At 37.2% G+C, this 72,089-nt stretch overlaps 1 protein-coding gene and 1 pseudogene across 1 annotated transcript; one reads left to right on the top strand and one right to left on the bottom strand.

Moving 5' to 3' along the window:
• Window positions 1-27,372: 27,372 nt before the first annotated feature.
• Window positions 27,373-30,561, top strand: LOC149188437 (cell division cycle 20.2, cofactor of APC complex pseudogene; annotated as a pseudogene).
• A 28,290-nt stretch (window positions 30,562-58,851) lies between these two features.
• Window positions 58,852-63,150, bottom strand: LOC149188436 (uncharacterized). The gene is made up of 3 exons (XM_089409957.1): window positions 62,236-63,150; window positions 60,099-61,986; window positions 58,852-59,708 (listed from the first exon to the last, which is right to left on the bottom strand). The coding sequence occupies exons 1-3, from the start codon at window positions 63,148-63,150 to the stop codon at window positions 58,852-58,854; spliced, it is 3,660 nt and encodes a 1,219-aa protein (XP_089266083.1).
• Between the last annotated feature and the right edge of the window lie 8,939 nt (window positions 63,151-72,089).

Raw genomic sequence — 72,089 nt, 5'->3', positions numbered from 1 at the left:
AGAAAAATCCAATATTTCAATATTATATATATATGATTGATTGATTACTCAAATAAAGAAAATGAATGTGTATATAAATACACTTCAAAAAGTAATAATTCATGTACTTTGCAAAAACATGCAATCTCATTATGATATTAACATTTTGAAATTAATATTATACATAATAAAATATATAATATTAATGATTTATTTTTAATTATGAACATAATATATATTTATGGGGAAAACTTGTACATACCACAAGGGCACGTTGTTCTAATATAAGACTTTGTTGCATCCCTTGGACCCATGTTTATGAACCACATCGTATTATCTATATATTTAAAACATTATCAAAATTGTGTTTTTTCTAAATATATTATATGGCGAATATGGATTGGGACCATATATCAATCGCTCCAAAGTTGATTGGCCATATGCACCATGCTTAACTAAGAATTTGTGTTAAGTTCTTACGCATTGAGAGCTTTGCTTAATCTTTCTGGGCTTGCTGTCTTTACCATTTCTCATATATATAATGCTTATTGACATTAAAAATTCTCAATCTCGTTGGGGGCCAGAAGTATTTGATAAATAAAACAAAAGACGCTGACCAAAACTATGTAACATATTAAAAACAAATATTACGTAAAAATAATACGACGAAGAGTCAGCTTAAACACCAAACAAAGAAATACAATGCTTCAATAATTTCTTTTGGATTGTGAGTTAATAATATTTATGGCGCTATTAAAAAAAGTTATAAAATAAAATTTTAACCCCATTCTAAAATTTCATAACATCCACTTATGTTTTAAAATTTATAATAAGTGTGGATTTAACTTTGCTATTTTTATATTGACATTATGTGATTAGTTTCATTAGTTTCAATTCTATTTTTTGATACAATTGTGAGCATCACGAGATGCAATAAGTATTAAGTGGATTATTCAAAAATCATAAGAAAATAGTTAGTTACGACTAACTCTCATAGAAATGGTCATAAATGAATAACTTTCTTAAAACAATTGAATCGCAAAAACTAATATCTAATATAATGCACTACAAAAAACCCTTAATATTTAAATCACATAAATGGTTAATTATCATGAACCAACATGCCATCAGAAACCACCAGATCTAATCTGGGCATGAGTGTTATGAACGGTTGATTGTTTCCTGCACCTGTACGAGATATAAATTCCACTTTTGGAGATTATTATTATATTACTTCCACAAGAATCGTTAAAGTCTTTGAGACATGCTTGGTGATAAACGTTTCACATGTTTTAACCATATTTTGGATGAATCATTACCAGCCCCAATTTCATTTCAATAAATTAAATATATTTATATTTATATAAAAGTGATTATGCGGAAAGCAAAGGTGAAGCACGACCGAGATGCAACACTAATTTTTTAATTATTTAAATGATAAAAGTTTTAACAAATTAAGTCAAATTTGATAGAAGCCAGTGCATCATTGAAACTTTTAGAGAAGTTCTAAGCGGTCTTGTTATGAGTTATATGTGTTAATACATGTGCAAATACATATAGAAGTAGCACCCTTTGATATTAGTCCTTTGTATTTAACTCTGGAATGAATTGTCTATTCTATCATGAAACTCGAAAAAATTAACAGTTTTTAATGTGGTTGTCTAAATAAGTCCGGTCAGCAATGAAATTCTGAAATGAAAACCAGAATGGAGCATCAACAAAGAAATGGTAATGGCATCATTCCATTGGAACTTGTGTGTTGCAGAAGTGACGCTTATAGTAGTGACCGCCATTTTCTTGTAACGTTTTTTGATTCACAAGTTATTTGCAATCGTGCACCTTTTTTCTACTTGGTCGCTGGAACTATCTTATAACATATACGTAAATTAAAATATGATCAATTATTTTGTTTCCATAACTTTTCCTGAAAGAAAAAATTATGCCTTTCAAACACATTCTAAAACCTAATTTACATTCCGAGTGCGTGAAACCTTTCTAAAAATTTGTGTAGGTATACCAACTAGATCACCATCTACCTCTTCCTGCGCTCCAAAGCGTAAAAATCATATATATACCCCGACATGGGTTGATGCATTCTACCGTCAAGAATACACACAAAGATATTAATAATATCTAAATAATGATGGCGATGATTTATTCTCTTACAAAATTTGGGTCTCCGCGCAGGTGTAATCGCTGAGGGTTAGGAGGCCTCGAGAGCAGATTCAGTAGAGGAACAACAATCCCTTTTCTCTGATCAAATGCACACCCAATATCGATAGCAAGCACTTTTAATGACCCCAGCGTGCCCCTGAATCCAAGAAATCCGTTTACAGAGAAATTGTATCATGGATACCCACTTGAATGCAATGCCAAGTCAATCAACTTGTCTCCACGCTCCATTTCAAATCCCCTAATCAACGAAAGCTCATGGAATTCCAGCCGTTTTAATTTCTTCAATTGCCACCTTAACAGTTAACAGTGCCCAATCAGGTCACGCTAAAATCATTTTGATTCACTCACTTAACCCCGGCAAGAGATTTATGATAAAAATGGCAATGTTTGTATTAAAATAAAACTCACTGGTCAGCTCTACGAAAGAAAGTCTGAACCAGGAGACTCTGGCTCTGCAGAACGATCCACATTGTTCATCAACATTACACATTAAATAGAATACATGGTTTTAGGGAAGTTAGAACAACGTCCTAAGAAATAGAAACTAATTCCTATCCTGAGGCTACGTGAACCAACTCTATCTATTCTAGGATATTCTCCATTATCTTCAACACTCCCCTTTAATGGAGAATGGGTTCACATATATGCCTAACATTTTCCTAAACATTTGAAAGTTTACTTTTCCAAGGGGCTTAGTAAAAATGTCCACAATATTATCACATGTATTACAATATTCCAGATGAGTTTCTTTAGATTGCACTTTCTTCCTAACAAAATGGAATTGAGTATCAATATGTTTAGTGTTTTTGTGAAACACCGGATTGTTGGCCAACTTGATTGAACTTTGATTGTCGCATCTAATTGTTGTTGCGACTGTCTCTTCTTCCCCAACATCCTAGAGAAGTCTTCGCAACTAAACCGCCTCGCATGTTGCTACACACATGGCTTGATACTCTGCTTCTATTGAGGACAAGGAGACTATGTTCTGCTTCTTGCTGCTCCAAGTGATCACCCCGGATCCAAGACTGAATGCATAACCTGTTATAGATCTGTGATCATCTACATTTCCTGCCCAATCTGAATCTGCAAATCCTGCCAATCTAACATCAGAAGAGTCAGTGTAAATAATTCCATAATCTATAGTACCTTGTAGATACCTCAAAACATTCTTTGTTGCATTCCAATGGCTTTCAAGTGGCTTAGACATAAATTGGCTTAACACGCTGACTGCATAAGCCAAATCAGGTCTAGTGGTGGTTAGGTAGATCAGACTCCCAACCAGTTGTTTGTAAAGTGTTGCATCTACCGCTTTTGAGCCATCCTCACACTGCAATTTGATGTTCTGCTGCAATGGTACCGGTGTCGGCTTACACTGATCCATTCTAAACTTTTCTAACAGGCCTTTGACATACTTTGCTTGAGACAGAAATGTTTGACCTAAATCTCTCCAGATCTCGAGACCTAAATAGTATCTGAGTTCACCGAGATGCTTCATCTCAAACATCTGTGACATCTGCTGCTTGATTTCATCAATTAGATATATAGCATCACCCGTAGTTATCAAATCATCTACATATAATGAAATCATCACTACGCACCGTTGTTCATCTTTCATGGTGTAAAGATTAGGGTCATTCTTACTTCTATTGTAGCCAGCTTGTAGAAAAAATGAATCAATTTTCTCATATCATGACTTGGGAGCTTGTTTTAGTCCATAGAGTTATTTCTTCAACCTACAGACTAAATGTTCTTTTCCCTTTTGGACAAACCCTTCCAGTTGCTCTAAATAAACCTCTTCTTTTAGTTCTCCATTCAGAAATGCAAACTTTACATCTAGTTGGTGCATCATCCAATGTTTCTTGGTAGCTAAAGCAATTAACATTCTGATGGTATTCAATTTAGCTACAGGGGCAAAGGTTTCTTCATAATCTATCCCTTCTTTTTGTGTGTACCCCTTTGCAACCAACCTAGCTTTCAGTTTTTCTATAGTTCTATCTGCATTAATTTTCGGTTTATATAACCATTTGCAACCTATGACTTGTTTTCCTCTAGGGAGTTCTACCAATTCCCAAGTGTTGTTTCTGATTATTGAATCATATTCCTGTTCCATGGCTATTTTCCATTCATTATTTTCATTTGCTTCTTTATAACTAGACGGTTCAACCACATTCATCATACTAGTTATAAAAGCATTTTCCCTATATCTTGCAGCATTTGAGCTTTCCTACCTGATCTCCTGAGTGGTGGGGTGGTGGTTTCAAACCTTATTTCTTCCTGTTGCTGCTGTTGTTACTGTTGCTATTGTTGATGTTGTTGTTGTTGTTGTTGTTGTTGTTGTTGCTGTTGTTGTTGTTCATCCTCTGCCTTTTTTTGTTGCTGACCCTGATTGTTCTCTGCTTCTTCTTCCTCAAAGTACGGAATGTCCCATCTGTCATAGTGCTCATCAGTTTCTTCATTATCCTGCTCATGGAATTTAACATCTCTACTAACAAAGATCTTGTGAGTAGAGGGATTAAATAATATGTATGCTTTATGTGACGAACAATACCCTATAAAAGTACATCTGATGGCTTTTGAGTCTAATTTCTTTCTATCTTCCTTTGGTATGTGGGAAAATGCTTTACATCCAAATATTCTTAAGTGTTTTACTACAGGCTTATATCCATATAAAGCTTCAAAAGGAGTTTTAAACTCAAGACTTCTTGTAGGACTCCTATTTTTTAAATAAACCGCAGTATTCACTGCTTCAGCCCAAAAACCATTTGAAAGATTCTTACCTTTAAGCATACTTCTAGCACATTCCACCAGAGTTTTGTTCTTCCTTTCTATTACTCCATTCTACTGTGGAGTATGGGGTACTGTAAACTGCTGCAAAATTCCATGATCTTCACAATATCTGATGAGTTCATCTTTCCTATATTCTCCCCCTTGATCAGAGTGGAGAATTTTTATCTGTTTCCCTGTTTGTCTTTCAATCATATTTTTAAACTGCTTAAAGTATTCGAATGTATGACTCTTCTTACTTAAGAAATACACCCAAGAAAACTTTGTACAGTCATCAATAAACAATAGGAAATACACTGCACCTCCTAATGATTTTGTCTGCATGGGACCACAAAGATCTGTGTGCACTAACTCCAGTATATCCCTCTGTTTCTTTTCTACTCTAACAGGGAATTCTTCTCTATGCATTTTTCCTAAAGTACAAGCATCGCAATCATTATGTACTTGCTTTAGCATAGGAAGATCTCTTACCATTTCTTTCCTCTGTAGTAACAGCAAATCATTGTAATTGATGTGGCCGAATCTCTAGTACCAAAGCTCTTCTGTAGTCAGGCTCGCTGTTGTCAATGCTCGAACCGGTGCAGGTCTCACATCCAACTTGTACAGTCCTCCTGTTCGGATTCCTGTAGCAATTGTCTTCATTCCATCTAGCAGATCCTTAATGTAACAGTTAGATTTTAAAAATTTAACTTTCAAATCTTGATTTGTAATCATTGATACAGAAATCAAGTTCTTTGTTATGCCAAGCACATACATTACATTGTAAATTTGTTTAATATTACCATCAGGTAGAATGACAGAAACTTTCCCACATCCTTTGATTTGATGACTTCTGTCATCTCCTAAGTAAATCTGTGTGCCTTCATTGATCTCTTTAAAATCCTCCAGCTAGTGCTTGTTCCCTGTCATGTGTGTTGATGCTCTTGAATCTACATACCAGATGTCTGCATCAACATTTTCATCACGATCTGCCATGAACAACCTCAAATTTTGCACCTGATCACCATTCGCGAGATGACCTGCATGTCTCTTTGGCTTCTACTGTTCTTCATGATACTTCTTTTCCTACACTCCCTCATAATATGACCCAATCTTTTGCAATAAAAACATTAAGTTTCAGAGTAGTTTTTATTCGGATGCACACCTTGGGTCATATTTGGCCATTTATGTGAACTTGCTCCATTTTGCTATTGTGGAGCTCCTTTCCCTTTGTAGAAGTTTTTCTTCGCCACCAATGCAAGATCAGCACTCTAGGGCTTTAGAGTCAATCTCCTCTCTTCCTACATCAGTATACCTGTCAACTCTTCAAAATGCGAGATCTTTTCTCTGGCATTGATCCTAGTGATGAACATCTGGTAATCATCAGTGACACCATTCATTGTAATGGTCACAAGATCTATATCATCCATTGTATGACCAATATATGGTAATTTGGTTTTCAGATCCTTGATCTTTGCTACGGATGAAGCAATCATTTCATTCTCCTCCATTTTCATGGACATAATCTTACTCTTGAGGAACAGAAGATGATTTGAATTTTTGATCTTGTACAATTCCTTTAGAATTCCTCAGATCTCGTTAGCTGACTTACCTTCTATGATGTGTGGTATAATGCAGTCTTTCACTAACATCTTTAACATTGTCCTTTCTCTGCTTTCTTGTTTCTCCCAATCTGGGACTGATGATGATCCAACCGCGGGCCTCGGCTCATCCCCATTCACAATCATCCAAGCACTCTGTGATTCTGGCAGAGTCTGCATCTTAAACTTCCAATTTCCATAATTGGAACCATCAAGCTTGTTATGCTCATTCATGCATGCTTCAAATATGTTGTTATTCATCTTGGCAATTTAGAAAAAAAATTCGACAGGCAAAAGATGTTAAATTTACCCCATATCTGTGACAGAGACAGATCACTGTTGTTTGATCTTGCAACACACCTGTAGATCACCGTGGCTTTCTTCTTAGCCTCCAAACAACCTCCTATTGTTAGTATTAGCCTTCTTCTTGGCTTCCCCACTCAGCTTCTCTGATAGCTACAGCCTTGTTCTTGGCTCCCTCATGCAGTTTCTTTGATTTACACGATCGTCGCAGATATACGCCCAATATCCGAGACTGTCGCAGATATTCATCAATTTTCTGAGACGTCGTCGCAGATATATGCCCAATATCCGAGACTATCGCAGTTTTACATCAATTTTCTGAGACCATCGCAGCTATACATTGAAAAAATGCGACGATCAAAAAATAAAAATTTCGAGAAGTGTAATAGTGCTATTGTCGCGGCTATCCACTCAAAACCTGCGACGATTTCGGTTCAAAGAACCACCCACTAGCTAGCGTACAGGTTCCTCAGCCCTGACGCTCTGATACCATGATAAAAATGGCAATGTTTGTATTAAAATAAAACCCACTGGTTAGCTCTATCAAAGAGAGTTTGAACCAAGAGAGTCTGGCTCTGCAGAACACTCTACATTCTTCATCAACATTACACATTAAATAGAATACATGGTTTTAGGGAAGTTAGAATAGCATCCTAAGAAATAGAAACTAATTCCTATCTTGAGGCTACGTGAACCAACTCTACCTAATCTAGGATATTCTCCATTATCTCAACAATTTAGAACCAAAACTACACATCATTCGGCTCACACATCATCTCTAGTGAATACTGGTAGTTTCTAGGCTTGCTCCAGCAATCGTGCATGTCCAAAGTGAAACAAATCATAAATTCCATTCAGATAAACCTTGATGAGCATCTCAGTGCGGTCGCTCTTCACGGGATCTGGAGATGGGTGCAGTTCAAACCTCACCGGCGGGTCGTAGATAGTCTCTGCACATCTATACTACCGGGGTTCTTGCCAACCACGGGTTCAAGGCTTGGCATTAAATATTACATGCCAGGCTGCACCATAAACTAACTTCGTTAAGTTTCTTCCGACTTCCTCAACCATCGGTTCAAGACTTGTAGTTTCGGATTACATGCCCACCACCATCAACCAAGTAACAGAGTGCGTCAATGTCCTTTCCATTTCCATTTTTCAATTAAAAAAATAACATATCATATTTTTCGTCGTCACTTCATGTTCCATCGTGGCAGGGTCGTAGATATGCTTCTCGGATGAAGCATATTCGGGCATATTCTCCAAATTTTAATCTCATTCGTCCAATTTTTTTATAAAAAAAAGTCAAATAGGCTCATCCACATGGGGTTGAAATAGGAGGTACTTCGGCTTAATATATACTTATAAAATAATAATAATAATTTGCTAAAATGATGCATTTTTTTTCTACCTAATAATTAATACTAAGAGTGGTTCCTTTAAATATATTAACCATTTATAATAAATTATAATCATATATATAAGAGGTTAATATATTGATTTTTTTTTTTAGGGAATAATTAAGAATATGGATCCATTCTTTCATAGTGGAGTATGTTGAGGAATGTTGGTGTTGGATATGTTATGTTTTCATAGTGTCACTATGAAATTATGGTGGAAGTTATCACTATGCTTTTGGGTAATTGTTGAGATTAAAAAGAATTAATTTATAAGTGAGCTTTTTTCATTTTCAATAAGACAAATTCCATGTCTAACTTAAATGGAGCACTAGAGAAAAGCGATATAGCCTAAGGAACTATTTAGCAGTAAATGGAATCTCATTTCTTGCGTTATAAAGGTTAACAAGAGAGCGGGGCTAGTGAGTGAGATTGTCGTAAGAGAAATGGGTTGATATGTAATTCTTTGGTTGTAATATTTAGAAATTGTGTCAAGTGAGGAAAACCAAAGCCATAACCCATACATTCATCTTATTGTTTCATTTCTCCACATGGGTGGCACCAAAATAACTTCATGCCTATCGTTAAGAGTCAAAATGCTTCCTTTGAGTTATTCTCCTAAGTGCAAACTACAATAACATATTTCGTTTGTATAATTTATATAATGATTATTAAAGCTTGTCAGTATAGCCATAAATATAAATTATGTACTTGGTTGGGAAAATTTTGTAATAGCTTAAGAGTAGGGTATCTTTTACTTTTTCCCATTGACTATTTTCAAAGTGATAAAATGAAATCTCTAATACCACTTTTTGTAATGGAGGGATGCAAGTCAAAATTACATAATGACTGAATCCATAACAAATTACAAAATTGTGTCTCGTAAATACTAATTTCCATTCCACTCACATGGACCATTATGAAATGAAAATATAGTAAAGAATTTCACCTATAAATTATACTAGTATATCACTTTATTCAATCAATGCCCAATGTTCATAGGCCTTATTACATTCATAGTGTAAACCCCTTTTTAAACCCCAAGCCTTCTACTTATAATTAAGACTTATAATGTTCAAATGACTATCATGATTATATATATATATAGTTGGGTATATTATGTTGAAATTACTTGTTATTGATGTCAAAGGTTGTCCAAAGAAAAGAGGGAGTTAAATAGTCAAATAACATATATTTTGGCCATTTCCAATAATATATGGAACACCTTCAAGAAATATGGTTTTTGTATTTTTGATGCCCCATTTAGATACCCTCTCTTTGAATGCATTTTTACTCCAATTACCTAGCTACAATGGGAGCATAATATATATGGTTAGAAAGACTATCATGATACCTTTCCAATGGTATATGGCACTCCCTATGACTCCTCATGGTTGAGGATAAATGTTTTCTTTGAATATTCATTATACATTTTACCAGTTGCACAAGTTAGCCCAGCGAGTGGACAAGTCGACCCAACAAATGGAAAAACCATCCCAATCTAGAGCCGAAATGCACTATAAATAAGTCTGATAAGGAGCATTTCTAGCAACTCGCTCAAGTAAATTCGGGTTCATCTAAGCAATCAAATGAGTAGTTCTGAAATTCATTACTCATGAACTAAGTGAAGTGAAGCCAAGTTGGAGTGGTTTTCTATGGGAAGGGTTCTTGGCACATTATTTTCTAGGTTTTTGGCACTTTTTGGGAATGTTTTTGGTCGTAGTTAGAAGGTGAGTTGAAAAGTTGTTCTAGAGGTCAAGTTTCATCATTGTTGGTTGTGAATTTTAGCCATGTTAAAGGCTACACTTTAGTCCTATTCAGGTCAAGTTTAAGGATTGTTCCGTGGTTGAATTCTGGTGTTTGAAAGCCTAGTTCAAGCCTAGTTTGAAGGTCAATTCCTAGAATTATGAACGTCTAATTTAGATCTATTTTGAGTGCCAAGTTTTGGGGCATTGAAGTTTGAGTTCATGTCTAGTTTGAAGGTTGTTTTCAGGTGATTTGAAGGTTGAGTTCAAGTCTAGTTTGTGGCCGAAGTTGTAGTCCTCTTATAAACGAAGCTCTGGTCAGATTTCTCATGTGGTCGAGCTCTGTTGGAGAGTTGTTACAAGGTAGTGTTAAGGGAGTTGTTAGCTAAAGTAGTTATTCTTTTAAGGTGATGATAGGACCAAGCCCTATTGTGGAAAGAGGAGCAGTAAGAGCAAGGTTATCATGGAGAAGTTTTTTGGTAGGCATGTGGGCTACATAAGGTAAGTGCTTAGTGCAAAGGTTGATAGGTTGCAAGATGAAAACCTTCAATATTGTAGAGTCATATTTTGTTCCAAGTGTGTTAAAAAGTCCTAAGTAGTAGAAAGAAATTTAAAATGTTGAGTACAAGCTACGAGGTGGGAAGACCTTCTCCTTAAACATATAATAATTCAACTTCTAAGTCTCAATGAATGACCAAGGGGCATTCTTTGGTCACTTCTGTACATTAGTGCCAGATATGAAGATCTCCTTATTATTACTTTGCCGATCGATCGCAATGCTCATCGAGATGCCACCCACGGATGTTCCCCGACGCTTTCCCAGCCAAGTCAAGCTCTATCTTTATAATTGAAATAAAGTCATTCAAACAATTAACTCATGTCCTCCCTACTGTTGTGGGTGAATCTGTAGGTGAGACTTTTCAACCCGGGAAGAATAGGTGCAGGAAGACCCCGTATTTGGTGGGTTTAATACTCTGATTTGGTGGGTGTATGAAGAAGGCAAGGTTACGAACATGTAGAATATATTGCCTTCGCTATTGGTGGCTCCGAGTAAACGGGCTCCGGGTCCATTCAATAAAAGGAATCCCGGACTGGAACTGGACGAAGGAAAGTTGAGACTAGACACTATACTATATGTATCTTTGCCCTGCCCTTTAGCCAATATGTGTTTCTTCCCACCTCTGTCATGTGCTTCCCTCTGCCCCCTGCCTATGTGTATTCCGACCGATTGACGATGCCGATCGACAATGTGTTATGACCGCTGTGTGCCCCTGCCCTGTGTATTTCCCTTGTTGATTCATGTGCTTTTCGCCAATCGATGTGGAAAAAGATTTGATAACTTGAAATGCCACACAGCTCTATTTTCGTTACTAAATTTTGTCTATTTTGATTCTCCCGCACACCTGGGAGCAAGAGTTGAAAATTGAACAACAAGAGTTGAGGAAGTTGAAGTGTTGGATGCGAAGATGTTTTTGATCAAATACATAGAATTGACATCTAGGAGATCAAGTTTAAAGAGCCAAGTCAAGAAGCCTAGTTGAACAGCAGAAAGTTAAGGTGTACATATCAAGTGGTTGTGATCAAGCTTAATGGCACAAAACTGAAGGTTGCATAGTTAAATGACAACTCACTAAAGAATTTGTTGAGTACGAGAAGTTATTTATGACATATCTATGGAACAACTTGAAAATGTAGGTCAGTGCCTACAGTTTTCTAAGTTGGTGTTTCTTGTATGTTGGTGCCTACATTTTCTGAGTTGGTGCTCAATGAGGGGAATGAAATCTCATGTACGTTGGGTTCTATGAAGGATGCTAGTTAGTGCTTAGTGTGTAAAAGGAAGTTTACACAATATTTACAACAATAAAATGTATAAATATTTCTTATGTAAATATCTATGTTTCATGATTTATGTGCATCGAACGCTTTAAAATATGAAAATAGTTAAAAGTAATAAAATATTGATTCATAACCCCTCTCAGTGTTTCCAACAATTGGTTTTCGAGTGGGTTCCTTCAAAAACAATTTAATAGATGGAAGGTAAACCTTAGAAAGAAATGGAAAATTCAAAAAGGCATGGCTCCATACCCCTAAAAGAAGTCTCCTCTGTAGTCATGATTAGATAATATTTTAAACAAGAGGAAGATAATTAGAAGAGACAACCATATATAGAAGAAGGGTACACCATTTGTTTTTATAACCCAGAGGACCTAGCAGCCTACGTGATGCATAACTACTAGTAAACCTCTAGAGGGCCTACGATCTGTCCAACTCGCCGTATGCCTGGGATTTCTCCTAAGGGATTGCACAAGATTTGAACCCAAGCCTTCTAGTTTGATGAGACTTCACTTTCACGGCCATTACTAATTGCACTACCCCAGCAGACGAAGAAAAATACACCATTAATTTTGAAACAGAATTTGATTTTGAAATACACTTACTTTAAAAAAAAAAAAAATACACTCCACTCTATTCAACATGTTACATATATTATTACCAAATTTATTATTTTCATTCAACATAAATCCTTGATCCTTAACTTTTAAACCACTTAGTTTCACAATCTTGATGATTAAAATACCCTCGATTATGATCATGTTGAATAATCAACAATTATCTATATAGACGTAGCTACGTGTGATTGAAAGTATGTACCTCTTCCACAACAATTATCTATATAGACGTAGCTACGTGTGATTGAAAGTATGTACCTCTTCCACATTATCTATTTTTTGAGTGTTGGATTTTTGCAATGACATGGTTTTTTTTAAGAAAGTTGATTATAACATCAATCATTACCATGGAAAGCATGGATGTAAGTTATTAAGTGGGAATCTTTATACCAATTCAAATTTGGATTACATGGTTTTGTAAGAAAGTTGATTAGAGCATCAATCATTATTATGGAAAGCACATTGGAGGTAAGTTATTAAGTGCGAATCTCTATGCCAATGTAAATTTTAAATTCGCTTACGATTTTCCATAAATCAGCGCCTTTAATTGTAATCCAAATGGTAATGAAATAAGAGTAAAAAAGTGAAGTTAAAATTTTCTTATTATTTTTAATAAAATTACCATAAAACTATTTTTATATTAATTTGTAAATTTAAATTAAAGTCTTTACCTATAATCTACATTTTAAAGAAATAAAGAATATAACAATATATATTAAAAATTTTGGAAACTTTGGAGACTTTCTATTTATATAAATATAAATAGAAATGGAAATAGAAATATAAATATAAAATTTTAAAAATTTTATATATATATAAAACATTTATATGTTTGATAAAATATAATAAATATAACAAATAAAATTATGTTGATATTTTATTTTTTATTGGAAAAATAAAAATACCTTATTTACAAATATATGATAAAAAAACATACAAATATATGATAAAAAAAACATATAATCGGAAAAAAAAAATTTCACCTTAAATTATTTTATTTTCCTTTACATAATCGACTACCTTAAAATGAATTTATACCAGCCGAAAGCATTGGAGCTCTCAATCTCTCTCAACACATTGCCAGGTACTTGACCCTTCACCTTAACCAAGAATAACATAATTTCAGGATTTTTGAGATGATACCAAGAATCGGATCATAACAAGTTTTGTCGCACATAATCGAGTGGTTGGATGACGGAAGTGATTTCTTCGAAGGTTTAAAATTATATTGGTTAAAATTACATTTTAGAACAAAAAACCATTTAATATATCACATAATTCTTTTAACCCTTTAAAGCTGCTAAACAATCTCAATTTCCATACCATGACAAAAAACAGTAGATTGAATCAAATCATCGCAACAAATTTTAGTTTTTTTTTTTTATCATGAAAAAATCTATATATGTATTAATCAAATGGACCATGTACATCATATCATCATATAGACAGAAATTCTCAGAATAAACCTAGATAATCCTGAATGAAAGTTCAACTAGTTCCCTATGAAAAAAAATCAGTCATGTACATAACGTTGTAAATAAACCAGATAAGAGCTGCATCAGGAAAATTTTAAGAACCCCCTTAAATTTACATGTATAATAAATGGGTGAATCTCCATGGTATATAGGAAATATGGAAGGCGATTTTATCAATAATATGATATGTATATATAATTTTTTGGCAAATTATCTCTCACCAGGGATGGCGAATATTTTACTCAATTATAAAATCTTGTGTTTATTAAATACACAGATGAAATCATTGCATTTCTTTAAAATATCTTTTGAAATCAAAATTACCGAAATTACATATCAATAACCTAGTGGGTGTAGGATAAAATTCACCTGTGCCATTCACAGAAAGCATGAGAAAAAACCTATTACTATATATAAAACCAAGAAAAATTCAAATTCATCACTTCTAGGGACCTCGTAACCACCCTGCCAATACACAAGTATGTTCCTGTTTGCAATTGGAAAAATTACCCAAATTACAATGTTTACTCCAGCATAATTTGGAAAGTTATAGAAGGATTACTAGTGCAATCAATCCATTCCTTTTAGCCCTGGATTTGTTTTAGTTTAAAGCAGAAGTATACAAATATACTTGTCCAATGTCTATGCTTTAACCATTCACGTTAAGATGTTTTTACAATATAATTTCCTAAGTCTATTTAATATCTTCATTATCATAAAAACCAACCTATATCCATCTTAACTCCACATCTACCACTCTTAGGGGGATGAAATCTATTTATCCCTCTGAGCACTTGGTAGACCCAGAATTAAGATGGATCTAAGATGATAGAATTTCCCCTTTAAATAGTCTATGCTCACATGAATACCATGGTATTACCATGGGTTATCATAAAGCTGGAGCTAAAAATTACTATTACTAATTTATACAAATTAATAAAATTAATAGTTGATTTTTATTTTATTTTTACCATGGGTTATCATAAACCTGGAGCTTAAAAAATACTATTACTAATTTATAAAAATTAATAAAATTAATAGTTGATTTTTATTTTATTTTTTATTTTAACCAAGCTAAAATGTTTAACGTATATTAAATTACAACATCCATTTTTACTCTTGATCGGATCAAATATTTTTCACTCTATGCTAGTTTGCATATCACGATATTTGATACCTCTCGGGGGTTAGTAGATCCAGAGTAAAGATGGATCTATGCTGGTTTAATTCCCCCATTTAAATAGGCTACATTCCAGGTGAATACCATGGGTCAATACCATGTGCCATTTTGGTGAATACCATGGGTCAATACCATGTGCCATTTTTATTTTTTTTAATACTAAGATTAGGGTTAATAATGTTTTTTTGCATGGTATTAATAACGATCTAGTCCATGGTATTTGTCCCATAGTATTTTGCCCATAGGTTTCACCTAAATATAACACATTTTTTGAGTGTTCGTAAATATAAGGTGACTTATGGAGTAAATATAAAAAATGTTTTATTTGTTTACCATACCTCTCGTTTATTTATAATTTTATTAATTTACCATACCTCTTTTACAGATATGGTATTTGGCCCATAGAATTCACTTAAATAAAACCTCTTTCTTGAGCCTTCATAAATAGAAGGAGGGTTATGGACTAAATATAAAAAGAGGTTTTATTTATTTACCATGTGTCTATTTTATTTATATTTTTATTTATTTACCATACCTTTTGAGTAAGTATAAACGCTTTATTTATTTACCGTACCTCCACTCTACTTGTATTTTTATTTGTTTACACCCTTGCATGTATATAAGGTGACTTATGGAGTAAATATAAAAAATGTTTTATTTATTTACCATATCTCTCATTTATTTATATTTTTATTAATTTACCATACCTCTTTTATAAATATGGTATTTGGGCCTTTGGTCCATAGGATTCACTTAAATAAAACCTATTCTTGAAAATGGGCAAATGGAAGGTTGTAACTCCTGATTTCAAGGGCTAAATTTACCTTTTTTACCCTCTCCCTTAAAATAAGGTGGGTTATTTGAGGTGATTTGTAAAAATGTACTATGATACAAAATATTTGCCCACTAAAAATTTAAAACCCCTTAATTTCGCCAAAGGGTGAACATTCGCCCCTAAAATTTTCTATGAGCTACATGATGGAAAATAGCAGGTGTGTAAAAGATAATTCCAGTTAGCTAACTCCATCAAAAATCTAATGATGAAATCATAATAACCCATATACATAGAGTTTCTTGTAAAATTTTAACACTCCATCTAATGTCGACATCCTGTAGCATTCAAAAAATAAAACCAAAACTGTTATACAAAAAAGGAGATTATAGACCATATGCCACTGTGCCAATATTCTTGTCTTCCATGATTATATCCATAAAAACTTCTCCTACAATACCTAGTAGAGCTTTTTTTGAGAGCTTGTCTGCAATCTGGTTGTGTTCTCTGCCAGTATGATTGATTGAAGGTTTCCCTAGTTGAGTCGAGAGACATTGGATTCTCCTTAACCAGCCAAGAATTGCTAGTTGATTAATCTAAGCCTTTCCTTTTATATGATCCAGAATAATCTTTGTGCCCCCATAAATATGGATCTTCAAGATATTGAGGTTTAATTTTATAAGCCACAACATACGCCAAAGAGTCATAGCCTCTACATTGTCGTTTGATCCCATGGCAGCATTCCAATATGCTTTGAAGTGTATGCCCTTGGACATTTCTCTCCAGAATCCACAGTAGCATATATTGTTTTCTGCCGCACCATCAAAAAAAGCTATCGGGAATGCCATGAGAGGGCAATTTTTCCTTTTTTGTATTTATTTTGGAGTACTTTCATGTACTAGATACAAATCATATAAAGAGATGATTTTTTCATGTACTAGTCAAAAATTCTCAATTCTATTCTAAAAAATAAACTTATTTCTACATTTCCAAATTGTCCAGAAAAGAAAGTGTGGTATGTCCTCCAGGGCGATTTCTGTTTACTCCACCACCCCATACAATTTGCAATTTCATTATAATGATTAGATGGAAAACCAAAATGTGTTGCTAATTTCATCCATACCTGGATCACCTTTTGAAATTTGAGAAACATATGATCATTGTTATCCACCTCCTAGTTGCAGATCACACATATACTGGGCTCATGCCATTGACGCTTTTGCAGATTCTCCCACGTAAGATTCTTGTTATGATCTACTAACCATGAGAAACAGATCACTTTAATTGGAATATGGCTTTTCAAGAGAGCATTAAGAATCGGGTCCTCCACACTATTGTCGTCACCTCCACATAAAGCAGTATATACATCAGCTACGTTTAAATTACCAGCTTTCATTTTCTATCCCACGTCATTTTATCTCGATGTTCCTCCTGGAATATGCCCATTACTTTAAAGCCAACACAAACTGGTGGCCTGGGTGCAGGCGATATGGACAACCTCTCAAACCTAGTTAAAATTTCATCAATATCAGGCCAAATTTCTCCCTCTCCTTTAATTGGTGTATCAGTCATTTAACTGGCGGCTTCATGGATTTTCCTCCGATCGCCACAACCCTTGTTAATTGACAAATAGGCTTCTGTTCCTATCAGAACTATAATTCCAAAAGAATTACCCAAAAACACTATCGGTGGGCTTTTAGCATGGAATTCATACAATACACTATCAGCGCTTTATCAAAATACTGTCATGGATTATAAACAGTCTTGGTGTAATTCCAGAGGAATTACACTATCGCCATGTTTAATTCCCTTCCTCCTTCCTTTTCCCGATGTGATAATCAGCAATCGCTATCAGTGTCCTCCAAAGCACCAATACTTGGTTCCTGCTGCCTCCAAGTTTGCGATGCGATCGTCCTGGCGGACCCAATGCCTCTTTCTGCCCTTATCTATAATGTTTCGGTTCTAGAATGTCGGCATTTTGCACTTCGGCAGTTCCAAAGGCTCTCTACTCCGTTTGCTCTTCTCTGATGCGACATTGGTTCAGACCCGATATGGGCATGAACCAAATCCAATAAAGTTTCAAGTCTGGAACAGTGTTCTGCTCAAGAAAATATCATGATTTCTCTATGTAAATAGAGTTTTCCCATAGAACTTTGTAAAACGACTCAGAAAGCCTGCACGCACTGATATGAAGGGAAAACGATCCTAAAGGCTTCAGTCAAGCATCACATTGCAAAAATAAGGTGAATTCATCTACTTTCAACTCAAAAGAAAGCAATTTAATAGATACATGCATACCATTATTAATTAGCAGAAGGCCATTAATTCAGATAAACAGAGAGAGAAGTTTCAAGTGCTTCTAGGCACCGCTCTCTTCTGAGAGTCCTGTTGTCTCTTATTTATAAATAATTGATAAATCCTTCTCGGCCATTATCCTTTACAAAAGCATGCTTTACATAGAATGATTTAAAGCTTAAAGCTTTATTACAGTTTATCCATAAGCAATATAATTAGCATGTTTTATCCTTAATTCTACTCTATCTTGAACTAGAAAAGCATGGAAATTGCTGGCTAAAGGACCCCACTCCCTTGCATGTAGATTTTTTTTATTTTTTTTTTTGGAATATGTTTGAAGACTTTTTCCCTCTAAGTCACATGCTCTCGCATCAGACTCCTGAGGACAAAATTCTTCATGGGCTCCTGTCCATGAGTTCATCTACAGAACTGCCCAATTTTTGTAGCATGTCTTCTGTAACCCAAGTAGCTTCAGCAGTCGGCTGATCCTTCCACTTTACCAAATACTAGAAGTACTCTCGTCCCCTTGTCTTCTTAAATACCTTCTTGTCTAGAATTCTTTCTGGCTGCAACTCTTTTGCTGTGGGTAACTGTTTTACCCAGTCAATCTCTTGGTTCTCTTGATCTTGTGCTGTATCATCTGTAGTTCCACTTTCATACTTGTACAGGTCTGCAACATTAAAAATTGGTGATATCCCAACATCAGGGGGTAACTCAATCTCATAAGCATTTGCAGAGAATTTCCTCAATACTTTGCACAGTCCAATTTTCTTGAATTTCAATTTATTATACTCCCTCTTTGGAAATCTCTCCTTTCTGAGATGTGCTAAAACCAAATCCCCAACTTCAAAGTTCACCTCTCTTCTTCTCATGTCTGCTCTGGTTTTGTATTTGATGTTGCTATCCTACAGCTGTTGCTTCACTTGTTCATGTATTGCTTGCATTTTTGAAGCAAAGTCTTCACCCTCAGCACTTCTCATCTCTTCTTTTCCCAAATTTCTTAATTCAGATATTCCTCTTGGATGCATTCCATAAACAATATGGAATGGACTCTGTCCTGTGCTCCTGTTAGGTGAGTCATTATATGCATACTCAACTTGTGCTCACACTTGATCCCATTGCTTTGGATGTTCTGCTGCAAGGCTCCTTAAAACATTGCCTAAACTCATGTTCACCACTTCAGAATGTCCATCAGTTTGTGGATGATAGGTAGAACTGAAACTTAACTTAGTTCCCAACTTCTTCCATAGTGTCCTCCAGAAATGTCCAAAAAATTTGGAATCCCTGTTTGAGACAATACTTTTGGGCAACCCATGCAATCTTACAATCTCCTTAAAAAAAAAATTAGCAATGTGTGAAGCATCACTAGTTTTATAACATGGAATAAAGTGTACCATTTTTGAAAATCTGTCCACTACAACAAAAATTGAATCATTACCTCTTTGAGTCTTTGGCAAGCCCAACACAAAATCCATACTTACCATATCCCAAGGTCTATCTAGAATTGGTAATGGGATATACAAACCTGTGTTTTGGCTCCTTCCCTTTGCATATTGGCAGACTTTGCAAGTTCTCACATACTTCTCCACTTCAGATTTCATTTTCAGCCAGAAATAAAATCTATTTAGCTGTTCAAAAGTCTTCTCTATGCCAAAATGTCTTGCAAGTCCTCCACTATGTTTCTCTTTAATTAAATTCTCCCTCATTGAACAGTTTGGTATGCACAGCTGATTTTTCTTAAATAACAGCCCATCTTGTAAGAAGTAATCCAACCATCTACTTCTATCCACCAAAACAGGATTTTTACAAGCCTCAAATGCCTCTTTAAAATCTGAATTGGTCTCATATAATTCCTTAAGAAAATCAAAACCCAACACTTGGATTTGACTCTCTTGAAGAAATACATTTCTCCTACTTAAGGCATCTGCAACTTTATTTGATTGGCCATTTATATGCTTCAAAACAAAATGGAAACCTTGAAGATATTCTACCCATTTAGCATGTTTCTGGCTGAGCTTTGGCTGCTGCATTATAAACTGTAATGCATGGTTATCTGAATAAAGAATAAATTCTTTTGACATTAAATAATGCCTCCATTTCTTCAATGACTGCACAACTGCGTAGAACTCCTTATCATAAGAAGAATACTTCTTTTTGGAATCATTTAGCTTTTCACTAAAATAAGCTATTGGTCTATCTTCTTGGCTTAAAACACCTCCAATTGCTTCTCCGCTAGCATCACACTTTACTTGAAAAGGTTTGTTAATGTCAGGTAGAACCAAAATAGGCTTTTCAATGATTTTCTTCTTTAACAGCTAAAAATTATTTTCTACTTCAGTGATCCATCTAAATTTTTGTTTATTCTTCCTTATGTTCTCAATAATAGGTGCATTAATCTTACTAAAATTCTTAATGAATTTTCTATAGAAGCTAGCAAGATCGTGGAAACTTCTTACCTCAAAAACACTCTTGGGTGAAGGCCACTCCACAATTTCCTTGATCTTCTCTAGATCCATCTTCATTCCTTCAGCAGAAATAACAAATCCCAAGTACACTAGTTCTTCTTTCATGAATGAACACTTCTTCAGATTCAGCAATATTTTTTCCTGATGCAGCCTTTGTAAGACATAATTTAAATGCCTCACGTGATCTTCCTTAGACCTGTTGTAGACTAATATATCGTCTAGATATACTATTACAAACTTGCCAATGAACCCTTTAAGAACTTCATTCATAAGTCTCATAAATTTACTTGGTGCATTGAACAACCCAAAAGGCATTACTCTCTACTCATACAATCCCTCATTTGTCTTAAAAGCGGTTTTCCACTCATCCTCTTTTCTTGTCCTTATCTGATGATACCCACTTTTAAGATATAGTTTTGAAAAATATTTTGTTCCACTCAAGCAATCCATTAAATCTTCAATTCTAGGTAATGGAAATCTGTACCTGATTGTGATTTTATTGATGGCTCTTGAATCTGTACACATTCTCCAGCCTCCATCTTTCTTTGGGCTCAACACTGTTGGTACTGCGCAAGGACTCAAGCTTTCTCTGATCAGCGCTTTTTCAAGCAATTCTTGCACCTGCTTTCTAACTTATTCATTTAAAGTAGGAGTCATTCTATAAGCTACTTTGTTAGTTAGACTTTCTCTAAGTATCAAATCTATATGATGTCTGATTCTTCTAATGGGTGGTAATTCATTAGGCAAATCATCAACAATAATATCACAATATTTCTCCAACATTTCTTTAATTTCAATGGGTAAATCAGAAACTTTGGTAGAAGTCATTATTACCTTGGGCTTGCAAATTACAGCAAAATTTACCTCATTTTCTTCAATCTGCTTCATGTATTCCTTTCCTCCAAGTAACAAAGTTTTTGGATCAGTCTCCTTTCCTGGTACATCTTCTTCTTGCAGAGGCCGCAACATATGATTGACACCATCCTTTCCAAACTTGTAGGTATTTCTTTTCCCATCATGCATGGCTCCTCTGTCATATTGCCAAGGTCTTCCAAGAAATATGTGACACACATCCATTGGCATCACATCAGAAACAATTTTATCTTTATACTTGCCCACCTGAATTTCCACATCACACTATTCATTCACCAACTATTGATGTCCCTTTTGCAACCATGACACCTTGTAAGGTGTTGGGTGTTTCGTTGTCTTCAGCTTCAATTTCTCCACCACTTTTGTAGAGACCAAATTATCAGTGCTGCCACTATCAATGATCATCTTGTAACATTTCCCTTGGACTTTACACATTGTCCTGAATAAAGTCTTCCTTTTTGATGGTTCAGCCATCTCCTTTGCTGGCTTGACCAGAACTTTATTAACTACCAAAGATTCTCCTCTCTCTGGTATATTTACTTCTTCTGCTACTACTATCACTGGTGCTTCTCCCTCAACTGGAGCAACAATTGCATTCCTTTGACTTGTTTCTACATTCTCTGGGCACTCAAAAGCTCTGTGTCCCAGCTTGTTACATTTGTAACATCTTATTTCTTTGCCTCTTCCCCTGCCTCTTCTTCCTCTAGAAAAACTCCCTCTACCTCTTGCATCACCTCATGTGTGTGCATGCTGGGTTGAGTTGCTGCTAGCTCCATCTTTAGGTGCTGCAGATCTTCCTCTACCACCTTGACTTCCCTTTCCTCGGAAAGTACCTCTCCCTTTGGCAGACTATTTCCTTATGAGTTTTTCTTTAGGTTTCAGTGTTATCTAATAAGCTTCCTCTAATGTCTTAGGAGACAGTAGACTTATCTCATCTTGAATGTCCATCCTGAGACCATTCAAATATCTATCCACCTTCTCATCTGTATCTTGGGCTTCTCCAGTTCTTATGCTTACCTTATAGAACTCCTTTTTGTATTCCTTCACTGTCAAATATCTTTGTCTAAGATTTTTCATTTGTCTAAAGAAAGTTTGTTGATAATTACTTGGAAAAACTTACCTCTTAGATTTGTTACCATCCTTCTCCAATTCTTGATTGGTTTCTTGCCAAGTCTCTTCCTTTCTGCCTGCACACCATCCCACCAAAGCGCTGCATGGCCTTTTAGCTTGGTAACAGAAAACTTCACTTTCTTCTCATCTTTTGTTTCTTCATAGTCGAAGAATTTCTCCATGCCATTAATCCAATCTATTAATTCTTTTGGATTCAATCCTCCTTCATATATTGATACCTCGGTCTTTGGCCTGGCTATCAATCTCAACACTGACTGAAAGAACCTCATCTCAAGAGTAATTGCTACAGCTTCCTCCTCTGTAGCTTGAACCTCAGGTTCACTAACATCTCCATCATCTATGTTCCTACTTGTTGTTAATGTATCCAATCTAGCTTGCATTTGTTGCACATATTCCATTACTTCAGCGTTTGCAACAGGCCATCCTCTTCCACCACGTCCTTGCCTTCTTCCAAATTTGAAAGCCATAGTAACTTTCCTTATCCTGCTTCTGAGATTCAATCCAATGTTAGCTAGCTTCTCTGATACCACTAATGGTGGCTAGGGTGCAGGAAATATGGACAACCTCTCAAACCTGGTTACAATTTCATCAATATTAGGCCAAATTTCTCCCTCTGCTTCAATTGGTGTATCAGTGATTTAACTGACGACTTCATGGACTTTCCTCTGATCGCCAAAACTCTTGTTAATTGAAAAATAGGCTTATGTTCCTATCGGAACTGTAATTCCAAAAGAATTACCGAAAAACACTATCGGAGGGCTTTTAGTATGGAATTCATACAATACATTGTCGGTGCTTTATCAAAATACTGTCACGGATTATAAACAATCTTGGTGTAATTCCAAAGGAATTACACTATCAGTGCTTTATTGTTCCAAGTTCTATGTTATACGCAATATACACTATCGGCATGTTTAATACCCTTCCTCCTTCATTTTCCCGATGCGATAATCGGCAATTGCTATCGGCGGCCTCCAAAGCACCAATACTTGGTTCCTCCCGCCTCCAAGTTTGCGATGTGATCGTCCTCGTGGACCCGACGCCTCTTTCTGCCCTTCTCTATAATGTTTCGGTTCCGGAATGTCGGGGTTTCGCACTTCGACAGTTCCAAAGGCTCTCTACTCCACTTGCACTTCTCCGATGCGATATTGGTTCGGACCCAATACGGGCATGAACCAAATCCAATAAAGTTTCAAGTCTGGAACAGTGTTCCACATAAGAAAATATCATGCTTTCTCTGTGTAAACAGAGTTTGCCCACAGAACTCGGTAAAACGACTTAGAAAGCCTGCACATGCCAATATGAAGGGAAAACGATCCTAAAGGCTTCAGTCAAGCATCACGTTTAAAAAATAAGGTGAATTCATCCATTTTCAACTCAGAAGAAAGAAACTTAACAGATACACGCACCATTATTAATTAGCAGAAGGCCATTAATTTCGATAAATAGAAAGAGAAGTTTCAAGTGCTTTCGGGCACCACTCTCTTCTGAGAGTCCCGTTGTCTCTTATTTATAAATAATTGATAAATCCTTCTCAGCCATTATCCTTTACAAAAGCATGCTTTACATAGAATGATTTGAACCGTAAAGCTTTATTATAGCTTATCCATAAGTAATATAATTAGCATGTTTTATCCTTAATTCTACTCTATCTTGAACTAGAAAAGCATGGAAATTGCTGGCTAAAGGACCCCACTCCCTTGCTCGTAGATTTTTTTATTTTATTTTTGGAATATGTTTGAATACTTTTTCCCTCTAATTCACATGCTTCCGCATCACAAACATACTTCCATTCCATAGCCAGGTTAACTGCCAAACCCAATTCATAAGAAGATTTCCATATGGGATATCTATCCCTCCATGTGCTAATCAGTTGGTTCCATAGAAAGATGCCATGATCATGAAGAAAAGGAAGTAATACATCAGAAAAACAACAGTCCCCATCAACACCCAAAATCCTGTCCACCCCAATGATAATAGAGTGTCCCGATCCCATACTCCACACCAATTGTTGAATGAAGTAAATTGACACCTTTTGCATATTGTTCCAAATAATCGAACCATTTGATATACTAATGTTGTGATTGCGATACACAGTATATACTTCAAAGAATAGCAACAACTTTTAGTAACATCGTATATTCTTTTTATTCAAAAATAATGTAGAAGAACAAAGACTGTATTTAAATTTACTGGCACAATTATGTGAAAACCGAGCGTATTTCACCCTTCGAGTCATGTTACTCTTATGCCAATAACAATAAAAGCCGCTATACACTGGGAAATTGTGGGATGATGATCTTTTGGCACTGGCAGACTGGTCGGAAATCTCTAGTATAATGTTACAAACAACACTGTATAACATAGACAATCTATGGTCCCACTGTATAACATAGCCAATCTTTGGTCCCACTCTTACTGCCAACATAGCACCCGCGAAATTTCCAACAACAGATAGATATGTGGACAGATTGGAGACCTTTGACAACATCCTCTCCCCTCCCAAAAAGAACTGACCCTATATTTTGATATCCAGTACAATCACAGGTGCAACAAAAGCGCATCACAATAGGGGATTGATGGGTTTGGTTATGGTGGGCAGAACACAAGCACCAAAAGTATGGATGAATTACATTTTTTCATGTTTTTCACATTTTTCATGTATTATATGGTCCATCGAAAGTATGCCGCATGGATATTCTTTGGATGCAAAATTAAACTCTGCATCCAATGAGTGTCTCCACTCAAAATTTGAGTAAAATCATAGGGAGATAAGTTGAAAATTTAATTTTTCCTTTTTTCTCCCTCAAACTTGATGAGGTAATCTAATCTTATTTTATTATTTCCACTATTATTTTATGATATTCCTTAGGAGACCTATTTTATACCTCAAAATTTCTTAATACATACACCTCTCTCATGATGACAAGCCATGTAAGTCATGTAAGCATGCAAAATGAACCGGGCCCTCCCATGGCTTTTATGCATCTGCAAAAACAAGCAATTTTTTTTTATTTTTTATTTTGTGTCTAATGCCAAAAGGAATAGCAGTTGAGAGGAAGGCAGCCATGGCAGATCCCTTGGGACGACTGACCAAGAAGCCACAGGTCTTGACCATGCTTCCCTGCTCATTAGACATGAAGAAAAAAAGAAGTGAAAATGAGAGGAGAGAGCAAGATAGATGGTTTTGTGGTTTATGATTTTTAACTTATTATTGGATGATACAAGCAAGTGAAAACCTGAAACGAAATGCACACAACAAAAAAGTTAGGCAGCAACATAGCGCTGAAAAGTTAAAGATGTGATTTGTTAGAAAGTGGATTAGCTAGGCATTGAACCTTAGCTAAAATGATAGATAGTGTTAGTGATTTATTGTAATTATTTTTTCAAAAATGTTATAAATGATTTCAAATCCAGGGATAAGTAATGCTAATTATTTTATTTTAATTAAAAAAATTATTGGATTTAAAAAAAAATTATAAGTGATTTTCAAATTATGATTAATTCTTGACTTATACACATTTTTTTTTCCCTTAGAAAAAAATCATAATTTCCATTAATTTTGAAAATTACATTTTGTAGATGCCGAAGCATTGTAAAGACAAGGCTGTGAAGCCTGACAAAAAATGGTTGACACAAGTGTAAAAAACAAAGAAGAAAGTAAACTGCTTAAAAATAAAACCATGCCTAGAACACTGAGATGCCTAGTGGGGGGAAGATCAAGTTTTCCTCCCCTTTTTCTTTTCTACTTTGCGCCACTCGCCTTGAACCGGATCCATGGGAACGAGTTGAAATGGGTTTTCCTCACCAGGTCGAGGGTTTTCCTTGTCTGAGTCCGAAGTCTTGACTTATACACATTACCATAAATATTTTTGGAATATTCTTCGGAGATGAAGTCTAATAAAAAATTATTTATTCAAAACACAATTTCAAAATAAAGAGGCCTATCCCGTAATTATGTATTGACTGGCAATAAAAAAATCCAAAAGTTAATCCAAGTCAATTAAATTTAAAAACATAATACTCGTTTAATAATATGCAAGCGGATATTTAGGCCGATAGGCCTTCCTTTGAAAGAGACTTTCGTCGTCCTTTTGTTTCTAATGTTGACACTTGGCATCCACATTCAGCGGGAAATTGTTCATATGTGTCCGGAAATTTCTGTTTATTCTCAGCAATTTCGGAGAACGAGCACCACCCTTCTGCTTTCCACTGACATATGTGTGCATTTTCAAAATATTCGTCATGGTCTCCTTCAATTATTCGTTTCTGCTCATTCTGGAACCGTCTGCATTAACTTGGGCGATGTCGGTGCCATGGCCTATAGTCACTCGGGCCAGCCTCTGCTCACACTCAGGCATGCTTTCTGTGCCCTGCTCGGCCTCGACGTGGTCTTGACCGACATCGCCCCAATTCTGCCCGCCCTCAAATGCAACATGAAGAAAAACACGGTGGTGACCTCCCTCGCTTCGGCCAGAAAACCGGGATCCGGCATTGGAAGAGTGAAGATTTCTCAGCTCTATTGGAACAACGAGAAGCAGATTCAGGGACTGAAGCCTCCATTTGATTTCATTGTGTCGCGGATGTTGTTTATTTGGATAATATTGTGGAGCTTTTGATTTCCACCATGAATGCCCTTTCTGGAGCGAATACTGTAATCTATTAGGTTATCAGATACAGTCTCCAGAAGCCCATCAGCTTTTTTGGCAGATTTGTCCTAATTATTTCACTGTGGAGAAAATACCCCATGAGGATTTGCATCCGGAGTATGCATATGAAGAAACTGATGTGTATATTCTTAGGATCTGGCGTTGGAAGAGTGAAGATTTCTCAGCTCTATTGGAACAACGAGAAGCAGATTCAGGTACTGAAGCCTCCATTTGATTTCATTGTTGTCACGGATGTTGTTTATTTGGAGAATACTGTGGAGCCTTTGATTTCCACCATGAATGCCCTTTCTCGAGCGAATATTGTAATTCTATTAGGTTATCAGATACGATCTCCAAAAGCCCATCAGCTTTTTTGGCAGATTTGTACTAATTATTTCACTGTGGAGAAACTACCCCATGAGGATTTGCATCCAGAGTATGCGTATGAAGAAACTGATGTGAATATTCTCAAGAAAAAAATGACCTAAGTGTGGGTAAAACAAGGTTTTCCAGGGTTTAGGGGTGGGGCGCAAATTGTATATGGGTTATAAAGTAGAGGGCACATAAAGTACCTGGCCCTATTATGCAAAAACTATGATCAGATAGCCACTGGGGGAAATCTTAGGCAGATACTAGTTCGGAACTGTGTTGTCCAATTTTTTTCCGCCGCAGGACAACGTTGCAGCTTTTGAAGTCGACATTTTTCTTTATGTGTGCGAGCATGAAGAAGGCCAGAAAAAGGGTCACTATCATATTCCATTATATATAATGCTTTGAGAACCGGATCTTCCGTTGATGTTTACTTGTGTAAGAAACCCAAACCCTTAAGCCCTTTTAGATTGTACAAAATGGCTTGTGTTTGTTAATGCAATAATAGTCAATTTGGTGGATTTTTTACAGTCTCCTTATACTTTTTCACTTAATGTTGAATTTGCTACCACACCCCAATCCAACTTTTAAAAATATTTACAAACTATATCAGCACTGAAAAATACCTTTCGTGAATGAAACTTTAATCCCAGCCATTGATATTTACCTGCTTTTGCATTCTAAATATACCCTTGGAGTCCAGTCAAACAGAATAGTATTTGGGGCTTTCGTTATTTGGAGCTCCGTGGATCCAGACTGAGTGAGTAATAAAGGATGCCATTCGCACTGCAATTCTGTACAGTTCGATAGCCAAATCTTTCATTCTCTGTTCCTACCATGCGGTAGGGCAGTCGCCTATACATCAGGCAGCAAATATTCGCTGTGGGATTTCGATCTTTAAATGAAAGGAGAACTTAACGCCATATGAGGTAATTTTTGTGTCGCTGGGCTTCGCGAGTTTTTTGATTCTTCAGTCTTTAATCCTGGATTTACCTTTTTGCGTTTTAAGGAAATAGATTTTCTTTTTGGTAAATTTTGGAGTGCACGTTGTCTTGTGTTTTACCTTTAAGCTTTGATCGCCTGTAGTCTTTTGAACCTAAAACCAGCTAGCAGGATTGCAAATGCTTTAGTTTGCGGGTTAAGGGTTAAGAATCTGCGGTTTTGTTCTAAAAGAGTAAATGTTTGGACAGATTGTAGAGACAATTACAAGAACTGAAAAGTTTCAGTTGGATCCGCTTGGATTTCCTAATTTGAAGCTTAAATACATTCCGGCTGCATATTCTTTAATTTTGAGCAAAAGCTTGTCATATTCTTCAGCTAGAAGGCAGAAGGCTCAAAGCAAGCAAACGTCGAGCTGTTTTTTTATTATCATTGAACTGAAACACCTTGGTCCAGTTGTTTTCCATTGCAAAGGCATTAAGAAATTTGTCGGCAGCCGATACGATATTGACAATTAAAATGGATAGTTCCACTGAAAGCCTTTTGTGTGAAGAGAATCTGCAGATTGATAGTCCATGGTCAAAAGATTTGAATACTCATTGCATCGACCACAGTGATTCAACGTCGTACCACGATTTTCCCTACTACACCAGCCACGTCGGTTCTTGTTCGACATTGCCCTTTGTTGTACCTGAAGATTACGATGAAGCGATTAAAATCTGTCTAGAGAAGGAATCGGCCTTTATGCCAAGTGCAGGCTATTATTTGCAACATCTTAGGGCCAGTGAATTATGTGACGCAAGGAGGAGGGCCATTTACCTTTTTTTTCTTAATATTTTAACTTATCCATGTTGATTATAGTCTGCAGATAGAACTCTGGATGCACCAGATGATTATTACTTGAACCTACTAGACTGGAGTTTGAACAATGTGTTGTCCATAGACCTTGGCAATACTGTATACCTGTGGAATGCTTCAAATAGTTCTATATTGGAGCTTCTGATTGCAGACGATGAAGAAGGCCCTGTTACTAGTGTTAGCTGGGCACCTGATGGGAGGCACATTGCCATTGGGTTGAATAATTCTGTTATACAGCTATGGGACTCTTCATCTGATAAACAGGTAAATAAAATCTCCTTATCTCTTCAAGGTTTTTTCATTCCAATGTAATGGCAAACTCCAAATTTTGACATGGATAAAATTGCAGTTAAGAACATTGAAAGGTCATCATGCACGTGTTGGTGCCCTTGCTTGGAATGGTCCTATTCTTACGACAGGAGGACAGGATGGGATCATAATCAATCATGATGTTCGTATGCGAGAGCACATTGTTCAAACATACAGAGGGCATGACCAGGAGGTTTGTGGATTGAAATGGTCTCTTTCTGGCCAACAACTTTCAAGTGGGGGGGAATGAAAATCTACTATACATTTGGGATCAAAGCATGGCATCCCATAATTCTACCTCTCAATATCTCCACCGCTTAGATGAACACTATGCAGCATTCAAGGCCTTGGCATGGTGGCCCTTCCAAATAAATCTTTTAGCATGTGGTGGAGGGAGTGCAGACAGGTCTATAAAGTTTTGGAATACTCACATAGGTGCCTGCTTAAATACCGTAGACACTCATTCCCAAGTTTGTTCATTACTCTGGAATAGGCATGAACGTGAGTTACTGAGTTCACATGGATTTAGTCAGAACCAGTTAACCTTATGGAAGTACCCATCTGAGGTGAAGATTACTGAACTTACAGGTCATACTTCTCGAGTTCTTCATCTGGCACAGGTATGGAAATTGATTTATTTTTATGAGTACTTATGCATTCATCCTTCTTATTCCTTACCTCTTCATAGCCCTGATGGGTACATAGTTGCATCAGCTGCAGCAGATGAAACACTCAGGTTTTGGCAAGTATTTGGAGTTACTGATACCTCAAAAAGGGCGAAGAGTAAAGATGAAAATGGGGCTTTCAGCAACTGTAATACTTACATCCGCTAATAAGCATCTTTCTATATTTATGAAATGAGGATGTTTAACTCAAGGTAGTAATTAAATGTTCTGTTTTCTATTTCACATAGCTCTTCTGCGGGCCGTTGGATTGCCATGGAGCATGTTCCACTTTCTTCAATGTAATATGCTAAAGTTTCTTCTTTCTTTCTTCTCACATACCATGAACTTTGAATTTATCTTTTGTGAAACCTAATGGAACAATGTTGCAACAGCTTTCTGAGACAAGAACCACTCCTTCAGCTGCATCGTAAAAATTAAAATGGTTTTGGCAAGTCTTTGGAGCCCCATATTCTTCAATGAAGGTTCTGAAAATGATACTTTATGAGTGTCAGCAAGTATGTCATTCACATCAACAAAGAAACCTCCACACCTCCTCCACTCATGGAATGATTCACATTCTACAAAAAGCCTTCACGCCTCTACTCAATCTTATAGGCAATTCTTGAATGATTTATCTTCTTCATTTTGCTATGACGCACTTATTATGTAATTTCTTACCTGAGATAAATTCTATATCTATATTGCTATAGAATTTTAGTTATGTATCTATATTGCTATTTCATTTGTATAATTTTTTTGTAATATTTTACATTGTACCGTAGTTCAGTTCCTTAGGCTTGTACTGTAGTTCAGTTCCTTAGGCTTGCAAAATTCATCTCTCGCATATATTCATTCAAGAGATCAATAAAGCATTTTTTAATAGACATTAATCAGAAAAATAGTCACAGACATAGGTGCTTGAAACTTGAAAGAACTCCATGAATTACCCTGACTTGTGGCTACAACTCTCAACCTTACAAAAATATTGACTGCAACAGAAGAACTGAAAAACTTACTAAAGACCTCCATGCATACCATGTATTGATGATATAGCCATGAATGAGTAGACACTAAATTGAGAGCTTCTAATGTGCTGCTAGGACAAGCGATATTCATCATCATTTGATGTGCCCTTGTTGCAAGATCCTATCTCATGGAACTGTTGGTCTGATCAGTTATCTTTGTCCTCTAACACCTTGCATATTTTGAATGTTTGTTAAAGAACTGAAAAACTAACTAAAGACCTCCATGCATACCAGGTATTGATGATATAGCCATGAATGAGTAGACACTAAATTGAGAGCTTCTAATGTGCTGCTAGGACAAGCGATATTCATCATCATTTGCTATGCCCTTGTTGCAAGATCCTGTCTCATGGAACTGTTGGTCTGATCAATTATGTTTGTCCTCTGACACCTTGCATATTTTGAATGTTTGTTAAAGTTGTTCATGCTCATTGGTTCTATGATCTATCATATCATTCCTCCCATTTGGTGGTATTTGTTATTGGTCTGTTGGACTGATCAACCATATTTATCTTTTTTTATTAAAACAACCATATTTATCCTATATTCATCTGCTTCCCAAATTAGTTTAAGTTGTGGCTTTTTTGTTTTTTCTGATTTCCATCCGGTGCCTGTGCTTTGATTTGAAACTTCGTTGTTTGTGTTAATTGTTGTGACTACTTTCTCTGGGACCCTTGTCAGATTTTGGCCTCTCATATTGTCTGCCCCACTAATTGATATTTTTGCTAGTACTAAAATTTAACATACCCACATGTATTTTCCAATACCTTTCTTTATGTGAAATAGTGTGGGTTTCAGTGCCAATAAAGTATATTAATTTCCATCATGGTTTCATCTATGTATTGCCACTTTCCAGTACATTTTGGTAATGAATTCATTTATTGATGAGTAAGAAATAACCAGATGAAAACCTTGTTTTCCCTATTCGTAAAGTTCTAAGGTAATTAAAAGGACATACTTGTTAGGTTTCTTAAATTTAATGTGGCAACATTTAGTCACTTAGTTTTATTCAGAGTTTGCAGATGATCTGTAATTTATTATGCATGGCTGATTGGTACTTCCTTTTCCCCTTCTTTGCAGGGGAAAGCTACAGGTCTATATTGTCGATGGCTTCCATAGTGCAACCGTGGCAACAACAATTTCTCCTTACCCCGGAAGTGAACCAGGTCATTCTTGTGGCCATGTTTCCTCTTAGTCGCTAGGCTTCTCCATCGCTTACCTCGCATTTTCTCATTCCTTTACACAGGACAATTAAAACAAAAAGTAGATTCTTTGGTTCAAATTTCTTTGGAGATTTGATCAGTTAGGGTTTCTTCTTCTGTAGCGATAAAATTTACAAAGCTTTGCTATAATCCTTTATAATCCTTTTGAACCTGTGCCTTGTTTTGCAGGTATTGAGCTCACCTTATCTCAAAGGCATTCCCTCCAGCCAGAAGGTAATTCAAATCTTTTTCCCGTCTTACTGAGGTCACAACGTTTTTCATGTCATCTTTATATTATTTTATCATTTATGGCATGAGTTGCCTTGCAACTTCAAGTTCTTGTATTGCATTCTTCCGTCACTGTTACCTGATTGTAGCTCTTCGTTTCTGGCATGAATGATCAATATTTATTGATGTCTGTCACATTATTTTTCTCGGCATTTATAAATGCCAATAGTAGAGTGGACATTTTTCCACCCTTCAACTTGACTGTTGGAAATCAACTTGACGCTCTTCTACAATTAGTGTTTTAGAAATGGGCAATTACCAAGTGATCCATAAACGATAGGCCTGCCTGTCTGTCTCGCCAACATGGGTCCTTCTCTGTGGAATTAAAAATGTACGTCTTTGCAATCACTATAAAACTGAGTTCAAGCTTCTTCCAGATCATCCCGTGATGAATAGCTCTGTTCCAGATCTGGTTTCAAGGCTACTTTTATTTGTTTAACAGTGCCAAGTCTAATGCCCAACAACAGAGACATGTTGATTCCATTTCAAATGTCAGCTAAAATACCACATTGTTCATTTAAATGTATCACTTTTTTCATCAACACATCTGCCAAATCATTATAAAGTCAAGTAATAAACAAGATGCTAATGAATAACATGCAGGAATGACTCTGTTTGCATTCAGATTCAAAATTTGTTTTACATGTTTGCAGTAGAATACCAATCTCACTGCCAAGTGGAGATTAGTGCACTTCGTTTATATTTGCTACTTCTTTGCTTTTAAATGGGGATAATGCTCTGGCATTGCAAGGTTGGGTTTTATTTTTTGTGGTTCTGTTATGGCTCATGAATGGATGTGTTTATGGATTGAAATTTAAGGAAAATATGGGTTTACTGTAGCAAATGAATGGGATGCATCCAAGTAGTGAAATTTCAGAAGTTGGGTTTATTGTGCATATGAAATGGCATGTGTTCATGCTTTTGAAATTTTACTCAGAGAAAAGAAAAGATGGATTTAGTACTGCATATGAATGAGATGTATTCTTCGTATATGCTTGGCCATCTATAGAGGTTTCTTGATTTTGGGTAATTAACTTAAACCTGTTGATTTTGGGTAATTAACTTACTCTAAAATGAAATAAGACATTCAATGTGTTCCTGAAAAGTAATTGCACAATGATCCAGTCCACGAAAACAAAGTTTTCCACAAACCAATTAACTCCTCTAGAAAAGTTCAACAATTCCAATTTAATAATCCTATCGACCTCTCTTTGTACCTTTTGGAACAATTGCTAGTAATATATGTATCAAGAATTCAACGTCATCCCGCATTGTCGTCGAGTCTCCCCTTCCATCGTCTTCCCAGTGGTTCTCTGTGCCGTGGTCGCCACATTATTCCTCACTGTTTCACGTGTATGAATTAATTAACTATATATTATGCCACACAGGTTAGTCGCTCTGTAACAAGTGTTTTATTCGCTAAACGTGTAATTTGATACTATAATGATCAATGCAGAATGAAAGAAAAGAGTGAAAATATATAATTATATTTTTACGAAAAAAATTATGATTCTGGATTCTCCAGTTATTGAAAGGCCAGGACAAATAATTGAATAAACAGATTTCTTAGCATGGATAAATAGTGCATATGACCTTCCGCGGACTTAAATTTTCTCTTGTAAGGTGGTTTTTGCTCGTCTTTTAAAATTCTCCCAAAGAAAGTGGTGTTGTGGAAGGTGGCTTTTGCTCGTCTTTTAAATATTCCGAAAGAAAATGGGGTTGTGCAAGGTGGCTTTTGCTCGTCTTTTAAATATTCTCCAAAACAAAGGGGTTGTGCAAGGTGGCTTTTGCTCGTCTTTTAAATATTCTCCGAAAGAAAATGGGGTTGTCCTTTTAAGTTGAACTCGAGAGGAAAGTAGTTGAGAACTCGGTCAGTTTCGAAGAAAGAGAAGCTTTTATGTGTGTCAAATCAAAATATATAAAAGTGTAAAAGTTTCCCACGAATATTATTTTGTTGACTTGGATGATTTTTCCCGTATCTTTTCCTTTCCAAAATAATTCATCTTTAAGATAAAAAGATGCATTTTGTTTGTCTGTTCATAAAAATTCAGATCGGTTTGTGTATCATTTATCTAAAATAAACCTTTCTTTAAAAGAAATAAAAGTATATAATTATAAAAAAAAAATAGTATAAGATAACTTTTTATTTTTTTAATAATACTAACACGGTATAATTAAATATACTAACCATTTAAGTTATATAAAATCAAAACCATTTATATAATGGTTATATAAAATCACCATTATATAAAATCAAAATCATTTATATAAGTATAATATTTGTCTTTATTTTTTTCGTAAAGAATATTTAAGAAAATGGATTCGTTTAGTTATTTTTAGTCGTTTAGGTATGTTGGTGTTAGATGTGTTATGTTTTTTAAATCTTACTATGAAATTATTTGGAAGTCTGGATTCGTTTAGTTGTTTTTTTTTTTGTTGTTGTTGTTTAGGTATATTGGTGTTAGATATGTTATGCTTTTTTATTTTTACTATGGAATTATTTGGAAGTCTTTACTATGTTTATAAGTAATTATTGAGATTAAGAAGAATTAATTTATGAGTTGGTTTTTTTCTTTTTATAGCTAGTTTATATGAAGTATTAGAGAGAAGTGGGACAACTTAAGAAATTATTTAGCAGTGAAGGGGATCTTGGGAGCTCACTTTCTTATTTACTAGTAAAGGGGATCTCACTCCTTGTGTTATGAAGGTTGACCAAAGGGAAAGACTAGTGAGCAGGATTGGTGTAAGAGAAATGGGTGGATATGTAGTTTTTTAGGGGGTTCTCTATCGTTTAGCTAATTTGGTGAGGGGGGAGGTTGAGCTTCGGGTTCCTGATTCGGGGGGAGGTTGAGCTTCGAGTTTCTGTTTTTGCTTTATTAGAGAGGAGGTTCGAGAGATTTGAGTGGGTAATTGATGCTTGCATATGCAAGGTCCAAGCTCTATTGATCGATTCTCAAGGAACTCTTTGAGGTTACCTTCCCTTGTTTACCATGGGTTGACTCTGTTCGAATGTTCTAGTGTTTTACTCGTCTTCTTCGAGCAAGGTTTCCAACCTTACGAGGTGCTCCATTTAGCTAGCTCTATAACTACCTTATCACTATAATAGTAGGATATAGTGGTCTAGTAGCTAGCGATGGTTCCTCCAAGTCGAAGCAGTTAAGCACAGGATGATGGATCTAGTTGGAGGCATATTGTGTCGCCTATGGATCATCAACACGATCTTAGGCATTTCAAAATATATTATATCTTGTTCATCTTTGATTATCTGGATTTGAACCAAAAGACTCACAAAATGGTTAAGAAGTCTCTCCTCATTACCAGCCTTACCCTCAAAAACTCGCATGTTGTTGTAACTCTTAAACATGGCTCTAAAATTGGAATGTTGTTGTAACTCTCATAATGCCTCTACTTAAATTTGTTTGTTTTGTATGCTGACACAAAACTAGGCCAGATATTTCATATAGTGAGCGCTTGTCCATACACAATGCACAGTTGTTTCTCATTAGCCTCTTCGAGTCTTCCAAGAATATATTCGAAATTATTCAGTAAGAGAGTCGTGATGAGGCTAGTGGTTCTAGTGGTTACAAACAATAAAGAAAAGGTCATTCATTTCAATATAAAATTTAAATGTTGCAAGGTTGGATAACTACTCTAAGCACTCAAAATATTGCCAACCGGATTTATAAGGAAATAATAAAATTAATGTCTTCCTTTGAGTTGAACCCTGAGTTATATTGAGAAACCCCTCTCAATTCATGATATGCTCTTCCCTGCCCTTTTCAATTTGTGATGTGATCTTTATTCAATAGCTTTACAATGTGGCAATCTTAACGCGTGCATGGCTTTCAAACCCATACCTCAACTTAAAACATCCAAATCGAATCGAATGTGTGGGATGCGTACAATAGATTACATTTGACCTAGGTCATAGCGACTCACTATCATTACATGCTTTTACAAATTGTATGAATTATCTCAATCTTACATTAATACTTGATATCCTTCATATGCTTCACATTTGGTTTATAGGCGCAGTCTAATATGATCCCCTACCTGTATCATAGTAATACCATTTCGATGTGTAACCATATATGGTAAGATTTTCAAACCGGAAGAGACTACCGCCTGATTTTATATATACCATATATCTATATATTGCCGGCTAATCCTAATCCATGCTAATCTTGATCCTTGGGGACATACGCAATGCTCAACTAAATATACATTTGGTTATTTTGTATATCTTATATAAATACAATCATGCTTTTTCATACTGAAAAAATATATGTCTTGCTAATAAAATCTGAAAGCTAAACCAACTGATTTAACTTTTGAAAAATATAAAACTCGGCAGTTGTGATATTGTTTTGTTTTAATAATATGCCATGTGCATATTAATATATGCATCCAGAATTCAACGTCATTCCACATTGTCGAGTCCCACATTTCATAGACTTCGGAGTCCCGCATCGCGTCGTCTTCCGAGTAGTTCTGTTGTCCCGAGATGGGTGTTCCAATGTGTCAATGTATGAATTAAATTTAAATTAATTATGTATTGTCCAGAAATAAGACGACGTTTATTTATTAAATGAATTTTTATAAAATATTTTAGAATATTTTTAATAATAATTATATAATAAAAATCTAAATTTATATTCAAAATATCATTTTATTTATTTATTTAAATAAATTATTTAATTATAAAAAATGTCATATAAAATAAATTATAGTTTTTATATATAATATTGATAAAACATGATAATATAACAAATTTTAAAAGTTAAAAACTTCTATAATGAATTTATAATTTAATTTAAACATAAATTTAACAAAACTATTAAAATTATTTTGTAAATATAAATGTAAAAATAAAACTAAAATTATATTTCTTAAATTAAAATCTATTCACTAAATAGATATTTATAGTAAAATTTTGTTTTTGTTATTATGTTTAATTTCTTTATTGTACTTTCAATTTTTTTTATTTTTTTTCAGAGAGAAAAAACATAATAGATTATATTAAGAAAATATAAAGATCTGTATACATGATCGAAATCTATGAGAATCAGCTGGAAAACATACAGCTGATCCGTTAGTGTGACTGATGAGGCAGCATATAACATATTGTCACTAATATGAGAAAGCCCAGCGAAAATCACTGAGCCCAGCATGAGCAAAAAAGCGCAACATATAGGCATGAGGATCCATCAACATAACAAACAGTGGCGCATCTTGAGAAGAGCAGACCTTTCAAAAAAAGATTGAGAAAGAGAGAAATATAAACCTCCACAATTAACGCTTCATGGGGGAGGAGCAGGATCGCCATAATAGTTTTTTATACAGTAGGTGCTGAGACAGCAAGCCAATATCTGTAAATACACCAACATTGTGAGTAGACGGTCCAAGAAGTTGTATTTGAAACAGAGCTGGATTGGAGATTAATCTGCGGGAGGCAGATAGCCCGTGATTGAGATCAGGATAGAATCAAGGGGCAATCTGGAGTTCTGGAAAATGCAATCATTTCTCCATTTCCAAAGAAACCAACAGGTGAGGATAAACAATGAGCGCCAGGAGGGATTCTGAGCGCTCCACCAATTGAAGCCTTCCTGTACAGATGAAAAAACTTGATGAGAAAAACCATATATCAAAGATAAATCATGCTAGATTGTTGAAGATGAGGCACAGCTGAAGAACATGTGAGAGTTGGATTCAGCTTCCGAAAGGCACATTTGACATCTGCCCGGACCCTGCCATCCCTTTCTTTGGAGAACCTGCCAGGTGAGATTCCTGTCCGAGAAGAGAAGCCATGAGAAGAGAATCATCTTGAGCGGACAGGAAGCTTTCCAAAATTTGAGGGGGAAGATGGGAGAGGAGGGCGACTGTCCAGATAAGAATGCAGCATAAAGATCTCTGACGCCAATAGACTGTGATGATTTCTGAAGTGACCAGATGAGTTCATCCTTGGATCCCAATTGAGAGAAGCCTTTGTTGGAAAAACCGATGATAGTCGATGACCATAAGGGACGAAGAGAGTGGGGCAGAGATAATTCGGCCGCATCCTTCCATACAGGGGACTGAAATGACCAAGTTTTTATTAATTTATTCCATGTGAAAAAGCCCCTAGAGAAGAAGAAAGATAGCAAAGCAGGGGGAATCATCGATTCCAGATTGTGCACAGTTGAATCAATGCCAATAAAAATGCTGGATCCCGAGAAAAATTTCCATCTTAAATTCATCAAGAAGAGAGACTGGATCTTTCTAAAACTTTGCCATATGGGGGAGCCTCTTCTGATGCCCAAAGAGCGTCTTCTGTACCAAAAAACCATACTTTTTCCTTTGAGGTATTTTTGATTAATGATAGTGCTCCATTGACATTTCCCATATATTCCTCTGAGAAGGGATTTGCATAGAAGTGCTTTGCCGAAAGTCGGCATGTGCAGAAGGCCCCAACCGCCCATAACCTTCGGCCTTGTAATGGAATCCAGCTTTACGAGATGGATCTTAGACTGATATGATCTGCCGCCCCATAAAAAAGTGGCTGCCAGAGAAGCCATTTTACTTGTAATGGATGCAGGAAGTAAGAAGAGGTGGCCCCAATAAACCGCCAGTTGAGAAAGAACGGACTAGACCAATATATATCTGCCCGCCAGGGATAAAAAGCGCATCTCCCAACATGAGATTTTGTTATAAAAGCGCTCGATCAGCCACTGCTAGTCCCGTGCGTGATAAACTTTTGCTTTTAAGTGGAATCCAAGATATTTAAACCCATCCTTAATCAAAGCAAGTTTTATGCCAAAACGTGCAGCAATCCATTGAGCTAAATCCGGATTTGATTCATTATGATATAGCGTGGACTTGTCTTTATTAATAGAGAGGCCCGATGCGGATTGAAATTTTTGGAATATCACATTTAGGAAAATCCATGAAGATTTACATAACATCGCGAAAAGGAGAATATCATCTACAAAAAGGTTATGAGAGAGGGAAATGTCCTTGCAGATCTTGATCGGCCTACATCTCCCTTCTGCAACAGCCAAATTGATCTGAGAGCTGAGGGAATTCATCACGAGAATAAAAAGAAGTGGTGAAAGAGGGCAGCCTTGGCGAAGGCCCCCCTCCGCTGGAAAGAAAGTAGATGGTATGCCATTTATGAGAACTGAGTAATCGACATTTTCAACACACGCCATAATCCACTTAATTCCCTGTGCTCTTAGTCCAATTTTTGCAAGGACTCGAAGGAAGCCCCAGTCTACGCAATCGTAGGCTTTTTTGAGATCTATCTTCAGGACTGCGGCATCTATATTGTTTGATGTAATTGAGAAGAGGCATTCCTGCGTCATAGCAACAACATCCAGAATAAGTCTATCTTTTAAAAAGGCATGCTGTTCCTTTGATATAAAGGAATTTAGAACAACCTTCAACCTTTCCGCAATAATCTTTGATATAATTTTAAAAAGAGTATTGCAGAGGGCTATCGGCCTGTAATCGAAGAACGATTCCGATTTGTCCTTCTTGGGTATAAGAGCTATAAAGGTGGCGGATAGCGCATTGTTTATATTCCCAGACATGCGGGAGGCATCCACCATGCCCAGCAAATCTTCTTTGAACAGATCATAGAAATGACAGAAAAACTCGATCGGCCAACCATCAGGGCCCGGGCTTTTGTCCCTTTTGAACTTTTTAATGGTGTCGAGAAGTTCCTCATCCGTAATTGGCTTAAAGAATTGATCATTTGCGCCCTCATCAAACATTACAGGCATCAGTTCCATTGCCCATAAAGAGTCATATGCATTGCTATCCTGCCTTTTATAAAGATTTTGAAAAAATCTGGTGGCTTCTGCCGAGATATCCTGTTGAGTGTGGTAGAAGCCCCCCTTGCCATCCTCAATCTTCCAAATGGAGTTTTTGGCCCGTCGAGCGTTTGCGAAATTGTGAAAAAACTTAGTATTTCGATCACCCTCCCTGAGCCATGTTGCTCTGCTTTTAAGCCTCCATAATGCTTCCTCCTTTTGCAACAGCTCAAGTTTCTTTTTTTCCAGGGATCTGATGAGGGTTTTTTGATCAAATGATAGACCATTATAATGGACCGAATTAGAGAGATAACATATTTCTTTTTTGATGTCAGATAACTCCTATTTGTCCATTCTCCTCTTCTTGATCTACTAGTCCTTTGCTGCTTTTCTCAGCAATTGAATTTTTTCCTGGAAAGTAAGTAAGAAAGCCTCTTCAGATTGATGAATATCCCTCCAAGAGTTTGCAATGAGTTCATTGAAAGATTCATCCTCAAGATGGGATCTATTAAATTTGAAAGGGTACCCCAACTTGCAGTTCATGTTCTCCCATTCAAGGATGATGGGCCTGTGATCCGAGGAAAGCTCCAATCCCGTTCTAGCAAAAGGCATCCCCCAGCTTTCAATTATGCTGGCATTAATAATAAAGCGATCTATTCTTTTAGCAATGTAAGCTGAGCCCGTCCTGCCATTTTCCCAAGTTAGTACCAATTTTTCAGGAATTATATCTACTAAATTTCTATTTAGAAGTTCCTGACGCATTTTATCAGCCATGTGGTCTTGCTTTCTACAACAGCCCTAGCATTCCGCGGCGTTGAGGGTTAGGTTTAGATCACCCGCTATTAATAAAGATTTTATGTCTAGTATTTCAGATTCAAACAGCTTGTCCCAGAAAAGAGATCTGTCCCTATAGGGCGCATAAATATTCAAGATGTTGATAATCTGAGGCCTTCCTCTGATAGAAGCCGAGAGGAGAATCCCAGCACAGCATTTGAAGGCCTTTGCTCTGACCGAGACCGGGTTCCACAATACTGCCAGACCACCAGACATTCCTTCCGCTTCTGTAGCAACCATATACCAACTGGGGAACATTCTTCTGAAGAAAGCCAGAGAGACTGAACTTGAATGCATTGTTTCCTGTATAAAAATGATGAGGGGATGAGCAGAAGCAAGAGTCTCTTTTAGCGCCAGGAATTTAGGGGCGGCACCCAATCCCCTAATATTAAAAGATACTAAGAAGGTCATTTAGAGGCTTGTCCAGCCTGACATGCTCTAAGAGGCTGCGAAGCAGTAGGTTCCATGATTGGGACTTCCACAAGAGACAAATTTGTAACCCCCAGGTCAGAAGCAATCGTTCTGCCTCGAAAGTGATGGCTTTCTCCTTTTTTCTTTTTCCTGACAGTGATATTTTTGGCGGAATTGGGGCTAATGGATGGGAAGGACGGCTTATGAATAGTCAGAGGTTCGAGAACCGATGGATTCCGCTGGAGGAGGAGGTCGATGTCGCTATCAAAACTATTAACAGGGGACTGTGATGGAGAGTTGAAAGGGGTAGGGGATATCATAGGTTCCTTACCCTTTTGCGTGGCAGGAGACGGCCCATTTGAAGATGGCGAGGAGGAAGAAATCTGAATAGGATGTGACCCCACCACAAAGTCTGCTTTATTCTTTATCTGCGGAGAAGGCACGGGGTTCTCGTCATGTGGCTCGGGGATGGGGGGACAATGAAAGTCCGCTAAATTTGGAGACTCGGATTGAAGTTGAGAGTTGAGCTGGGAGCAGCGAAGATCAGTGGATTGAAAAGAGAAAAGATTTTCAGAGTTACTTACATCTTCAGAAAGGGAGTCTGGCCCCGAGCTTCTTTTCTTTTCAGAAGGATGCCTGTTTGCCCTGAGTTTAGATCGGTGCCTGCAGTTCCTGATGAGGTGGCCCGTTCGATGACAAAAAGAGCATCGAAAAGGGATGCCCCAGAAGTCAAGTCTTTGACAAATTTTAAAACCTTCCCATAAAATCTCTATCTGATCAGGATAGCCTCCCTTATAAGGCTTCTCAATTAGAATCCACGCGATTCTTTTGTCCTTCTCCCCCCTGACCCATGGGTCGACATATATGAATTTGCCGACTGCGTCCCCGATCATTGTGAGTGTTTCAGTCGTCCATAATTCTAAGGGCAAGTTTGGGAGCTTGACCCAAATCATGTTATGTGATGGAGTATTCTTGAGAGGGTCGAAGCCCATATACCATCTTGACAAAGAGAGAAAACTTCGGCCGAAAACCCAAGGTCTGTTCAAAATCAATTCTAAATCAGATGCCTTCTGAAAGTGGAAAGAGAGCCAGTCTTTCATGAGGCGAGAGATTATTGGAGTATAGCCAATGAGAGGGGACCACGAAACTGATATCCATTTCCTCATGTTTTCCTCATTCATTTCTGGAAAATACCATTTCCCGACCAAAGCATGCTTTTGGAGGCTATCAATCCTTTGAGACAATGAAGAGCTGGTCACGGAAACAGCTTTAGGAGGGGGAATGGTTTTGACCGGCTCTCTAGGTTTGCGAGGGTGCCGACCATGGTCAAAACCTTTACTTTTTGAAGAGGCCAGGCCCGTCTTAGAGTCATGAATCACTTCAGGAGAGAGCATTTCATTCACCGTGGCATGCCAGCTGTGATCTTGGATGGCATTGTCACGTGCAGCTTCCGCTTCGATGGCAGCTCTAAATAGAGCCCGCGTGGCAGGAGAGTCACTGTCTTCTGACATTCTAGTCAGAAGAGACAGTTCGAGAAAAAGGAAACCCGAGTACCTCAAACAGTACTTGATAAATCTCTACAAGAGATCCGGCAGAAGGATTAACCTGGAGAAGTACAGAGATATAATTCTCTCGGAAGATTATGTCAGGATCTAAGGACAAATACCAAGATATAGAAAGTAAGGAGGAAACCGGAAGGATATCTGAATTCTGAAAAAGGAAGGTCAAGGACGGTGGGGAATTAAAGCGAAGTCTCTGGAGAGACAAAACCCAGCCGTCAAAATGTCAAAAACTAGGGAGAAAGATGACGAAGGCGTAGGGAAGACTTGATACCATCTGAGAGAGTTCAGAGAGATCATTAAGAACCTCATGACCCACCGGAAAAAGAGATTTGAAATCTTGATTCCGATGAAAGAAAGTCACCGGAAAGACTATGGCTTCAGAGGAAGGATTCGATGCTATGATGCCCCCAGCTAAAGACCTGTAACTACAGACAGGGATACCTATGCTACTGGCTGACTGTTGCAGTCAAAACAACAGCAATAAACATGAATAATGCACCACCATCTCCCAATACGAAAACGAAGGTCTGAGCAGGGGCTGTAGATGTAGAAAGAAGCTTTTAATCTATTCAGAAGGGATTTCAACATGGTTATCAGATAAACAAAAATTGAGTCGTCCACTTCCTAAAAAAAGGAGCTATGCTACCCAGGCAATATCTCCAAGAACATATGCAAAACACTGCTATGCAAAACAACCATGAGAAAATTACGAGAAGTTAACCAGAACCTAATGCGCTTTGCTTACAAGACTGTGATATGAAAACAGTTCCAGAACAGAAGAAGATTAACTGACCTGCATGGAGAGACCGCGGGCGCGTCAAGGACCAGAGAGCCGAGTCGAAAAATAACCAGGAGACCGTGCAATCCTCAGATGGCCGAAAAGAAAACTAAGAAGAGATGCTAGGGAAGCGAATAGCCCCCAGCCCGAAAGGCCGGAGGAAGAAAAACGAAAAAGACAGCAAGAGTGGGGATATAAAGGAGAGGTCCTCGAGTCAGATGTTAAAATCTTGCATGGATGGAAGGAGGAGCTAAAAACACGTACCCCCACGTTCCCAGAGCTTCATGCATGGAAGCTGCATGCGTCGAGAGAAAACAAGCGTCCCATGGCGATTGAGGATTGGTCATTACAGTGATTGGAGAAAAAAATGGCATCCGACACCTGTTCAACTGTAATCGGCTCCCCTGTCCAACGCGCACCCGGCTCCTTCCCACCTTCCTCAGCTCTATCTCAACATCCTACCCTGTTTTAGAATCTCACATCTCTCACTTTCAATTTTTTACAAATGAATCAATTATTTCAATGATGGCGTTTAACATTCAAATAGAATCTTCTCCAATTAACTCGGCGAAATGAATATTATTTGTGTTGCCATGCTTAATTTCCGCTCGTGCATTTTTACAAATTCAGAGTTCAAAAAATAGATCAACTGGCTTAATGATGGTCCAATTAATTATGGCAAATAAATACTTAGCTTACAGATGGTCCAATTAATTATGGCATTCAAATAGAATCTTCTCCAATTAACACTGGAGAAATGAATATTATTTGTGCTGCCATGCTTTATTTCCTCTCGAGCATTTTTACAAATTCAAAGTTCAACAAATAGATCAACTAGCTTAGTGATGGTCCAATTAATTACGGCAAATAAATAATTCCGCTGCCGTCATTAATTTTCAGTTAGACATTTTTAAAAATTCAAAGTTCAACCAATAGATCAACCAACTCAATGACGGACCATTTAATCCTCAAATATGATCTTCTCCAATTAATTTCTTGGGAAAGCCATTTACACAGGGAAAAGCATGAATTGCAATGGGTTACAAATTAAAAACACTGAAATGGGAAGGAAAAGGGCAAAGGCAATTTTGTTCATGCTTATTTGTTAAGCAATGTGGGGATTTCGAGCTCCTTCATGGCCTATTCACGCGACCTCCTTCCCTCCACCTCAATACTCACCATAATCGGTTCTGTTTGCAGCTCCTTCAATTGGTTGAGTGTCGTTGACCAATATATGTTCTAAATCAAAAAACAATATTAAGTCAAACAATTACATTAACCAAACACAAAATGAAAATACATTTTAAAAAATAAGTGAATATAATATATAATTAATGTATTTGCAAAAAATATTTAGTTAATGTATTAGCAAGTATTATAATAAAATATAATTAATAGTAATATATTAAATATTATTAGTTTAGATTTATTTTAATATGGAAGTATCACTTTTTTCGATATGTAAGTGAAAAGAGATTTGATTTTTTAGGGGTTTGGTAAATCCTGAGTTAGAATAAATTTATGTTAGTTTAATTTGCCTTTTAAATAGATTATATTCCATATGAATATTATAGATAAATACCATGCACCATTTTTATTTTTATTATTATTTTATTTTTATAAAATTATTTCTATTTTTTATTTTATTTTAAGTGTTATTTTTATTTTTATCTAATTTTCTTTAATCAAAATGTTAAACATTATATTATATCTCTACAATATTGATTCTCAACACAAAAAATAATTATATAATTAATATTATAATTAATATTAAAATATTATACTGATATTATTAAAATTAACATACGATAAATAATTTTTATGTTTAATATTATATTAATAAGTAAAATTTAATGCACGAGCATATTAACAAATTTTCTTCTTCCCGTGAGGGAAAACTCGTTGTAGATATTTACTATGGAATATTTGATTTGTTATGCTTACGTGGGACAATTGTATTTAGTGAGTTGTTTTTTAAGAAAAAAAACGCTATCTTTTTAATAGAAACAAAAAGAAAGTACATATTTATAAGATGCTCTGTGAGGGAAAGCTCATTGTAAATATTTACTATGGAATATTTGTTTTGTTATGTTTATGCGGGACAATTGTATTTAGTGAGGTTTTTAGAAGAAAAAAACGTTCTTTTTATGAATGAGAAAAAAACATATTTATAAGATGTTCAGTAAACTTTTATGAGTTCTTCTGTGTTTCTCATTTCTATATTCTATCTGTACACTGTCTTAATTTTCCATATATTTATCTATTAACCATTTAACGTTGCATATTGTCCATACAAAAAAACATTTAAACTGAGATTTTGCCGAAACTAACATACTGTCGCTATTTTCCATATATTTATCTATTAACCATTTAAGGTTGCATATTGTACATACAAAAAAAACATTAAACAAACAAAATTAAACCGATATTTTGCCCAAACTAACACACTGTCGCCTAAGACGTTGAACCTTTTCTTCCATCAATTCCTAAGTGTGATTGACGCATATAGCATTTCTCATTACACCCTGTTTATAAGCAACAAAAAATATCTTACCGAGTTCCTTTGAGATTCGTCTTTTTGAGAGGAGGTCGACCGTTTGATTCTTCTCTCTGTATATATCACCATATTCAATATGCTGGAAAGTCCTTAGCAGTTGTTATATTCTCTTCATCCAGTTAGATAAGATGAGATATTTTATATAGTGTAGTCCTTAACTCAATCGATGATGCTCTTAGTGTCGCCATAAACAAAGAAATTCCTCAAGTCACAACCATTTAGCACCTATGAGGACATCCCAAAGAGCGATTTTAGCTCTATTATTTGTCCCTTGACCCCCTCCCATCAGAAATGGAAATATTTTCCCTGTTCCAAAATAGTGATTGCCCTGCATCCACACTTCCTGTGCAGGCAAGCCCCATAAAAAAAAACACAGGGAAGACCATCGTGATGTCCCGAAGTCTGATCTTTCTATTTGACTTCTTTTCGTCATACCAGATTCTGCAAAATAAGTCACAAATTTTATTATAACTTCTCTAACATCAACAAATTTATGGTCAAAGATAAGTGCATTCTGGCATCTCTAAATGGGCCATATTATGAAATGTTATGGTCAAAAATAAGTGCATTCTGGCATCTCTAAATGGACCATATTATGAAATGTTATGGTCAAAGATAAGTGCATTTTGGCATCCCTAAATGGACCATATTATGAAAAGAGGTAAGGAAAAATATTGAGACTGAGAGTTGATCCAGAAAGACAAGCACGATTTCAGTGTGTGATGTGTCCTAATGGGTGCAATACCAATTGCATCCAGAGCCCCTTCCCATACTGCATCAACAAATGGACAACTAACCATAAGATGATCCACATCTTCATCTCCTTGCTTGCACATCAAACATATACCAGGTCTGTTAAAGCCCCTTTTTGCAGATTTTTCCAGGTAAGGATGCGGTCATGAAGTGTGAACCAACAAAAGTATTTAAGCTTCCGTGGAATCCCCCATTTCCATGCTTCCTGAAACCATAAGAAATAATCAAAATCTTTCTCCTTTAATGGAAATTTTTGATAAATCCTTTTTACCATCAGTTGTCCCTTCTTTTTCCTCCCTACCCAAATCATTTTGTCTTCCTGCTCAATAAAAAATATGCCCACAACACTCAATTAAGAGATGTAAATGTCTCATTTAATAGCCTAAATCCCATGAATTCCTATCTCATCTTCTTTCATCCAAGCCTGTCAAAGAATGTTTACTTGCTAATTGTGTAGGGCTTGTTGTAGAGAGTATATGCCACTTTCATGAAGTAGTGTGATCAGTGGAGCTGAAAGAGAATGACTCCCATCGAATCCCGAAAGCACATCTAGTCAAATCTCAATTGTGGATCCATCCGCAAGTTCCCATCGTAAAAAATTCATCAGTCGTTCAAGATTATTTCGCATGCATCTCCAAATGAACGATGAGCTTGTTTTCCTCCTGGCTCCACCTCTGATCCAAGTAGTAAATTGTTGTCCAAACATGTATTTCTTTCTGATGATTTGTGACCATATGTTGTTCCCACTCATAGCCCTCCAACTATTTTTTATGATCAATTCCAGATTGAAATTGTGAGCGTCTAAGATCCCCCATCCACCATCTCCGATCATCTTAGTGAGGACTCTCCATCGAATAAGGTGCATTTTCTCCGCTTTCATATTTCCAGACCACATAAAACTGGCCATTATATACTCAATCATGATAATTACCACCATAGGTAACTGGAATAGGTGCATCCAGTAAACTGCAAAGTTTTGGAGCACAAATTTTATCAGAGTAACGCGATGTCCGAACGATAACCACCTATGTTTCCACCCACATAGCGTCTTTTCAAACCTGTCATTGAACCAATCCCAGTCCTATACAAGATAATTGTTCAGTTTTATTCTAAAACCCAAATATACAAATCCATCTTCATAATCAGAGGATCCAATGTCAAAGAGACTGCAAATCTGCGTTATGAATCTCTCGTCGCTATCTCCATGTATTAGATAGGATTTTGATTTGTTCATGACAAGAACACAACCACACTAAAAGTGGTAATAATACTATAGATGTGGGTCCATTCTTCAAGATTTGTTGCTCCTCCAAATAGAAGGTCATCCGCAAACATCAGATGCGTAATTGGTTTGTGGTTGGTAATGTTAATGCCCAGAATATGACCCCTCGCCTTAGCATCCTCCAACATATGGCTTAGACAATCAATGATGAGAAGGAAGAGAAACAAGGATAGTGCACATCCCTGTCGCAGTCCTTTATAAGCCCTAAAGAATGAGGCAGTAAAATGTTAATAATGACAGAAAAATTAGCAGTGTTGACGCATGCCATAATCCATCTAATATTATGAGGGAAAACCCCAATTTTATGTAACACGAGCCTTAAGAATTTCCGGTCAATAAAATCAAATGCCTTATGTAAATCAAATTTAATCAAACATTCCTTCAATTTCAGAGTCTTGATTGAGTGCACAATATCCTGAGTGATGCTAATGACATCCTGCATCTGTTTGCCTTCCAGAAACTTGGACTGTTCGAGAGAGACGTGTTTCGATAGAAACGCTTTTATCCTATGAGAAATAAGTTTTGGAATCATCTTATAAACAAAGTTGCACAAGGAAATAAGATGATAATCAACAAAAGTTTTAGGGTTTGATTTCTTCAAAATGAGGTAAATGAACGTACCATTAGGGGCCCCTGATATGATTCGAAGATATCTCAAATTCTCTTCTACCGCAAAGAGATCCGACATCATCAACTCAAAGAAGTGAATGAATAACTCCACCCCCCATCCATCAGGCCCCGAGCTTTTATCGTTTGCACATCCCTTGAATAACTCCATCAATTCCTCCTTAGTTACTGTATGCCCCAATTTTCCATTGTCCTCCCCCAAGAAAATTTTTCGTAATTGAACCAAGCACTCCAGTTGGTCACTAAAGTTTGGGTCACTTTCCTTCTATAAACAACTAAAGTGTTTAACGGTCGCCATTTCCATATCTGATTGACTCTCATAATAAATTCCATCATTGTCCCAAACACCTCGAATAATATTGGCTTGTTTCCTTATATTAGCATGTAATTAAAAAAGAAAATGGAGTTATTATCCCCAAGAGCCACCCAGGTGGCCCGAATTTTCAATCTGAGAGGAACCTCCTGTGATAAGAGAATAGCCCCTCTTTTTTTCCTCCATTTCTAGAATTTTATTTTTGCACCGCAAAGGATCTGAAGGATCATTATAGTGTCGAGGTTGTCCTCTCTACCATGTAGGGCTTTGTTCTCTATCACTTTAATATATCTTTCACATTGACTTCACTCCCTTTTCAGATAAGAGATTTTGTCATGAATGGAGGACATGCAACCCGTCTGAGGGGGGACTGGTCAACGGATCCCAACTCTTCGAACCAGTTCTTGAAAATATTTCATCTTAGGCCAGTGAGAATTGAACTTGAACGGATAAAATATTCTCCCACCCAGAATCTCCTATGACAATAGAATCGACCTTTGATAAGAAATTAAGGAAGAAATGATCGATGATTTTATCCCCTCCAAGTCATTTAATTGTGTTTGACTTATTATGAATATGTCTAGTATATTCGATAAACCATTGGAACCAGTTCGACTATTCCTCTAAGTGGGGGCCAAAGGTTTGTGGGAAACATCAATATGAGCATAAGTAACCATCATGTCTTTTATGAATTGAGACATAGAGTCCACCCGAGCCCTCTCTCCCCAAACATCCTCCATCCCAAACGTAAAATTAAGATACCCGACAATAATGAGGGACTGCATTCCTAATAGACCCGAGGCCGAAACATTTTCCCAATAGAGTCTTCGACTGGCATATGGTGCATAGGTGTTCAAAATGTGAATTCTTCGATAAGTTCCTGAGTAATGGCCAGACAATATGATCCTTGCACATGAATTATATGCCTTCAAAGAAATGACTTTATGATTCCAAATAGCTCGCAGAACCCCAAAAATTCCTGATGCACTAGTGACACACACATACCAATCAGGTCAGATAGTGATAAGTGTCTCCCTGGCCTTTTCCCTGGAGATCATGGTTTCCTAAAGCATAATTATAGAGGGTTTATGTAGGGATTTTCAAATTATGATTACTTCTTGATTTATACACATTACCATAAATATTTTCGGAATATTCTTTGGAGATGAAATCTAATAAAAAACTTATTTTTTGAAAACACAATTTCAAAATAAAGAGGCCTATCCCATAATTATATATTGACTCGCAATAAAAAAATCCAAAAGTTAATCTAAGTCAATTAACTTTAAAAACATAATACTTTTCTTCTTCCTATTCTAGTAATATGGTTGTCAATTTTTCTAGCTTTTTTTTTGATCCCCTGTCTTTAGTCTTTTGGAGAAAGGTTTAAATTTTTCTCTTGCTCCTAGAAAGATCTCGGTCGACGATATCATCTGTGACATTAAATATGGTATTAGAGACTTACCGGACGTCACTAACGATATCATTCGTCAAGACTGTGTGGTTGTCCTTAGAAAGGCAAAGCCCCCCAAGAATAACATCAGCAAACCTGAGTTTGATTCTCTCAAATCGTTAAATGATAATAAGAATATTGTTGTTCTCAAAGCCGACAAAGGTGGTGCTATGGTTATTCTTGATAAAGATGATTACCGTTGAAAGATGTTGGACCACCTCCATAATAGCGGGAGCTACAGGAAACTCAACAAGGATCCTCTGAAGAAGATTTCCAAAAGTGTGGCTCTTGCTATAAAGGCTAGTAGCTCGGTTAGCTCGTTCAGTCATAAGCTTATTGAAAGTTGCCCTCTTACCCCTAGAATATATGTTCTGCCAAAGATTCATAAGGAAGGGGCTCCTCTGAGACCCATTGTCAACACGATAGGAGGGCCAACTTATCTTCTTGCTAAATATTTAGCCCAGAAGCTTAAGCCCCTTGTTGGCCATACAGAATCCTTCGTCAAGGACTCTGCATCATTTGTTAATGAGTTAAAGAGTTTCAAGCTTGATCCAGATGACAAGCTTGTGAGCTTCAATGTGGTCTCTCTCTACACTAATATCCCTATCAACGAGGCCATTGAAATCATCAAGCACATCACAAATATTGATATGGCTTATTTAGTTGGTATTTGTCTTACTCTACTTTCTTTTCATTCGATGGCGAATTCTATGAGAAAACTTGCGGTGTCGCCATGGGTTTCCCCCTCCCCTGTGGTAGCTAATCTATTCATGGAGGATTTTGAATCAAAGGCCTTAGCCTCTTATCGTCTTCTGCCTAAGTTGTGGAAGAGGTTTTTGGATGACACATTTGTCATATGGTCCCATGGTAAAGAAAAGTTGGAACGGTTTTTCCTCCATCTTAACAATCAATCTAATTTTATAAAGTTCACCATGGAATTTGAATGTAATGGTAGTCTTCCCTTCCTTGACGTCCTCCTCTCAAGGAATGATAATGGCTTTTTCTCTCATCAAGGATATCATAAGAAAACTCATACAGAACAATATCTTCATGCTAATTCTCATCATTTCCCAGCTCAAAAGCTTGGTGTTCTCAACACCTTAGCGACTAGAGCTTTAAGAGTTTTTGATGAGAACCATCTCAAGGAAGAGAATGCACATCTCCTAAGTGTTTTTTTTAATAATGGATATAGTAGACACCAATGTACTAAGGCTTTCCTCAGCGCTGAAAAAGTTCCTAATCCTAAGAAAGATACCAAGGATCGATTTTCTGGTGTTCATCTTCCTTTTATCCAAGGGACCACTGACAAGATTGCAAGGATCCTAAGGAAGCATAATGTGGCTTCAACCTTTTAGCCTTTAAATACCATACGAAGCTCCCTTAGATCTGTAAAAGAACCAGTGGACCCCAAGAATATGAAGGGAGTTTACATTATCCCATGCTCTTGTGGGACTCCCTACATTGGTGAGACTGGCCGCTCGATTAATCAAAGGATTCATGAGCATGCTGCTGACATCAAGGATGGCAAGACCTGCTCCTCTGCTTTGGCAGAGAAATCTAAGCATTACATCTGCACTGAGGAGGCCCAAGTCGTTGCTAAGGTTAGTCATTTTCATCATCGTAAATTGAGGGAGGCCTTAGAAATTGAAAAAAGACTCAATAATTTGAATAGAGATGATGGTTGGAATATTAGTAGAAGTTGGGTCCATGTCTTGTCTTCCTAGTTTTTTTTTTTTTATGTAGGTATTGGCATCCTTTTTATAATATTTGTTTTTGATTTATTCTTCATTAGAGTTTATCCTTTATGTTTTTTTATGTATTTTATCATCCTATTCGTTCTTAACTCCTTTTAGTATTTTTTTTATTTATTTAATGGGTCTGAGCCCCATATTTTATTGTTGACCCTGTTTTACTTATTGATTTTTTTTGGATATATATATATATATATATATGTTTATGTTTTTATTTATTTATTTAGTTATTTTTATATATATATATATATATATATATATATATATATATATATATATATTTATTTATTTATTTATTTATTTTGACTTGTGTATATTTTTGTTTTATTTTATTTATTTTTCCGTTAATTTATTTTATTTTATTTCCATTAGTGTTTTCACTCGTTTTTATAATTTTTTATTTTTGACTCCCCTCCTTTAAAGTTTGACGTTGATTATTTATTTATTTATTTATTTTAAAAAGTAATGGTTTAATATAGTGGTTACTTATTAATATTTGTTTTTAATAAATTAATAAACTAATATCACAGATTAAATATTATTTTTTAAAAACTAGTAATATTTGGTTTTAATAAATTAATTTAAATATTATTTTTCAAAAACTAACCGTTTAATATAGCCGTTACATATTAATATTTTAATAAATCAATAAACTAATATCATTATTTAAATATTATTTTTCAAATACTAGTCGTTTAATATAGGCGTTACCTATTAATTTTTTTAATAAATTAATGAAATAATATCATTATTTAAATATTTTTTCAAAAACTAGCCATTGAATATAGCTATTACATATTAATATTTTAATAAATTAATAAACTAATATCGACGAGAATGTTGCATTGCAAAACATTAATAACATTAAAAATATTGTTACTTCTAAGTTCAAAGAAAAATGTGGTGTGAGAAAGATTTAGCAGCTAAAAGAAAATTAAGATATTATAAGGAGGTCATCAACCCCACCCTAGAAGATCAAAAGTATCTCTCCGTTTTAACTAGCTCAAAGAAGAAAATTAATATAGCCAAGATTAGCACAAACTCTCTTGAGCTCCATAGTGAAACGGGTCGTTGGGCAGTTCCTAAAGCACCATGGATGGAAAGGTTCTGGCGTTGGGCAGTTCCTAAAGCACCATGGATGGAAAGGTTCTGGCATCTCTGTGAGAATACAAACATCGAGGATGAAAATCACTTCCTCTTAGAGTGCCCCACGTACAACCACATTAGATCTTTTCAAAATCTTTGTTGCAATACTAACCTTCCTAGCCTTTTACGTTGTCAAAATTACAGTGAGCTCAGGAGGCTTCTCTGCAAGCTTTTTGAGTATAGTAAAAAAATCTGAAATCAATCTAAATAATTCGTTTCTTTAGGTCCGATAGACCAATGTTTGGTCCCAATGGACTTTAACCATCATCATCATCTAAATATTATTTTTCAAGAACTAGTAATATTTAGTTTTAATACAAAATGAAAAAAAGAGTGAAAATATATAATTATATTTTTACGGAAAAAATATGATTCTAGATTCTCCACTCATTGAAAGCCCAGGACAAATAAGTGAATAAACGGATTTCTGAGCATGGATAAATAGTGCATATGACCTACCGCGGACTTAAATTTTATCTTGTAAGGTGGCTGTTGCTCGTCTTTTAAATATTCTCCCAAGGAAGATGGGGTTTGCAAGCTGGCTTTTGTTCGTCTTCTAAATATTCTCCGAAAGAAAACGTGGTTGTCCTTTTAAGTTGAACTTGAGAGAATATTCTCCGAAAGAAAATGTGGTTGTCCTTTTAAGTTGAACTTGAGAGGAAAGTGGTTAATAAAAATTCAGATAGGTTCGTGTATCATTTATCTAAAATAAACCTTTCTTGAAAATAAATAAAAGTATATAATTATATAAAAAAATTAGTATAATGATAACTTTTTATTTTTTTAATAATACTAACAAGGTATAATTAAATATACTAGCCATTTAAGTTATATAAAATCAAAATCATTTATATAAGGGTTATATAATATCAAAATCATTTGTATATAACTATAATATTTGGCTTTATTTTCTTTCTAAAGAATATTTAAGAAAATGGATTAATTTAGTTGCTTGGGTATGTTGGTGTTAGATATGTTATGTTTTTTTAGTTTTACCATAAGATTATTTGGAAGTCCTTATTATGTTTATAGGTAATTATTGAGATTAAGAAGAATTAATTTATGAGTTGTTTTTTTCTTTTCATAACTAGCTCATACTTTATAGAGAGAAGTGGGATAACCTAAGAAATTATTTAGTAGTAAAGGGAACCTCGGGAGCTCACTTTCTTATTTAGCCGTAAAGGGGATCTTACTCCTTGTGTTATGAAGGTTGACCAGAGGGAAAGACAAGTGAGCATGATTGGTGTAAGAGAAATGGGTGGATATGTAATTTTTTGGGAGTGATATTTATAAATAGAGGGTTCTCTATGGTTTAACTAATTTGGTGAGGGGGGAGGTTGAGCTTCGAGTTCCTGATTTTGCATGATCAGAGAGGAGGGTCGAGAGATTTGAATGGGTAATTGATGCTTGCATATGAAGTGTCCAAGCTCTCTTGATCGATTCTCAAGGAACTATTTGAGGTTACCTTCCCCTGTTTACCGTGGGTTGACTTTGTTTGAATGTTCTAGTATTTTTCTTGTCTTCTTCGAGCAAGGTTTCCAACCATAACAGGTGCTCCATTTAGCCAGCTCTATAACTACCTTATTAGTGTAATAGTAGCATAAAGTGGTGTAGTAACTAGTCGAAGCAATTTAGCACAAGAAGATGGATGTAGTTGGAGGCATACTGTGTCGCCTCTGGTTCATCAACACGATCTCAGGCGTTTCAAACTATACTATATCCTATTCATTTTTTATTATCTAGATTTGAACCAAAAGACTCACAAAATGGTTACGAAGTCTCTCCTCATTACTAGCCTTACCCTCAAAAACTCGCATGTTGTTGTAATTCTTAAACATGACTCTGAAACTTGCATGTTGTTGTAACTCTTAGAATGCCTCTACTTAAATTTGTTTGTTTTGTATGCTGACACAAAACTAGGCCAGATATCTCATATAGTGAACCACTTGCCCATGCACAATGCACAATAATTGCTCATTAGCCCATTCGAGTCTTCCAAGAATATATTCAAAGTTATTCAGTAGCAGAGTCGTGATGGGGCTAAGGTTACAAACCATAAAGAAAATATCATTCATTTCAATATAAAATTTAAATGTTGCAAAGTTGGATAAATGCTCTAAGCACTCAAATGTTGCTGGCTTAATTTATAAGGCAGTAATAAAATTAATGTCTTCCTTTGAGTTGAACCCTGAGTTATATTGAAAAGCCCCTCTCAATTCATGATATGCTGATCTTCATTCGATAGCTTTACAATGTGGCAATCTTAAAAAGTGCATGGCTTTCAAACCCATACCTCAACTTAAAACACCACACTTTTCTTCTAACAAAAATGGCGAAAACAACACTAGTTGGTTACTTAAAAGGGGTGCCACGTGCATTGCATCCAAATCGAATCGAATGTGTATGAGATGCGTACAGTAAGTTACATTTAACCTAAGTCTTGGCGACTGACTATCATTACATGCTTTTACAAATTGTATTAATTATATCCATCTTACATTAATACTTGATATCCTTCATATGCTTCACATTTGGTTTATAGGTGCTGCTCCCCTATCTGTATCATAGTAATACCATTTCGATGTTCCTCGTATCTTTACTATCTTATCATCTCTATTAATATATTATTACATGGCAGGCTTCTAAGGGAAGTGAAGTCAAAAGGCAAGTAATTCCAAGTGGAAAGCGAGTTCAGTGGTAAGTGGAGTATAAGATCGAATTTCTTGCGTGTAATAAACAACTTTGTAGATATGGTAAAAATGTGTAACCATATATTTCCAAATACATTTTTAAATTATATATAATTAATGTATTCGCAAGTATTACAATAAAATATAATTAATATAATATAATTAATAATAATATATTAAATATTATTAGTTTAGATCTATTTTAATATGGAAGGATTAAATTTTTTATATGTAAATATTTCTTTTAGAGTGAAAAGAGATTTGATCTTTCTAGGGGCTTGGTAAATCCTCAGTTAGGATGGATTTATGTTGGTTTAATTTTCCTTTTAAATAGGTTATATTCCACATGACTATGAACCATTTTTATTTTTATTTTTGATTTATTTTTATAAGGTTATTTCTATTTCTACTTTTATTTTTTATTTTATTTTGAGAATTATTTTTATTTTTATCTAAATTGATTTAGTCAAAATATTAAACATTACATTACAACATCTCTACAATATTTTTTTTTTTTTCTCGGTAAAAAACTAGCTAGTCTATTGTATTATATTTACAGGTAAACTTTACAAACAGTGAGACATGCCTTCCAGGGCCAGCAGTTGCACCTTGGATAGCTTAGCTTTGAAACAAAAAGCTCCCCCGCAGGGGCAGCACCTACAGGACTTCCAAAATCCCTCCAAAAACTTACTGAGGCTGGAGACCAAAATTACATGACTAACATCAGAACCTGGAACCGCATTGAGTTAAACATGAACGTGACGGCCCACGCAGGGGCTTCCATCCAAAACTGACTGTGGACCGTGTCCATCAAAGAACTTACAATGGACCGACATGAACAAGATAGTATTAAAAACTGAGAGTAACCAAGACCGACATAAACAAGACAGTATTAAAAACTGCAAGTAAACAGACACAGTGATGACCAGAACCCAAATACCCACAGAGACTTTTATCCTGGACCCGAGCTGAGAGAGAAAGGCATGTGCCGGTGCGTGCGTCGGAGGCTCAGTCATCGCAGAGACTTTTATCTTCCACGATATAGCTCCACCCTTGGCCCTCAGGGATTCCTTCCCACATGGTGGTCCATGGATCCTTTGCAGTGTCCTGAGGTTCCGGCTCCAGGGGATGTGAGGGGGCGTGCAGAATCTCTTTCCCTGAGGTGCCCGCCTCAATTGGTGGCTGCAAAACAGGGCTCTCCTCACCAGTACCTCCTGGAGGCTGCTCCACTGATCCTGGAGGTTTTCCCACAACATTTCCTTCAGGGACTTTAGTGAAAAGAACTGAAATATGAGCATTGATACCTGCATTATTCTTTGAGCTGCCCAGAGTGAACACGACTGAGTCAAATCCTGGAAGCACTGGCTCTCCTTCACTTGAGCTGCCAACCTCCATGAATTGCCCGGCTGGAATTGGTGTGGCTCTTGCCCTCCTATAACAGTAGCAGCAGCAGCAATGGTGGTGCTCATCAGCTGCAGGGGGTCGAGAGGATGAACCACGCCCTGGTCCCCTTCTGCTCGGTTGCCGTTCCCGCAGCTTTGCCATGGACTCCCTGCTGCCTCCTTCGAGTACCTGAAGTGAATTGTAAAAACAAGCACAGTGCTGATTTCGCCCCAAACCACACACAGGCGTGACAACCACTGAGCAAACTTCGCCGGAGGGGGAGATTTCACTCCTCGCATCCAATTGTCCTTGAATGCTCTTGAATTGCCGCTCCCACCTAAGGCAATTCCTTGAGTTGCAGCGGTGGAAAGCCAAGACTGCGTGTTGAGGTGGTGAGACATCCACCCACCTCGAATTCCTCTGCGCTCGCACCTTCCCAGCTTCACCATGCCAATGAGTCTGCGTCGCCTCCCCTGCCCCTTGATATCGAGCATCATTCCCTCGTTGCGAGCGTCCATTAACTGCATTCTGCATCGCCATCGATTCACTCTGCTCGGCATTGAATGCCCAGAGCTCGGGTAGCGAAACATTAAACTATGACGGCGGTATTCCATTAAACATTAAGGTTAACACGGGGCGTCACATGCTGGGCATGTGGCTCGACCCCCTCTGACGTGCCAGCACCCGCATCCGGGGATTCAGCGTCTTTGTGGAGGAGACTCTCACAGTCCCGAATCTGTTGATTGCTTGGGATGATGTCCAGGTTTCCCGCTAGGAAGGGTTGGTAACTTTCTACTCCAATATTGGCAAGGAGATCAGTAATCTTATTGCCTTCTCTTCTAGTGTGATGAAAGGAGAGGGCTCTGTGATTGCGCAACTCATGAGCAATGTTGTTTAGCCTAGCTTCTAGTCTCCAACTGTCAGCTACTTTTCTGGCATGAGAGCCATTCTGAATGCGCGTTGCCATGTTGACGAGGATCTGGGAATCGCCTTCCACAATCAACGATTGAAGATTGAGACGCCTGGCTGCAAGGAGCCCTTGCCAGAGTCCCTCCAACTCCGCTGAGTTGTTGGTGTCCCACCCTATATTGCCGAAGTAGATCTGCTGGGGGGTACCATTTTGATTACGAATAATTCCTCCAAATCCTGCTGGCCCAGGGTTGCCTTTAGAGGCTCCATCAAAGTTGAGTTTGTATGAGTTGATGGGTGGGGCAATCCAACCTCTGACCTCCTTGACCTTGCAATTCGTTGTCTGATGCATGGTATACTCTTGTGGCAGCTGCAGCTTCCAATTGTCGAGGATGTTTTTCTCATTGTCTGTGGTAGGGAAATCTTCTTTAGTCCATGATCTCAGAAGCATGGTTTCTCGGAGATTGCCATGCAGTCTGTTCCAAATTTCCTCAATAGGCGAGCTCTGGTTTTTGAATATGCGCCTATTCCTTTCCTTCCAGATGTTCCATAATACTGTGCCTGGGATAATGTTCCACAAGTAGTTGAGAATCTCACAATCATAGGGGCTTTTCGGCCATTGATGGATGGTTTCTATGATGTCGCCAGCTCCTTTGCATCATTTTTGACATCTGAAACCTACCTTCTCCCATAGCTGATTGGCGATTGAGCATGTATCCAGAAGATGCTGCAAGGTTTCCTCGTTTTGAAAGCAGTTGTGGCATATCGACGGTCCTTGGAAGTTGCGTTTCCTCAGCTTATCCCAGGTGAGAATCTTCTTGTGCCCTACCAACCAAAGGAAATGGGATATTTTGGGCCAAGCTTTGAAGCTCCATATTCTCCCCCATAGAGGATCCGGCCTGGTGGGGAAGTCGCCTATCAGATTATAGGCTTCGGAAGTGGAATAAGAACCTTTTGGTAGGTAGCCCCATCTAAGTATGTCCTCGCTATTCTCATACCGGATGCTTCTCTTCTTTAACTCGTTTTCAAGTGCTGCCACTTCCGGAATGCTTGTGATACTGGCTATCTGATTGCTCGGTAGCCATTTTCTGAATCCATGTACCGTTTCCTGTTCCCAGAATTGATGTACGGTTGCCTGTTGCTGCTCCTGTCTGTTCGGAATGATCATTGCAGGAAGAACACTTGAGAGTTTGGGCAGTTGGTTCCAAGCGTCATTCCAAAATCTAGCACTGTGACCATTCCTTGTTTCCCAAAAGCTGTGTTTCTGAACGAGCTGATGATGCTGCTTGGCGGCATTCCAAATCAGTGACCTGTTCATTGTGGGCTGGAATCTTATAAGCTCTGCTTGAGGAATGTTGTTGGTGTATTTGGCGGTCCATATTTTAGCCCATAGCTTGTCTGGACTAGTCACCCATTGCCACCATATTTTGGCATTCATGATGGTATTGCTGTACTCTGGATCTCGAAGACCGATGCCGCCTTTGATTTTGGGCCTGCAGACAGTGTCCCATTTCACTAGTGCCCATTTGCGGTTGGTGGCAGAGCTTCCCCATAGAAAGTCACGTTGCAGGTTTCTCAATCTTTTTAAGACCCACTTTGGAGCAGCAAGGATAGAAAAAAGATAGAGAGGCATGGCTTGGAGGATGGACTTAATAAGCACAACCCTGCTAGCTAGATTGAGGGAGCGGTGAGTCCATAGGTTGAGTTTGGAGTCGAGCTTCTCAAGGAGAGTTCGCCAGGCAGGCTGCTTTATGGCCGAGGTAGTAAGGGGAGCTCCAAGGTACGTGGATGGGAGAGAGGCGGTGTGGAAGCCAAGGATACGGGAGACGACTGATTTAACTGACGGAGGGGTATGGAAGAAGAAGATTTGTGATTTGGAGCTATTGACATGGGTGCCAGAGGCTTCAGAGAAGTCGTTGAGCAGGGATTTCAAACAAGAGGCTTCCTGAGCCGAAGGATAGCCATATAGCATGGTATCATCAACAAATTGCTGATGAGAGGAGGCCGGGGAATTGTGGATAGAGATTCCTCTGAGCTGTTTAGAATGGAGGGCTTGCTTGATGTGCCTGCCTAGTCCTTCCGCCATTATCACGAATAGGAAAGGGGAAAGGGAGTCCCCTTGTCTTATGCCTCTGGAGGGCTTGAATGGGCGGGAGGGAAAACCATTGACAAGGATGGAGAAATGAGAGGAGGTGATAAGGCTCATGATCCAACGAACCCAGGTGGAACAAAAGCCAAAAGCTTTCAACATATGTTGAATGTATGACCAGCTGAGCTTGTTGAAAGCTTTGGAGAGATCGATTTTGAGTAACATACCAGCTTGCTTGGATTGCTTGAGCGAATGAATGATTTCATGAGTAAGGATAATGCCGTCCATTATCTGTCTGCCTTCGACATATCCCGACTGCTCCGGAGAGATGAGCATGGGTAGAAGAGGTTTTAATCTGTTAGCAATGACTTTGGAAATGACTTTATAAAGGACATTACAGAGAGCTATGGGCCTGAATTTATCCGGGGTGATGGAGTTCTCCTCTTTGGGGATGAGAGTAATGAAGGTGGAGTTAAGGGAGGGGAGAAGCCAGCGAAGGGCTCTGGATTCCTCAACTATTTGCCAAACCTCCACTTTAATCAAGTCCCAGAAAGCATGAAAGAATGTGGTCGTGAAACCATCTGGGCCAGGGGCCTTACCTTCTTTGAGCTGCGCCATTGCCTCGTCTACCTCCTGGATAAGAATTGGGCTCATGAGTAGCTCGTTGTGTTCCTCTGTAACCAGCTTAGGAATGTTGCTGGTGATTTTCCCAATCGCCCGCTTCCGATCCACCGCCTGCTCTTGGTGTACCTGCTGGAAATGATTGAGTAGGATTTCTTCTATTTTCTCATGCTCCTCAACTTTTGCCCCCTCTTGGTTTTGGATGAAAGGAATCTTATTGTGCATTCTTCTCTGCACTGTAGTTCTATGAAAGAACTTGGTGTTGCGCTCCCCTTCTTTTAGCCACCTGATCCTTGATTTTTGCCTCCAGTAAATTTCTTCCTGCTTCCTTCTTTCTTCAAGCTGATTATGTATGTGTTGCTCTTTGTCCAAGGTTGCCTCCGTATGCCCTGTGTTAATTATTTTCTGGTGGAGATCCCTGAGCTCCTGATTGAGCTCCTTTTGTGCCTCAAAAATATTCCCGAAGGTCTCCCGATTCCAGCGTTTGAGGTGGCTTTTTAGGAATCGCAGTTTCTGCTGTAGCTGGTACATTTTTGAGCCTGCTGGTGGGATGAAGGAGGCCCATATGGTTCTGATGAAGTCCTTGAATGCTGGATGCGTTAACCAGAAACCCTCAAACCGGAAAGGTCTTTTGGTTCTATCCCCTAGTCGCTGCCATTGCAAAGCTATCGGCCAATGATCCGATCCAGAGTGGGCCAAGATCGCAGCGGTGAGATCACCTCCGAGATGTACCGCATTATCTGAGATCAGGAAGCGATCTAATTTAGAAGCAATCTGATGCTTGCCACCTCTGCGATTGCTCCAAGTAAAGGTGCCATTGCAGAATGGCATGTCTATGAGAGAGGCGTTTTGGATGAAGTTCTTGAAGTGTTCTACTTCAGGATCCAATCTGGATCTGCCTCCGATCTTGTCCTCGATTTTGGTTATCATGTTGAAATCCCCTGCAACGATCCAAAGCGGATGCTGCCTGTTATTGCTAAGCGCTTCAATGGTGTCGAGGAGCGCTCTTTTACTCCCAGCGTCCTGCGGAAAATAGACGTTGGATAAGTTCCCATGTACGTTGGTGCCTAGAATGTGAAAGGCAGCTTGAATGAGGTGATGGGAGGCGTGGAAATCAGTGAGCGATACAGCCTGGGTGTTCCATGCTATGGCAAGCCCACCCGAGGCTCCCGTGGCATCCACAGCCACAGATCGGCATCCTGGCCAGGCCTTTGAAAGTATGCGACCCAGCGTGGTACTGTTGCATTTGGTTTCTTGGAGGAAACACATCTGCGGATTTTCCAACTTGATCATGTTTTTTAACATCCTATATTTTCCTGGGCTATTGAGCCCTCTTAAATTCCAGGATACGAGCTTCATGGTTAACTAGTTTGAGCAGGGCTGTAGTACTTCGTCAGCTTCGCGTATCTACCTGAGTCCACCAGGAGCTTTCCGATCTCTATTGTTCTCTGAAGATCTGTCTTCCTCCCTCTTTTTTTGGTATCCTTTGGACGCAGGCTGCCGTCCCAAGTGCTACCAGGTTGTATGCCCAGTTGGTGTTGGTGGAAAGCTCTGGAGATGACCACTTCCAACTTTTCTATATCTGTCTCAGAGATGGATTCATACGCCTTTTTTTTGCAAGCTAGCTCCAGTTCAATAATATCCAGCCCGTGGAGATCTATGCTTTCTGGTTCTTCCTCCATATTTTGCACTTGACTGGTTTCCTCATGAATGGTCTCTGAGCCCTGCGGGGGGATCGACTTCCCATCCACCTCCATATCCTTAGGGATCTCCGCTGTGTCTTTCGGGTGCCTGCTTAAGATGGTCGGGATTATAATGGGAGATTTCGACTTGGGTGGGGGGCTGGATGGAGGGGGGTGGGTGGAAGAGGAAGGGCGTGCAGGGATACTATCAGTATCAATGGGCTGGTCATCTGATAAATCGCCTAGAGACTCAAAGCTGTTCTTGGAAGCAGGACAACATCTCTACAATATTAGTTATCAACACAAAACTAATTATATAATTAAAGTTATTATTAATATTAAAATATTATAGTATTGTTATTAAAATTAACATACTATTAATAACTTTTATGTTTAATATTATATTAATAATTAAACGCTTTGTAGATATTTACTATGGAATATTTGTTTTATTATGCTTACGTGGGACAATTGTACTTTGTTAGTTGAGGTTTTTTTTTGGAAGAAAAAAACACTATCTTTCCATTAGAAACAAAAAGAGAGTAGATATTCATAACATGTTTTGTAAACGTCTATGAGTTCTTCTATATCTCTCGTCTCTATATCTTATTTGTAAATTGTCTTAATTTTCTCTATATTTATCTATTAACCACTTAATCTTGCATATTATCCATAACAAAAAAACATTAAACAAACAAAATTAAAACGAGATTTTGCCGAAAATAGCATACTTTCGCCTAAGATGTCGAACATTTTCTTCCATCAACTCCTAAGTGTGATTAATGCATACAACATTTTTCATTACACCCTGTTCATAAGCAACAAAATATATCTTACCGGGTTCCCTTAAGATTCGTCCTTTTGAGAGGAGGTCGGCGGTTTGATTCCGTTCTCTGTATATCTGACCAAATTCAATATGATGGAAAGTGCTTACCAGATGTCAGATTCTCCTCATCCAGTTAGATAAGATGAGATATTTTATAGTGTGTAGTCCTTAACCCAATCGATGATGCCCTTCGCGTCACCATAAACCAGAAATTCTTTAAGGCCCAACAATTTAGCACCTATAAGGACACCCCAAAGAGTGATTTCACTCTATTATTTGTCCCTTGACCCCCCTCCCACCAGAAATGGAAATATTTCCCCAGTTCCAAAACAATGACTGCCCTGCACCCACACTTCCTGTGTAGGCAAGCCCGGTAAAAAACCCAAAAAGGAAGACCATCCCGATGTCTCGAAGTCTGATATTTCTATTTGACTTCTATCTTTTTGTCATTCCAGATTCCGTGAAATAGGCCACAGATTTTATTATAACTTCTCTAACATCAACAAATTTAAGGTATAATATAAGTGCATTATGGCATCTCTAAATGGACCATATAATGAAAAATGGTAAGGAACAATATTGAGACTGAGAGTTGATCCAGAAGGACAGGCATGATTTCAGTGTTTGATGTGTCCTGATGGGTGCAATGCCAATTGCATCCAGAACTGCTTCCTAGACCGCATCAACAAATGGACAACTAAGCATAAGATGATCCACATTTTCATCCCCTTGCTTACACATCAAACATATACCAGGTCCGTTAAAGTCCCTTTTTTGCAGATTTTTCCAGGTAACGATGCGGTCGTGAAGTGTCAGCCAACAAAAATATTTAATATTTTGTGTAATCACCCATTTCCATGCTTCCTGAAACCATAAGCAATAATAAAAATCTTTCTCATTTAATGGAAATTTTTGATAAATCTCTTTTACCATCAATGGTCCCATGTTTTTTGTCCCTACCCAAATCATTATGCCTGCCTAGTAAGTGAAAAATATGCTCGTAGCATTCAATTAAGAGATGTAAATGTCTCATTCAATTGCGTGAATCCCATGAATTCCTATCTCATCTTCTTTCATCCAGGACTATCCAAGAATGTTTACCTGTTAATTGTGTAGGGCTTTTTGTTGATAGTATATGCCACTTTCATGAAGAAGTGTGATCAGTGGAGCTAAAAGAGAATGATTCCCATCAAATCCTGAAAGCGCATCTAGTCTAATCTCAATTATGGAGCCATCCCCAACTTCCCATCGTAAAAATGTGATCAGCCATTGAAGATTACTTCGCATGTATCTCCAAATGAATGATGAGCTTGTTTTCCTCCTGGCTCCACCTCTGATTTGAGTAATAAATTGTTGACCATAAATGTATTTCTTTTTGACGATTTGTGACCATATGTCGTTCCCACTCATAACCCTCCAGCTATTTTTTATGATCAATGCCAGATTGAAATTGTGAGTGTCTAAGATCCCCCATCCATCGTCTGCAATCGACCTAGTGAGGACTCTCCATCGGACAAGGTGGATTTTCTCCGCTTTCATATTTCCAGACCACATAAACCTTGCCATTATAGACTCAATCATGTGAATGACCACCATAGGTAACTAAAATAGGTGCATCCAGTAAACTGCAATGCCTTGGAGCACAAATTTTATCAGAGTAAGGTGACCTCCCAACGATAGCCACCTATGTTTCCACCCACATAACGTCTTTTCAAACTTGTCAATGAACCAATCCCAGTCCTGTACAAGATAATTGTTCAGTTTTATTCTAAAACCTAGATATACAAAGCCATATTCATAATGAGAGGATCCAATGTCGAAGAGACTGCGAATCTCTCTGATGACTGTCTCGTCACTATCTCCATGTATTAGATAGGATTTTGATTTGTTAATGACAAGACCAGAACCACACTAAAAGAGGTAATAATACTATAGATGCGAGTCCATTCTTCAAAATTTGTTGCTCCTATAAATAGAAGGTCATCCACAAACATCAGGTGTGTAATTGGTTTGTGGCTGGTAATGTTAATGCCCAGAATATGACCCCTATCCCTAGCATCCCCCAGTATATGATTAGACAATCAATGATGAGAAGGAAGAGAAACAGGGAAAGTGCACATCCTTGTCGCAGTCCTCTATAAGCCCTAAAGGAATGAGTTAGTAAACTGTTAATAATGACAACAAAATTAGCAGTGTTGATGCATGCCATAATCCATCTGATATTATGAGGGAAAACCTCAATTTTATGTAACACTAGCCTTAAGAATTTCCTATCAATAAAATCAAATGCCTTATGAAAATCAACTTTAATCAAACATGACTTGAATTTCTAAGTCTTCATTGAGTGCACAATGTCCTGAGTGATGTTGGTGACATCATGTATCTGTCTACCTTCCAGAAACCCGAATTGTTTGAGAGAGATGTGTTTCGATATAATCGCTTTTATCCTACAAGAAATAAGTTTTGAAATTATCTTATAAACAAATTTGCACAAGTAAATAGGAAAATATTCAGCAAAAGTTTTAAGGTTCGATTTATTTGAAATGAGGGAAATGAACATAGCATTAAGGTCCCCCGAGATGAGTCCAAGAGACCTCGACTCCTCTTTTACAGCGAAGAGAACTGACATCATCAGCTCAAAGAATTGAATGAATAACCCCATCCCCCATGCATGAGGCGCTGACCTATTATCCTTTGCACATCCCTTCAATACCTCCACCAGTTCCTCCTTAGTGACAGAATGCCCCAATTTTTCATTGTCCTCCCCCAAGAACATTGTTGGTAAATGAGCCAAGAACTCCAGTTGGGCGCTAAAGTCCAAGTCACTTTCCTTGTATAAACGACTAAAGTGTTTAACCGCTACCAATTCCATCTCTGATTGAGTCTCATAATAAATTCCATCATTGTCCCAAACACCTTGAATAGTATGGGCATGTTTCCTTATATTAGCATGTAATTAAAAAAAATGGAGTTCTTACCCCCAAGAGCCACCTAGGTGGCCTAAGCTTTCAATCTGATAGTAGCCTCCTCTGAAAAGAGAATAACCCTCTTTTTTTCCTCCAAGTTCTAGAATTTTACTTTTGTACCATAGAGGATCTGAATGATCATTATAGTGTTGAAGGTTGTCTTCTATATCATGTTGGGTTTTGTTCTTCATCACTTTAAGATATCTTGCACATTGAATTACCTCCCTTTTCAGAGGCCTCCCTTATAAGTGTCTCCGAGGCCTTTTCCCTGGAGATCATGGTTTCTTAAAGCAAAATTACAGAGGGGTTATGTAGGTGGATCATGCCCCTTAGGGAGCTAGTCTTATGTGGCACTCCCAACCCCCTTACATTTAGGGATATGATGATCATGGGGAAAATGGTTCCTCGGGTACATATGATCTAAGGAGCCGCGAACCAGTAGCACTAGGAGGTGAAGAAAAACAATATGAGGGTTCATTTTTGTCCTGGTCTATACCCTCAAAATATTCCAACCCAGGAGAAGATGACACTCCTGACATATTACAGACTGAGATCTTCTTAAATTTAGGGATCCTTTTCTTCCTATGAGTAACATTCCTATGTCTCATATAAGATCCAGGATTAGATGGGATCTGCACCAACAAATTCATAATATTTGGTTGCATAGTCTCACCTGAAGGGAAGAGTGAAAGGACCTATAATTTATTATCTGGGGAGAGATTCATATCATCCTCCCCCACTTCCATAGTCTACCCAGGAGTCCGAGAGACAAAAACATTTGAATTTTTTGACCCCCATAAATTCTACAAAGGGAAAAAGCAACTAGGACCCTCGGAGCCCTCCATCCCATTAGACAAAGAGGAATTGGGTGCTTCCAGATACATAGGATGATATTCAATGTTCCCAAGTAATTTTAAATGCATAACATATGGATACAAAGTATTTTTGCCATCAAATATGTCCTTATGGTATTCAAGCTTATGAGGAAAAGGGTTACGTGGCACCAGTTTAGGGAGATTCATTGACTGCCGAGAAGGATCCTCATGCAGAGATTGAGACTGAGACCCTTGACCCGTTGATTTGAGAGAACCCCTCTTATCCATAAACTTCATGAAGCAATTTTCCATAAGATGACTAGTTTCATGACATTTAAGGAATTAGAATGGAACCCCCCAATAATCGATGTTGATCTTAATAGAATAGTTGTTCCATTGAATGTCCAGTTCCTCCAATAGGCCTCCCCCCATATCCACCTCTACTAATACCCACACCATTCGCTTATCCAGATGGCTAAAACTGCCTTCATCCTAGAAATAAAACTCCCAATCCTATTAGCAATGTCCATAATTGTTGACTTGTTCCATAATTTGAGTGATAGAACAGGCAATTTGGCACACAAAAGGTGTCATCGTGGAGACTCAAAGAATGGGTTGAATTTTGTGTTCCAACTTTTTAGAATGAGGTATCCCCTACCTTTTACCCATGGAGAAGAGATAATCCTTTTTGAGTCTTCCTAACAAAGGAAGTGAAAGCATATCCACCCTTTAAACAACAAGCTAATCTTCGATCTATATTTGAGTTATTTGAGGTTCTAGAAAGTGTCCACATTACCTCAAACGTCACATAGGAGGCAATACTAGCCAACGTTGCTCCCTTTTATGTTGCAATATTTTCTTCTTTTAACATGCCTATATAGAAAACTAGCTCCTGCGAAAGAGGAGGAAAAACAATTAAATCCTAAATACGTCATCCACTTTGTAATTTTTTTCTTTGTTAATAAAATTGAGTTCTCTATTTAGCATTGTCTTTCTCTGTTTTCTCTAGTTGCTTGTATTAGTCGGGATTTGAAAAGATCGTTTTTTTTTTGTTATTTCTATCAAAGGTGGGTCGTTAGTAAAATTGTTGTGTGAAATATGGGGTTATGTTCTGCATCGTCCTACTCCCAACACATGAACAAACTCTTGCATCAAATCAAAATTTCTAGGTTTCCATGGCTCGAGACCAGCGAGGCGCAACAATGGTAGTTACGGTGGAGGTGTTCGAGTCCTATAATATAGGTAATCAAAGTCTGTCTGTCGATTTATTTATTTTTGGAATCTTCATGTAAATTTTAGCCTATAAATTCACCATGTATTATAGTCTAAATTATCTTCGTACTAAGGTCTAAAAATTGCTCAAGTCATTGTAAATATGTATGAAAAAAGGGGTCCATTAGTCTTGATTTGAATTGTAAGGTCCCTAAGGGGTCATCAGTAAGTTGTCATGAGTGAATGTTGGCACTGATGTCAACCAGACTGGAAATAATGTGTGTTGTAGTGCATGGTTCAGAAGGATTCCTATGGTAGTTGCAGGTTTCATGTAGAGGATCATCATGGTGAGTGTGATTTCAGCTATTCAAAGAGAAAATGAGCACTAAAGTTTTCATTCATTTTTCAAGTTGTAGAAGGACTCAAAGTCTACATCATATCCTCTCCATTAGAATGTGATCTAAACCAGCTTTCCAATGGTATGTGGAAGTCCAAAAATGGACTTCTAGATCAAAAGATATGGCTTGTTGAAGTTTGAAGGTTTCAAAGATTTGAAAGGAATGAAAAAGAAGGCATATCGGAGGTCCAGAGCGATATCAGAGATTGGGGATCGGAGGTCCAATGCACATCATAGAATAAGGTCAAATCAATGATCGCATTTCGACGGGATCTAGTGAAGATCACATATTGAAATCGACAATCGATGAATTGCCGAAGTGGAGTAGGGTGATAATTTTAAAAAGTTGCGATCGAAAAATCCTAATCGAGTTAAAGCTGGGATTATGGCTTCAGCATTAAAGAGTTGCGAAAGGCCGAAGGTGGATTAACAAAGTATTTTAGTAAGAAACCATAACAGGTACGATCCTTTTCTCTTTACTCCATAAGGACACGTGGTGAACAACGATTGGATCCAATATGCCATGTGGAGGCTGGCGTCATCATGCCATGACTATACAGTGGACACGTGGTAGGAAGATTTGACATTTTTCAGGGGCCATAAGAGGCCAAGATAGGTGACACGTGTCACCACTCACAAGGTGACACATGGAAAAGGACGACCTCATGATCAAAGTTTGCAAGTTGGAGGTTGAAGGATATCGACGCTTTGTAATACTGGCCACTTGAAAAAGTTCTGATAGAGGGGCTTCAGCATAGGGACTAGCACATGATCATGAAGACTTAAAAAGCTCAGGATCTAATCAGTTTATAAAGGAAAAAATCCTGGAGGAGCCTAAATACCTTAGCACCCTCAAGGCTAGGTAGATGGTCACAACCCTCGGTCTTATGGCAAAGAAATGTGGAAAGGGTTAAACAAAAGGGGCCAAGGGAATATAGGAATTCAGTATCATTATAATGTCTCTTAACTCAAAAAATTTGATGGGGCAAAAAGTTTGAAGTAGCATCACGACGATATTACAGGGCTTAAAGGCTCCGATAGTGAAATAAGTGGAAGTGTTAGAATATGAATGGGTCGACAGCTACGAGCAAAGTGCAAGGGATAGAGAAAGATAAGGGCATTGGTGATGTGGGACTTCTCCGATAAATCATGCAAAAGTGTCAACAAATGTATGGGTCAGAAGCTGTTGAAATCATAGGAAAGAAGGGAATGGTTGTTTGAAATGGAGAGTTGAAATTTGTGCAGAAAAAACTACAACCACTCCAGTTTTTAAGGCAAACCATCGGTAATATTGAACCAATTTCCAGATTTAGAGGCTCAAGGTTTTTAGCAGAATTGAAGAAGAGAAATAGAGAAGTTTTGATGGATTATTACAAAGGGACTCGTTATGATAGCAAAAATTCTGAAACTTCAGTTAGGGACCTGTTCTACTTTGAAGGGAAGCAATTGACCCGATATTCCTTTTGCATGAATGAAAGCATATTTTCCTATATTTGTTCTAGGACATACAAAATATTTTTAAGTTTATCTTTGCATACATGAACTTGAGATATATTTGAAATATATTTGTTTCCGTAATTATGTAATGACTATTATTTTGTTGTAATCCCTACAGATTTAGTTGGAATGTTTGAATCTAATTTTTCCCTTGGATTAAAATTTCATACTTACACTTTTCCATCTTTGCCAAATGATTAGGGTTTTGGAACTATAAACTTTCAAATTTGAATTTCCTATTGTGTGGTGCCATTTTTAGATCTATCGAGTCGTATTAGCTAGTTACCTGACCCTATGCTTGGTAGAATGGTTGCCTCCACGTAAAAACATCTACCAAACAGTTCTTCAGAAAGGAGGAACTGGTCAAGACGACAGGCCAACTAATGTCGATCACCATGGTAGTTGTTTCAGGTGTAGGTAACATTTACAGTATCAATATTCATGACCTTGAAGTCTTCGATAACTTCTCAAAAGAGCGATGTCTTTAGTTCCAATCACCTAATTCCCTGTTTTTTTCTCCTCCAGGCTTTGTATTATGTTAAAATCGCCGCTATGATCCAATACTCATCCTAATGACTCCATCTCATATTCCACAAGTTTTTCAAGAAGCCCTTTTTTTACTAGGTACAGAGAGTCCATATACTTCCATTAAACAAACTATCCCTCCTTCTCCTGAGTATTGGAAATTCCTTGAGAGGATAGTGAGGTATGCAAACAAATCGTGGAAAACCACCAATCTTGGATCCCATACCACTATTATTCCTCCCATGCTGCCTCATGCATCAATAACCATTGATTTACCTCCTCTCCAACACTTACCCATAATTTCAGCTAATT

The sequence above is a fragment of the Pinus tabuliformis genome, chromosome 3_1 (genome assembly GCF_031772625.1).
Source record: "Pinus tabuliformis cultivar Carrire ecotype Pingquan chromosome 3_1, CPIR1, whole genome shotgun sequence".
NCBI classification, from domain to species: Eukaryota; Viridiplantae; Streptophyta; class Pinopsida; order Pinales; family Pinaceae; genus Pinus; species Pinus tabuliformis.
Note: the sequence above shows the minus strand (reverse complement) of the source record. Positions and strands in the feature narration are given on the sequence as shown.

Bases quoted from the DNA above. Each gene is read 5' to 3' on its own strand.
- LOC149188436 (XM_089409957.1), bottom strand. From the start codon at position 63,150: ATGATCAAGTTGGAAAATCCGCAGATGTGTTTCCTCCAAGAAACCAAA. The intron at 61,987-62,235 runs GCAACCTTGGAC...CATTTCCAGCAG, and splicing joins TTAACACAGGGCATACGGAG to GTACACCAAGAGCAGGCGGT. The intron at 59,709-60,098 runs GTTCTTATTCCA...ACATTATCCCAG, and splicing joins ATGGGGCTACCTACCAAAAG to GCACAGTATTATGGAACATC.